The 72,089-nt window shown below is 40.3% G+C and overlaps 1 pseudogene; it reads left to right on the top strand.

Moving 5' to 3' along the window:
* Positions 1-23,700: 23,700 nt before the first annotated feature.
* On the top strand, positions 23,701-50,589 carry LOC122109257 (annotated as a pseudogene).
* The last annotated feature ends 21,500 nt before the right edge of the window (positions 50,590-72,089 follow it).

Below are 72,089 nucleotides of genomic sequence, written 5' to 3'. Positions count from 1 at the left end.
AAGTTGAAGATCCTATTTCCTATGCTGGTTATATACAAGCCATTTTCCTGCTGGAGGAAACATGGTGGTGATGGTGGTGGTGGAAATAATAATTATTTGTTGCTGCTAATTAGCAAGCACATATTGAATGTTATATAGTTGTCAAGCATGCTGCCAAACAAATAACATATATTAATTCAACTGTAACTTTAGTCTCACTGCCCTCTAGAGGACAGATTAAAATTCAGAAGAGTTGGATAAATGCCTGTTTAAATTTACCAAAAATTTAGGATAATTATTGCTAACTCTTCATGGTTACACATATTAATATGAGTTTGAAATAATACAGGAAACAGGCAACGCTGATGGTAAAGAGCCTGTCCAGGGAATGAGAAGATAGGACTAAATTAAATAAATAATAAATAAAATTGTAAGGTGACATTGTTACCCAAATGGTTTTGGAAAGAAAGAAAAACATTTGCCAAATTGCCACCAGCTGCATTTCATTTAGGAAATGGAAAATTACAGTTGCCCAGAAGAAAGAAAGCACTGCCCAAGTGACACACAGACATGGAAGACATCTTCAGATGAGGCCAAGGAGACAGCTAATGCTCTTTCTTCCAAAAGCTAGAGTGCTGTCTGAGGATGGACCTCCTTCTGCACCTCCTGGATAGAGACAGTGCAGCAGCCTCAGGAAGGATGCACCTCAAGGCCAGGAATCTTGACAGGCAGATTACTGGATAGAGGGTGGAAAGAGTTCTTCAGAGCCAGATGAGGCTTGGAAGAGAAGATGGAGAGGTTGCCATGGAAGCAGGTAAGCCAGTTTCTTTTATCTTTTCAGAGTCTTTATGAGTCCTGAAGGCATCACTTGCTCTTGGGTGGGCACTTTGGCTGCCAGGGTGTAGGGGGTGGCACAGGAGGGCATTTCTGCTGGCACTGCTGAGGTGGGCATGGCTCAGGGCACTTGGGAGTGGGCATGGATCAGGGCACTTGGAGGGTAGGCACACAGTAGGAGCCTGGCAGGGCTGCTTGCACTGCTGCTGTTGATAAGACATCTTTCTATGTCTCAGACTCTGAAAGAAATCACATGACAGTATGAACAAGAAGGGACACCACTGAAACGAAACCAAAGCTTGCAGAATGTGAGAAGATATGGCTTCTCTTTCTAAAAAATAGATTTCAATCTGTTGGCCCCATTTTTATAGCTTTCTGTCCTCTCCCTTCCACCTTAGTGATTCCTATCATCAGCCATGAGAAACCCTCCTTCTGTACTATGCCATTTCACCACGTCTGTTTGGGAGGAAAAAGGTGTTATTTGCAAGAAAATAATGCCTTCAAGAAAGATTGTCACATGTTCAGAATTAACCATCAATCTTTTGAGCGATTTCAAGCTCATTAATCATACCTTGTGAATTTCCAGGAGACTGATAACAGTACAAAGCAAAACTGATCCAGCAGCAAACCACATAGCTGCTTAAGACATGCATTTTGAAAGGACCAAGAAAAAGACATGTAAAAGAAAAAAGCTTGTTCTGTCCTTGAGGTGAAAAATCCCTATGAACTTCCTTCTCTGTAGAGATGCCAAACTCACAAGCCAAAGCAAGCAAGAAAGATAAACACTAACAATGTGCAGTCATTGTGTGCCCCATTCCTAAGACTTTATTGATACATTACCATAATTTGAACCACAACATTTGTTGTCTACAGAAGCAAACTGGACCCTTCATAATACCAACACAAGAGATATAAACTCAAGAAATCAGCCTCACCACTTTCTCCAAAGCAGATCAAAACCTGAGAACCAGGAGTATACATTTCGGGTATCAGACAATCTGTTTTAAAAGGCTTGCTGCCCCACCCAGGCAAAGTGGAGCTGCCTCACACTGGGCTGGCCCAACAACTTCCTAACCAAAATGCAAATCCATCTGTAACTGGCTTGACAGAGGCTCTGAAAAATGGGAAATTTCCTGTTCCAGGATATCCTCATTGGATTAAGTGCTTGTGACTCAGGGGTCCTTCCTTAGTGTTCAGTTTTAGTCACTAGTGGCAGTGGGAGGATGCTCTAACTGGTGTTCCAAGGCTATCTTTCTTCATGGAAGACAAAAATCTCCTTTTTCCCTTCAAGTTTCTCTGAATTTGATTCCAATTTAACACCTTTGCTCTACCTTCCTTGATGGCTTTTGTGTGGTAGCTGCACCCATTTATTTTCTTCTCTAATTTCCTCCTACTATTTACCAGTATTCTAGAAGAAAGCACAAATCAGATACAAGAAAAGACCTGTAGTCTAGTCCCATTTCCATCATTGACAAGACCTGTGAGCACAGGTAGGGTAGTTCTCTCCCTAAGGTTGAATCTTTCTCTGTAAATAATATATGCCTCTCTATGTGGTGCTAAAGGAGCTGAGCCACCTCTTGATGTTGTTCAGATGTTCACCTCCAGCTCTTTTCACACATAGACATAGATTTGATCTGTGTTCTCGGCCTCTTTGCAGCTCTCTGTTTTGCCATTGGACAAGGTGATTCTCTCACCAAACAGATTTTTATTTCAAAATAGGATCCAGTTTCCTCTGATCTTATTTTTCCCCCTCATTTCCTTCCAGGATTTTTATTTGCATTCTTTCATTTAAGAAAAAGAACTTGGGTGGAGGGGGGGGTGAGAGATGGGGGGTATGGGCGGGGGAGATGGGAAGGGATGGTAAGGGAAAACAAAGGAGGAGGCAACAATGCTTGATATGAAATGTACTCATTAACATACCCATGTAATTGTAACCCTTCTGTATGGTATTTTCACAATAAAAAAAAAGAAAGAAAAAGAACTCTTGAAAAACACTTTAAGGAAATAAAGAGATGAACAAAAAAGTAATGACAAGCATTCATTCAAAATGTATTTCCTGATGCGGTCCCCTGTGATGTGCTTACAGTCTAGAGCACAATGCATAAATTTATGCCATGATATGCAAATAATTTAACATAGTTTGAGGAGGGAAAGGGGCCAGAACATTAATACTCTGAAATCTAGAGGGGGGATCATATTTTAGAGAAAACTGTATCATTGTACTCTTTCAATCCAATTCCATACAGATTTTGAGTCGCTGAATAATTGTACGTTTTGAATTTACTTGTATGCATATCAAAACTGTCTTCTCCACAGGTCCTCCACCCATCTCCCCATACTGCCTTATCCTCTTACAACAATAGAACAAATTGGAAGATTTGGCACAGCTTGGTCTTGCTCACTCAAGATGTATATTATCAGTGCATTTGGTGGGGAGTCCTTTAACATCACCTTTATTTCTTCCCTCAGTCTGTAGGCATGGCTAAAAATTGTCTATAAAACATTTAAAATGACACTGCTAGAGTCTCTTCATCTTGGCCAAATAACCAGGAAGCTATCTAAGAATGTAGCTTTGCAAATTAAATACTAAGAAGAAGACAATGAGGAAGAAGAGATGGAAGAGAAAAAGACTCAAAAAATCCCTGAAGCTAATACCAGCTCTGCTACAGAAAGCACAAGAACACCAAGTCAACCAGAATCACACCCTCTCAGCAAGGCAGGGTAGGTTCCCGTAACCTACCCTTACAGTACAGGAAGGGCATAGGTCCAAAATAACAAGTCTATGACCCTACTATAATAGGATCATTACCTTAGCATCTAAAGGCCAAAGGACTAAAAGTATTGTCATCACTAGATGGTTCAGAGAAACTATTGCACATTACTATGTGCCAAAAGGGAAGCAAAAGGACTTAACCAAATGTAACTTGCTACTTCCTGTAGACTCACATAAGTTCTTTTTTTTTTTTTTTGTCGGTTGTGGGGCCTGAACTCTGGGCTTGGGTGCTGTCCTTGTGCTCTTTAGCTCAAGGCAAGTGCTCTACCGCTTGAGCCACAGCACCACTTCCTCACATAAGTTCTAAAATATAAATCCTTTAGAGCAATAAATAAACTAATAAATAATCCTTAGAGCAACGTCTAGTTTCTGCCATCCAGAATTTGAGAAAGGACACTACAGGGTCAGGTGAAACAAGCTTGCCAAACGACTTGAGTGTCAGCTAACACAAATTCAGTGAGCCCTTAAGAATCCTCCCTGAGTGTTTCCCACTCACAAAGCCTGCTCATCACCTGCTCAGATAAGATCAGCCCTGTGAACTTGAGCACTCAGAGTCTTCTGCAGATCTGTTCCCTGAAGAGTTGTCACAAATGAAATGTGTCATCTGACAAGCAAAACTTCCCCAGACTGAGCAGTCAAGAGCTGGAACATACACACACACACACACACACACACTTTAAGTTCTTTCTATCTACATATTGGATGAAATTCACTTTTAAGGATCAAATAGTCCTAGGTTCAATTCTGCTATTACTTCCTGGTTTTCTACTAGTTTTTATAAGTCATTACTATTATTTAAAAAAAAAAAACAAGAAACAAAATTTTGAATATTTTCTAATTCTTATCTCACTTTTCTCATATCTGACTCACATACTAAGAACAAAACAGTCCCTGAACTTCAAGATTGTACAATAAATCATGTGACAAATAAATATAAGGAAATAGGAATTGTGCTCAAATAATATTTTTGGACATGTTCAAACAAATGATAACTGCACACCTCCAAGGATTTACACCTTCTGTCTTTGTGTGGGGCTTGAACTCAGAGTCTAGGCACTATCCCTTAGTTTCTTGGCTCAAGGCTAGTGCTCTACCATTTGAGCCACAATTTCACTTCTGGTTTTTTGATAGTTTATTGCATATAAGAGTCTCATGGATTTACCTGTCTGGGTTGGCTTCAAACTGCAATCCTCAGCTCTCAGCCTCCTGAGCAGCTGGGATTACAGGCATGACCCACTGTCAAGCAGCTGCCTTTGCCTTAGTTACTTCATCTTCTCATAATCCTGATGGGTAAATCATAGAATATATATATGATAGGAGTAAGATTATTAAATAACATATTCTAGAAGAGTATTTAATGTCATGATACACAAATGATACACAAATGGTAATTAAATGTACTTAAATAGGATAAGATTTTGATTAACATATTCATAAAAAATAGGAACAACTCAAAACAATTTGTTAACAGTTATATTTGGCAGATGATTTTTGTTTTTTAATTTTCCTTTTCATGATATGGCCACCAGAGTGTTCATCCATCAATGATCAGATAAAGAAAATATGGTATGTAGCAGGATGAAACACACAGAAAGTCAAATATATTGCACAATTTCAATCATATTTGCAGTAAAATATTGATCTCAGAGAAGTGGATAGCTAATTAGTGATTACCAGGACTCAAGAGAGTTGAGAAGAGAAAGGATGATCAATGAATAGTAACAGTCAGATTGAAAACTCAGTTCTGCCACGCCGACTCCAGTGGAGTCTGCTTAGCATGGGAAACCATCTATCAGACCTAAGAAAGGGGCTTCAGAGACCTATCTCTGAGTTTTGGGACTTCACCGAAGTCTACCTCAGAGAATGGGGCTTTACAGAAACCTATCTCCAAGTTTTGGGACTTCACCGAAGTCTACCTCGGAGAATAGGGCTTCTAAGAGGCCTACTCCTGGAAAGGCTGGCAAACCCATGGGAAAGATGTGTTTCTGCCTTTCTTTTCTTCACTGTATAAGAGTGCCTATTAATCTTTTACTGTTTCTACTGCTCTTTGTACTTACTCATTGTCAACGTTCCCTTATTCAAAGCTCTTTCTTAAGAGTGTTGACGACTCCAATATCTGATGAGTGTCTTAAAAATATGACTAACTCACCAGAGTTAAGTGCTACCCTGAAACCCCTCTTATGGAGGCTAGTAGACAAGTCATAAGTAAATATAAAAGTATTGGGGGTTTCATGAAGTCACTTCAGCAGAAGGAATTGTTTGTAAGGGATTTACAAGAAGCTGTAGGCTCAGCTAGAACAGAAAGAATCTATGGCAATTGCTGAGGTAACTACTTAGGAGAAAGAACTTCCTGTTACTCTCTTTCATTTACTAAGAGACTAGCTAGATCTAGGCCTCCGTGACCTTACTATTAAAGAAGGAACAGGAAAGATCTTATGGGACAGTTAAGGCCTCTATAGAAATAAGGTAATGGTTAGTTGATGACAAAACATCGAAACCCATTATATTTCTTAGAGATAAGCCGGAAACAAGTGCCTATCAGGCGACCAGCTGGTGACCACCCAAGAATGAAGCCCTGCAGCAAGATTATGTAACCTTTTGCCCTTTCTTATGGAGACTTTTGCTATAAAAGTTTGTTATCCTCTGCATTAAATCGCACTCAGCACTCAGCACTCAGCACTCAGCACTCAGCACTCAGCACTCAGCATCCACTCCTCTTGTGTGTGAGTTGTCTGTTTGCCATCTCCCCATCCTATTCCAGGTTTCTCCTCTAGGTGTCCTCCGTCGTCCCGACAGAACCCGGTCCGCGGCACAGTTCTGGTATTCTGTTGAATGGTAGAGTTATTGTAGATAACAATAATGCATTTTTCCAGAAAGTTATACAAGGGCTGGGGTGGCTCAGTGGTAGAGTGCTTGCCTTGCATGCATGAGGCCATGGGTTCGATTCCTCAGCACCACATAAGCAGAAAACCCAGAAGTGATGCTGTGGCTCAAGTGGTAGAGCGTTAGCCTTGAGCTGAAGAGCTGAAGGACAGAGCCCAGGCCCAGAGTTCAGACCCCACAACCGGCTTTCTCTCACCATATAGATAGATAGATAGATAGATATTTAGAATCTAGACCTAAAATATATGTATGTATATTTTTTACATAACATGTATTTTGTATATAACATGAATGTAATTGTTGTACTGTTTAGGATAAGGGGAGAGGAGAAAAGCAGGAGAATTGTGGGAGTCAATTATATCAACATATATTGTGTATATATATATGAAGATGGCATATTGACACCAACTAGAAGTTGAAAAATCAGTATGAGGTGAGATGGGAAAAGGGCCAGAATGGAGAATGGAGCTAATCTAATCGAAGTATACATGTGTATTGTGAAATCCTATTATATAAATAGTACATGAAAAATGAAAATAAAAAGATAAGCTTTTCATGAAATTTCATTTTCTTCTGATTTCAATAAATCAACATTGAAAATTCCAAATATTTTTGGCAGTACTTGGGATTCAGTGTAGGCTCTCTTATTAGTTAGGCTTAACACTCTACCACTTGAGCCATGACCTCTGTCTTTGGTTGTTATTTTGTTTTGTAAGTAGGCTCTTTAGCTTTAGTCCAGGCCAGCCCCAGGTCATTGTCCTTCTATGTCTGCTTCTGGGGTAAGGAATACAGGCATGTGTGCTAGGATATCAACTCTTGGAGATTTTTAAAATGTGGTCTCTGACATTGTAAAAAGTAATTTCAGATGAGAACAATAATGATGGCACATTGAATCTTATTAGAGCCAGGAACTGACAAAGGTAGATAGAAGGCAATTTCATGTCTTAGAAACACACATACACATACAGTGCACACACACACACACACACACACACACACACTTTCTTCTAAACTGGACTACCTATATTTTAAGGCTGACATAATTTTACATAGGACATAGGATGAATTCTCAGAAGCTCTTAGTCTCCAATATTACTTACAAAATGAGGTAAATTATAAAACAAATAAGAACAGAATATAAATGTAGGAAAGTTTTAAGATCTTATTTCTTATCCTGTATATCCAAGTACATATCCAAGCAACTTTCTTGCTGAAGAAATTGTGTTGAAGAAGAGGAGGAGGAGGAGGAAGAGGAGGAGGAGGAAGAGGAAGAAGAAGAAATGATTATTTGATCCTGTTAATAATATACCATCTACCATACTATTTAGGTTCAGCTATTGCACCACACACACACACACACACACACACACACACACACACACATACACATTCAACGTTACATCAAATGTATGTTTTGATGTAAATATTAGTTTTCCAACTTAGTAGCAGATAGATTGATGTTCTAAGTGTTAGAAAAGTTATTGCTCAAGAGTTCAGAGGAAGATGGCAGAGGAGAAGCTGGAGGCTAAACAAGTTCTCACATAGAAAGCAGTTTTAGTGCTCCAGTGAACAGTCCTAAGCCAGAGAATCACACCAAGTGTGCCATCACAGTACAGAGAGTTTATCCAGAGAGGGAAAATCCAGGCAAGGAGACAGATCTGAGCACTTAACGGTAGCCGAGGCTGTGGCGGCTGTGGCGGCAGCTGTAGCTGCCATACCTACAACCAGAGAGTCCAGGACAAAGGCACCAGACACAGTGGTTAAGCAGATTCTTCTCAACACCAGCAAGAACTGACAAGATGCAGATGTCTTCATCCTGCTGATCGCAAACCAGAGATGGCCCAGGAACCAAGACTCTGGCATGAGTAGAACCCTGACATCCTCACTCCTTCTCAGGGAACAGAGGAGGGAAGGCTGCCCCTCCCCTACCACCAGAGATCTCCATCTTTGATATTGACAAAGGCCTGGCTGAGCAGCTAGTTCCAACTCAGGCCTTGGAAGAAAACAAAAAAGTCATTTAGCAGGTCACAGGAACCTGACCTGACCTGCCAGGCTCAGCTCCACCCAGGGGAAAGTCACCCAGCCCAGTCGAGAAAGCTCTGCCCCCAGAGAAAGCTCTGCCCCCAGAGAAGTGACTTTCTTCATTGAGTAAACAGAGCCAGAGATTGCCCCTTCCTACAGCAACCTAGAAAATCAATTGAAATTCAGTAAACATAAACCTTGAGAATGGCTCCATTCTGGGCTCTGTGAATGTCTCAGGAGCTAGCTCCTTAGGGAAAAGCTACTGTCTGCTGAAAGGCCTCAGCCCTACCCAGAACCAAGCCTCATCACAGCATCTCCAAGCTAGAGGTAACAGCTATCTCCCTCTTTTGTGATATTCAAAGCAGATCTCCTTCCCACTGAACTAGCCTGGGAGGAGGATCACAAAATCCTGGGTAAAGCAGAGCATTTTTCTGCCTGCTCAAACAAACTGACTTAAGAAACCAATCAAGCCACAGGACAACCAAATACCCCAAGCAGACCAGAGATTTCATCAAGAGATTGGTTACAGACACAGGGGAGATAGAGGATCTTCCCATTTTCCCCCTGCCCCCCCCCAAAAAAACAACAGAACCCTTTTTTGTACATTTTTAAATTTTTAATTAAAAAATTGTTTTCTATTAATCTTTTTTTCTTCTCATAATTTTTATTTTAGGTGATGTGTGTGTGTATGTGTGTCTGTGTGTGTGTGTTTCTCTCTTCTGATCTTTTAGTCTTTTTTTTATTCTTTTCATTTTTTTCTTTCTTTCTTTTTTGCATGACTTAATTGCTATTCTGCTCATCCCCAGATATATACCCATCGTTGATTATTAGACCTTTTACCCCATTGTGTACACACTTAATCCAGAAATTTATTACTCAATTCACAACCTCTTAGGCTTAAATTCTTTAATAGCAGAATTATCTCTATATACCTATATAATTTTCAAATAACTAATTTTAAGAATTTTTATTGTTTAGTTTTTCATGTCTCCTTTCTATCCCACGCCTCCTCTCATCCTATCCTTCTCTCAATATCATTACTTTAAATTTACGTAAAATTTTTAAGTGTTTCACTTTTTAAATTTAAATTTTTGTTTTCCATTTTTCCTTGTTTTTTTTTTAAATCTCTCTCCTATCATTCTAACCAATCTATTTCCCTCTCTGAGATTAGGACTTGGTTAAATTTACTCTTTTACTTCTCCTCATCCCTCTAATCCTATTTTTCCCCACATTTCTCCCTAAACCTAATAATTTCTGGCTTGCTAAATTCTTCTTTGCTATTCTTAGCCCATTAATCCATAGTTGTTTGATGTTGAGTAGATTGTATCTGTTGAACTAGATTGTTGTATCTGCAGCCATTTTGACTGTGCAACTACAGGACTTTGGTTGATGCTTGCCTTAAAATAGTGTTCTAGCACAAAATTGGTGTTACTTTCATACCAAATGGGCAGAACAAGCTGGAAAAACACAAGAAAAATGGCAAGTCTGGGTATCTCAACTCCCACTCATGATAATCAGATGACAGAACAGTTAATGAATAATCCAGAGGAGAGTTCCCCAAAAGCTCTACAAACACTACTGGTAAACATGGTAAATGAAAAGATTGAAAACCTGAAAAGGACTCAGTGTGAGTGTGATAGGGAGAGAGAGGAGGCAAGCCAAAGATTAATACAAGAATATTGTGAGCGTGAGGAAGCTACACAAAGATTGATACAGGAATTGCATGAGCAGGTTAATAATAGTCAAAGAGAAAGACAGGACATGCATGAGCAGGCTGAGAAAAGACAAAGAGAAACACAGGAAATGCATGAGCAGGCTGAGAACAGTCAAAGAGAACTATAGGAATTGCATGAACGTGAGGAAGCTAATCAAAGAGTAATACAGGAATTACCAGAGTGAGATGAGAACAGAAAAAGATCAATAGAGGCATTCATGGAATCCACAAAGAGACAGCTGAAAGAATTCAAGGAGACCACAAAGGGAATGCTGAATGGAGCCCGACAGAAGGAATGGGAGTACAAGGAAACATTAACCAATAACCTAAGTGATTTGAGAATAAACACTGAATACCAAATTAAGGAAGTAAAGAAGTTCATACAAGATCTAAAACAAAGCTCCAACAAAGATTTTGAAGCCATCAAAGCTGACCAACTAGAAGGAAAAGAAAAAAAAACAAAGTAGAAAGTTTTGACAGTAGGTTAGACCATGCAGAAGATCGAATTTCGGGCATTGAAGAGCCTAGATATTATAGAGAAAGAACATACAAATATCCAAGACAAATCCAAGAAATATGATAAATCTATTCAACATTTGGAAGACACCATCAGAATGCCTAATCAGAGGATAATGGGTGTAGAGGAGCACCTAGAGACAGAAGTTAATGGTCTAGGAAATTTGTTTAACAGGATCCTAGCAGAGAACTTCCCAAACATGCAAAAAGATAGGCCTATTCAGATACAGAAGCTTTTAGAACTCCAAATAGACCAGACCAGAACAGTACATCCCACCATCACATTATAATCTGCACAGGATCAATTCAGACCAAGGAAGAGATCCTTAAAGCTGTCAAGGAGAAAAGATCAGTCACCTATAAAGGAAAACCAATTAGAATCTCCTCAGATTTCTCAGCAGAGACAATTGAAGCAAGAAGAGCCTGGAATGATGTATGCCATGCCCTAAAGACAAACAACTATCAACCAAGAATACTGTACCCAGCTAAACTCTCCTTCATAACCAAAGGTCAAATAAAATGCTTCCATAGCAAAGAAAAACTAAAACAACGTATCTCCACCAAACCAGCCCTACAAAAGATACTTAAAGATATTCTACACATAGAAAACCAACAAGACCACCATAAAGGCCAAGAAACCACACCCAAACTGAGAATCCAAGAACCATAGGAAGAACCCAGTTGCTGCAGCCCCCAAGAAGGTGGATAACATGGCAGGAATTCCCAAACACCTCGAAGTCCTAACTCAACATTAACGGACTTCACTTTCCAATTAAGCGACACAGACTTTCTAGTTGGATTAAAAAGCAAGATCCTTCTATCCACCTTCAGGAGTCACATCTTCTCCATAAAAACAAACACATTTTGAGGGGCTGGGAAGGTGGCTCAGTGGTAGAGCTCTTGCCTTGCATGCATGAGGCCCTGGGTTCGATTCTTCAGCACCACATAAGCAAAAAGAAAAAAGCCGGAAGTGGCGCTGTGGCTCAAATGGTAGAGCGCTAGCCTTGAGCTGAAGAGCTGAGGGACAGCACCCAGGCCCAGAGTTCAGGCCCCACGACTGGACCCAAAAAAAAAAAAACACACACACACACACATTTTCAAAGTGAAAGGCTGGAACAAAATCTACCAAGCAAATGTCCCCCATAAATGGGCGTGAGTCAGATAAAAGAGACTTCAAATTAAAACTAATGAGAAGAGAAAAAGAAGGTCGCTACATACTAATTAAGGGATCTCTCCTTCAGGAGGGTATTACAATTCTAAATATCGTTTCATCAAACAATGGAGCACCCAAATTTATTCAAGAAACAGTACTTTCCCTCAAAGCTCACATAGATCCAAAGACATTAATTGTTGGGGACTTTAACACACCACTATTCCCACTAGATAGATCAACTTGGCAAAAACTCAACAAAGAAACTGCAGATCTAAACAACTGCATAGATCAACTAGATTTAACAGACATCTACCAGCAGCATCAGAATACATGTTTTTCTCAGCAGCACAAGGAACATTTTCCAAAATAGACCACATTTTAGGTCACAAAGCTAACTTGTCCAAATTTAGAAACATTGAAGTTGTACCTTGCATTCTCTCAGATCACAAGGGTATAAAATTAGAACTCAATGTCAAAAGCCACCAAAGACAGTCCTGTAATACATGGAGGCTGAACAGCACACTGTTGAATCACCAGTGGGTCATGGAAGAGATTAGAAAGGAAATTCAACTGTTGATGATATTTAACAAAAACAAACACAAAAATTACCAGCTCCTCTGGGACACAGCAAAGGCAGTACTAAGAGGCAAGTGTATAGCTCTAAGTAACTACATCAACAAATTGGAGAGATCTGAAACCAACAATTTAATGAGACATCTGAATATCCTTGAAAAAGAGCAGCAAGATAAACCCTAATCCAGTAGATGGAATGAAATAATTAAAATTAAATCATAATTAAATGACTTAGAATCAAAAAAATAGAAAGAATCAACAAAACAAAGAGTTGGTTCTTCAAAACAATTAACAAAATTGACAGACTCTTAGAAAATCTTACCAGAAAAACAAGAGAACACACCCAAATAAATAAACTCAGAGATGAGAATGGAAACATCACCACAGAAACAACCAAGATTCAGAACATTATAAGGGAATACTTCTCAAAACGTTACACTAATAAGTTTTAGAACTTGGCAGAAATGGACCTTTTCCTAGCAAATATTGACATGCTGAAACTAAACCAAGATGAGTTAAACAATCTTAACAGGCCCATATCAAGCACTGAAATAGAAATAGCAATAAGAGACCTCCAATCTAAGAAAAGCCCAGGACCAGATGGACTTACAGTGGAATTCTACAAGGTCTTCAAAGCAGAGCTCACACCAATACTCCTCCAAATCTTCAATGAAATTGAAAGAGAAAGTTCACTACCGAACTCATTCTATGAAGCCATCATAACCCTCATCCCAAAACCAGGCAGGGACTTATCGAAGAAAGAGAACTATAGACCCATTTCTTTGATGAACATTGATGCAAAACTTATCAACAAAATTTTAGCCAATAAACTTCAACAATTCATCCAAAAAATCATACACCACGATCAAACAGGATTCATTTCTGGGACGCAAAGCTGTTTCAATATACGCAAATCAAATAATATAATGCATCACATCAACAAGAGCAAAGATAAGAACCACATGGTTATCTCAATAGATGCAGAAAAAGCATTTGACAAGATCCAACAACCCTTTATGATGAAGGCTCTGGAAAAACTAGGAATCCAGGGAACATTCCTCAATACAATAAAGGCTGTATACGACAAACCTACAGCCAGCATTACACTTAATGGTGAAAACCTAAAACCATTTCCTCTTCACTCAGGAAACTGACAAGGATGTCCACTCTCTCCACTTCTCTTCAGTTTAATATTAGAATGCCTAGCTACAGCAATAAGACAAGAGGCAAACATAAAAGGGATCCAAATAGGGAAAGATGAAGTAAAGCTCTCCTTCTTTGTAGATGATATGATCTTGTATTTAAAGAATCCCAGGGACTCCACTCTCAAATTACTCAAGCTGATTCAAAACTTTGGCAAAGTAGCAGGGTATAAAATTAATCCTCAAAAATCAACGGCTTTTCTGTATGCCAACAATGAGAAAAGCAGGTCTGAAATCAGGAAAGCAACTCCTTTTTTAATAGCCCCACAAAAAGAAAATACCTACGAATTAACTTAATCAAAGAAGTGAAGAACCTCTATGATGAAAACTTTAAAAACCTGAAAAAGGAAATCAAAACAGAACTTAGAAATTGGAAAAACCTCCCATGCTCCTGGGTAGCAAGGATCAACATCGTGAAAATGGCAATACTTCCCAAGGCAATCTACAAATTCAATGCGATACCTATCAATATTCTAACCTCATTTCTCAAGAAAATAGAAGAAGCAATCCAAAAATTCATATGGAACAATAAAAGACCCCAAATAGCAAAAACGACCCTTAATAGAAAGAACAGTGCTGGAGGAATATCAATACCAAATTTGAAACTCTACTACAAAGCCATAGTAATCTAAACAGCTTAGTACTGGCACAAGAACAGACCTCAGGACCAATGGTACTGGCACAAGAACAGACCTCAGGACCAATGGAATAGAATTGAAAACCCAGAAATGAACCCACAGATCTATAGCCACCTAATATTCAATAAGGGAGCTAAAAAAATGGAATGGAAGAAAGACAGCCTCTTCAGTAAATGGTGCTGGCAAAATTGGTAAATCACTTGTAGAAAACTAAAGCTAGATCCTTATATATCACCCTGCACCAGAATCAACTCCAAATAGATCAAAGAACTTGGAGTCAATGCAGAAAACTCCAAATAGATCAAAGAACTTGGAGTCAATGCAGACACTCTGAAAACATTATAGTATGGAATAGGAGAAACCCTAGGTCTCCTTGGCACAGGCCGAAATTTTCTTAATAGAGACCCAGAAACAACAAATCAAGGGAAGGTTGGACAAATGGGATTGCATAAAATTGCAGAGCTTCTGCATGGCAAAGGACATAGCTAGCAAGATCAATAGGAAGCCCACGGATTGGGAGAAGATCTTCACTAGCCATATAACAGACAAGGGTCTCATATCTAAAATATACCTGGAACTCAAAAAATTAAATCCCCCAACAACAAATCCTCAAAGAAACAACTGCTCAATATATAAGTGAGCTAAAGACTTAAAGAGAAACTTCTCTGAAGAGGAAAGAAGGATGGCCAATAGACACATGAAGAAATTTTGCTCAACCTCCCTAGCCATAAAAGAAATGCAAATCAAAACAACATTGAGATAACACCTCATCCCAGTTAGGATGGCTATAATCCAGAACTCTAATAACAACAGTTGCTGGAGGGTATGTGAACAGAAGGGAACCCTACTGCATTGGTGGTGGGAGTGTAAACTTGTTCAACCACTTTGCAGAGTAGTAGTAAGCAGGTTTCTCAAAAGACTCCACATAGAACTCCCCTATGACCCAGCAATCCCACTTTTGGACATTTACCCAAATGATCACAAACAAGACCATACTAAAGCTACCAGCACAACTATGTTTATTGCAGCATTATTTACCATAGCTTAGATATGGAACCAACCCAGATGCCCCTCAGTAGATGAATGGATCAAGAAAATGTGGTATATATACACAATGGAATTCTATGCCTCCATCAGAAGGAAAGACATTGCCCCATTTGTTAGGAAATGGAAAGACTTGGAAAAAATTCTATTAAGTAAAGTAAGTCAGGCCCAAAGAAACATAGGTCCCATGGTTTCCCTTATTTGCAATAACCAGTATATGTCTAAGACAAGCAGAAAAGTTCAGATAAGTTGATGTTAAGTAAAATGAACCCCGAGATTCAAATGTTTTTTTCTTTCATGTAAAGATGATTTCTTTGTTGCTTTGTATGTCCCTCCCCCACAGTATAACCCCTGCTTTCACTGTATTTGATGTTGGTATAATTTGGGTATGGGAAGGGAAAAAACAAATGGTTTAAATAGGGATCCAGGTGGACCCATTGCAACAATGAGATGTACAAGTCATTATGTCGAAAAATGAACTTTACAACTTTGGTGGGGGGGAGGGGGGCTGGGGAAAATTGGAAGGAATGGGAAGAGGAAACAAAGGAGGAGGCAACAGTGCTTGAGAAGAAATGTACTCATTATCTTGCCCATGTAATTGTAACCCCTCTGTATAGTATTTTCACAATAAAAAGAAAAGTTGTTGCTCAAAACAAACATTAATTAAGGATAATAATATAAAATAATAAAAAAAATCTCTCATATGACCTAAAATTAAGACAACTCTAGACAATTCTAACCTTGGAAGTCAGACCTAGAGATCAAAGGGGCCAAAGGAACAGAGAAATACAACAACGTAATAAGATGTTGCTAATAAATGAAGGAAAACATTTATGCCATCATCAGGGAATGCACTTTATTCAGTTTCTGAAAGAACAGTTACAGATACCCAGGTGGTGGAAATTCCTGCCCAGGTGACATGCAGACTTGAGAGACATCCTCTGATAGCACCAGCAAGACAGCTTCTGCTCTTCCTTCTGAAGGCCTGAAATGCTGGCTCTGCTGAGGATGGGCCTTGTTCAGCCACCTCCTGGACAGTGGCAGCATGACAGCCTCTCATTGTCAGGAATCATCACAGGCAGGTTACAGGATAAACAGGGAATGAAGCAGGTTGTTCTGTATCCAGAATAGGCTTTGAAGAGAAGATGGAGAGGTTGCCATGGAAGCAGGTAGACCAGTTTCCCTTATCTTTACATAATCCTGATGAATCCTGAAGCCATCACTTGCTCTTGGGTGGGCACTCTGGCTGCCAGGGTGTGGGAGGTTGCACGGGAGGGCATTTCTGCTGGCACTGCTGAGGTGGGCATGGCTCAGGGCACTTTGGGGGTAGGCACGGCTCAGGGCACTTTGGAGGTAGGCACGGCTCAGGGCACTTTGGGGGTGGGCATGGCTCAGGGCACTTTGGGGGCAGACACACAGGAGGAGGCTGGCAGGGCTGCTTGCACTGCTGCTGTTGATAAGACATTCTTCTGGAGTGTCTGAATCTGAAAAAAAATCATCACAATGTTTACAGTAAGAGACTCCCATAGAGTAAGATGCCACAGCTTATAGAATAGCAGGGGATATTACTCTTTTTCCAAGAAAATAGTTAAATCTCTCAGTTCCTTTTTTTTAAATCACTTTTCTGATTCTCATTTCCATTTTAACTATTTGTAACATCAACCCCAGAATACCCTGTATGTTCACTCATGCTATTTTCCAAATAAAATATCTCTGTTCCAAATAAAATTTCTCTGTTCCAAATAGCCAAGTAAAGTTATTTTATAGGAAAAATATCTTCAAGAAAAATGATCACAAGTTCAGAAATATTAGGCAAATATCTACTGCCATAATAAGCAATTCCTACTACCATTCTAAAGTCCCAGTTGATGGATTGAGCAATGAAAAAAAGGGTTTCTGTACAATAATTCAAGAGTCTCCCACTTGCTTAAGTAATAAGCCTTTGAAGCTGGGCACAGGTGGCTCACACTTACAATCCTAGCTACTCAGAAGGCTGATATCTAAGGATTATGGTTCAAAAAGAGCCTGAGCAGGAAAACCTATAAGACTCTTCAATTAATACCAAAAAAAAAAAAAAAAAACAGAAGAGGAGCTGAGGCTTAAGTGGTAGAACATTAGTGTTCAGCAAAGAAGCTAAGAAAAAAAGAGAAGAGAGAGAGAGAGAGCGCAAAAAGGAAGGAAAGAAGGAAGGAAGGAAGAAAGGAAGGAAGGAAGGAAGGAAGGAAGGAAGGAAGGAAGGAAGGAAGGAAGGAAGGAAGGAAGGAAGGAAAGAAGGAAGAAAGGAAGGAAGGGAGGAGAGATGGAGGGAGGGAGGGAGGGACAAAAGAAGGAAAGGAAGAAAGAAGGAAGGAAGGAAAGAGAGAGAAAGAAAGAAGACTGAAAGAAATACAAAATTGTGGAAAATGGAAAACAAATTTCCTTTTCAATTCTTTGGGTCTTTTTTTGATTCATGGAATACCATGCTTTGTAACAAGCAAGAGAAAACCAATCCAAATCCAGTTCTTCATTCCTGAATTTCCATCAACAAAAGGACATCCATCCAATGATTATAATTTGGACCTACCAAATTTGCCACCTTCAGAGGATATTTAACACCTAGTAATGAGACAGACAGACAGACAGACAGAGTCAAAAAACAAGACTCACCAAGCTCTCCAAAGTAGTAGACTTGAATACCAAGAATGCAAAATCAAGTGTCAGAGGACTCTTTATAGGGCTTACTGTCCCACAAGAGGAAGCAGAGCAGCCTAAAACTGGGCTGGCCCAACAATTTCCTAACTAAAATGCAAATCCACCCCTAACAGGCTTGACAGGGACTCTGAATACTTGCAAGTTTCCCACTCCAGAATATCCTCACTGGATTAAGCGCTTGTGACTCAGAGGCCCTTCCTTAGTGCTCAATGTCTGTCGCTGATGACATTGGGTGAATCGGGGGATTCTGTGATGGTCAAAGGCTATTCCCTTTCTTGATGGAGGACCAAGAGCCCTTTCTTTTTTATAACTTCTCCAATTCTTCAAACTGCCTGACCTCTTTGTTCCACTTTAGCTAACCACCATTGTTTGACACCTAAATCTCTTTTCTTTTGTGTCAGTCTTGGGGCTTAAACTCAGGGCCTGGGCACTGTCTCTGAGCTCTTTCACTAAAGGCTAGTGTTCTACCACTTTGAACCACACTTCTACTTCTGGTTTTCTGGGGGTTAATTGGAGATAGAAGTCTCACAGACTTTCCTACCAGGGCTGACTTTAACCTTGAGCCTCAGATCTCTGCCTTACAAATGGCTATGGTTCCAGGTGTGAACCATGGGGGACCAACAGCCTTTTTAATGTACTTTTTATAACCACATGAAAGAAAAATAAAAAATTAAAATAACAAGCATCACTATAGTTCACTCTATAATCCTACTTACATGAAAAACAAAAGTGAGAAGACTGTAGTCCAAGTTCAGACTCAGACAAAAATGAAGACCCTATCTGAAAAACAGCTAATGCATAGCTCAGATGGTAGAGCACCTGCCTGTCAATAGCAACTCCCTGAGTCCAAACCCTAATACTGCCAAAGAATATCATAATAATTATAAACACCAATGACAGTTTAAAAGTGACCATACTGATGTGGTCTCTTCTGAGCTTTCCCATTGCACAGAGCAAGATTCATAGACTCACAACATCATATACAAGTGGTCAGAAGTCAGTCTGAGAATGGGGGAAGGGAACACTTAAACTCAGAAATCTTAAGAGAAATAGGAAGTTAGGCCAATCTCATATGGTGGTTTTCTCTCGCTCTTTACAAACATATTTTAAGTGTTTCAAAGATGGTATTTTAAAGCTTGGTTTATATGCATGGTTATTCTCCCTCACTCATGAGCAATTCCCTCCACTTTACCTGCTACATTGTCCTCTTACTACTACCCACACTGAACCAGACCCACAAGAGGGACACCCGGAAGTACACAGAAATGTGATCCATTTGGTACATCTCATCCTTCAAGCCATTATTGATGCATTTTGGGGCTAGTCCTTTCATATCATGAACTCTTCCCAAAATCTGCAGGCTGCCTAAATATGGTACATTAAACATTTACAGAGATGTTCCTAGAGCCTTCTTCTCCTAGCAAAGGAGAATGAAGCCTCCATAAACACAGTGTGTGTGTGTGTGTGTGTGTGTGTGTGTGTGTGTGTGTGTGTGTGTGTGTGTGTGTGTGTGTGTGTGTGTGCGTGCCAGTTCAGAGCTTGAACTAAAGACCTGGGCTCTGTCCCTGATCATTTTTGCTCAAGGCAAGCACTCTGCCACTTAAGCCACAGCTCCAGCTCCACCTTCTTGGTAGTTAACTGGGCATAAGAGTCTCACGACCTTCCTGCCCAAGATGGTCTCAAACCACAATCCTCAGATCTCTGCCTGCTCAGTAGCTAGGATTATAGGCTTGAGACACCAGCACCTATCATGTGATCTTTAAGTAAAAAAGAGAACAGGGAAGATGAAAGATTCAAAATCTCTGAAACTATCACCATCAGTTATGATAAAGAACCAAGATAACTGAGTCAACCCAATATCACATCCTGTTGGTGAAGTAACTCAGGTTCCTAGAACTGTCATTGTTTCTGACAATAAGAACGAGATTATGAGTAAGATCACCACTAGCCATGACACTATCAGAACAGAGCAATCACTTTAGCACATTGAGACCAGGTGCTTACTAACTGGATAGTTCACATGCCAAAAAGGCAAATGGAAAACTGAAGGGACTTATTCCATAGGTCACTTACTACTCCACATAGCCTCAAAGCAGAACTAAAACATAAATCCTTAGAGGAATGTCCGACCGCTTTCATCAAAACTTTGAGAAGTAAATGCCTAGACAAGAATACAGTGTCCAAAATCATATTAAGTGAAGTAAGCCAGACCAAAAGAAATATAGGTCCCATGGTTTCCCTTATTTGCAATAACTAGTAACATCTAGGATAATATTATCAGATGAGCAGAGTAGCTCAAAAGCTATGTGCATATGACCATATAAGATGATGCTAAATGAAATGAACCGCAAGATAGGGACACAAGAGGTTTTCTTTGTTGTTGTTGTTTTAGCATACTATGTAACTTTTTCTTTCATTTGTATGTTCTGTCCCTTATGTATATCCCCTGTTGCCACTGTATTGGTACCATAATTTTGTATATATACATTTATCTAATTTAGGGAGGGGAAGGGGAATAGCAAACTGCCGAAACAAGGACACAGGATGACCCATTGCAACAATGATGCTCATAAGACACTATGTTGGAAATGATCTTTACAACTTCATCCGGGGGAGGGAGACGTGAGGGGAGAAGCAAGGGGAGAAGAGAGAAGTGAGGGAAGGGATGGTAGGGAAAAAAAACAAAGGAGGGGGTAACAATGATCAACAATAAATGTATCCATTACTTAATCATACAACTGTAAACCCTCTGTACGGCACCTTTGCAATAACATAAAATGAAAAAAAGAATACACTGTCCACTAGCAAATTTTTGCTGTAGCTTGAAACTCTACTTCACATATTCTGAAAATCTGCCCCCCCCCCACAGAAAGGAAAAGTCAGGACAGCCATAGACACTCCATAGACTGATGCAGCAAACCTGAACATGTCAGAATACACCGTATAGATTACTTACACGAAGGCTGCCACCAATGAAGAGTAGTGCCCAACAAGCAAACTTGTATAAGTTTGGACATCCAAGATCTAAGCATGGAAGGACATTCTAGGTACGATTGGTAGATTGTTAAGTTTCTTCTATGTGACTCCAAGTACCATATTCCAGAAGGGGGAAAAAGTCAGAAATCAAGAAAGGGTTAACAGGACAGCCAAAAGCACATGGGAGCAGAAAGGTGATACAGAGAAATGCATGAAAGATCTATGCTATAACTCTACCTCTGAAAAAAGAACAGGAACCAGAAGCTATGACCACAAGGTAAGCCAGGCAGCAGACAAGCAGACAGCAGACTGGCACATCTACCACAGGAGAAGCTACACTTCTTGCAAGCCTTGCAATCCAGGGTGAAAAACACATCCAGGGAGGGAATTTGTAGTGACAGTGTCTCCTCCTGCATGGCAGGCCAGAATTGGAGATTAAATCCATTTGATGGTTCTCCACATCTTAGATGTATAGCCAGACAGCAGCTAGAAAAGGGAACCATTACTTAAGACTGAGCTTCCCCAGGAACCTGAAATCTGTAAGCGAAGGAGTTGGGACATTCTATCACAATGTCTCAATGGAGATGACCACAAGAGAGCAGACTGTAAAGAAGTCAGGGAATCTAGGAAGAACCACCTCCCATTCTTGGCCATTTTTTTCAACTTTAATGTTTTACAATACTTTTAACATTTTTTTCACTTTAAATTTTTTTTTCTTTAAATTTTTTCAGCCAAGTGTCAGCAACTCATGCCTATAATCCTAAACTACTCAGGAGGCTAGCAGAAATCTGAGGATCATAGTTGAAAGCCAGCCCAAGCTGGAAAGTATGAGACACTTATCTCCAATTATACACCAAAAAGTCGGAAGTGAGGTATGATAGAGGGCTAACCTTGGGGGAAATACCTTAGGAACAGTGTGAGTTCAAGCCCTAGGATCTGAAAGAAAATGTGTGTTTTCATTTATTCCTTTTCCTACTTTTATTTCTCTCTCTCTCTCTCTCTCTCTCTCTGTTTCCCTGTCTCTTCTGTGTCTCTCTCCTTTCTCTGATTATGTGTCTCTGTCTCTCTCTCTGCCTGTCTGTCTGTCTGGCGCTCTGAATCTCTCTGCCTCTCTCTGTCTCTGTCTCTGTATCTGTCTCTCTCTGTTTCTGTCTCTCTCTGTCTCTCTGTCTCTGTCTCTCTCTCTCTTTCTCTCTCTTTTTCGCTATATGGTCTCATTACAAAACTAAGATTGCTATAGAACCTTCTAGATAACCCAAACTAGTCTGGAACTAATCCTGCTTCAACCTCACAAGTGCACAGATGACTGGTATATGCTACTACCTCGGCGATCAATGTTGTCTCACTCATTATTTCTTTTATTTATTACTTTCATATTTAGCAATTTTAATAATAATAGTAATAACCAGTTGGACAATTGGCCACGTCACATACATTTTTATCCCCACCTTCAAAATTCTTCTCATTTCTCTTTCAGGGTGCATATTCAGACTTACAAAGCTGCAGTAGCTTCTTTGCTAAGTCCCTGTAACTTTGCAAATCTGAATACAAATTGAAAACCCAATACTTTTTCAAATATGGTTTCAGATCTCCCCAGAAATTAACACTGATTGTGAGTCTGAACTGGGGTGAAAGAAGGATTGAATATGTACATATGATTATAATATGACATATAACAAAATAAGATGAAGTTTAGCAAACTGAACCCCAAGATAGGGACATAAGTGTTTTTTTTATTTCTTGCTATTGTTTTTAACATATTTATAAGGTGCCATGTGATTTTTTTTGTTGCTTTGTATGTTCCTCCCCCAGGGTATAACCAGTTTTCACTGTATTTGATGTCCATATAATTTGGGGAGGGAAAGGGGAAAAATGTTTAAATAGGGATACAGGTTGACCCATTGTAACAATGAGATGTACAAGACACTATGTTGAAAAACGAACTTTACAATTTAGTGGGGGGAGTGTAGTTGTGGAGGTGGGAGGAAGGGATGGCAGGGGAATAACAAAGGAGGAGGGAACAATGCTTGATAAGAAATGTACTCATTACCTTGCTCATGTAACTGTAACCCCTCTGTACAGCATTTTCACAATAAAAAACTTATTTAAAAATAAGGGAGGATTGAAAAAGATCAAAATGATAATGTGGTACTTCTAATGAAGTACAATTGTAAATAAAGAAGATGTTTATATTGATAACAACAAATGTATTTTATTCAGGAAATGAAAGAAGAGCTAGAATCTCCCAAGTGCTGGACATTTTGCTCAGGTCACAGACAGCCATGGAAGACATCATCTGTTGACATCAGGCAGAGAGAAGTCTCACTTTTTACAAAGGCTTGAAAGGTTGGCATTGCTGATGGTGACCTTTCCTCAGCCACCTGTTGGACAATAACAGAGTGGCAACTTCAGGAAGGAAGTCTCTCGTTGCCAGGATAAAAGATACAAGATTTCAGATTACAGGAGAAAGGATAGAGGAAGTTCTTCTGCATTCAGAACGGGCTTTGAAGAGAAGATGGAGAGGTTGCCATGGAAGCAAGTGATCCGGTTTCCTTTGTCTTTTCATGATCCTGTTGAGTCCTGAAGCCATCACTTGCTCTTGGGTGGGCACTTTGGCTGCCAGGGTGTGGGAGGCTGCACGGGAGGGCATTTCTGCTGGCACTGCTGAGGTGGACACGGCTCAGGGCACTTTGGAGGTAGGCATGGCTCAGGGCACTTTGGAGGTGGGCATGGTTCAGGGCACTTTGGAGGTGGGCATGGTTCAGGGCACTTTGGGGGTGGGCACACAGGAGGAGGCTGGCAGGGCTGCTTGCACTGCTGCTGTTGGTAAGACATCTTTCTGCAGTCTCAGAATCTGAAACTAATCACATGACAGTGTTTACAAGAAGGGACTCCCTTAGAGAAAGAAGAAAAAGCATACAGAATGTTACAGGCTACTACTTGTTAATTCTGCATTGGAAAACATTCCTTATATCATGCTATTTTTCCAGGGCAAAAAAAAAAATAAATCTGTGGTCCAAAGCACTAAGCAGTGTTTGAATGAAAATAATGCATTCAAGAGAGGACATCAAATTTCAAAGATCATGGGTAATCTCATTAGCAATTTCTTTCTCCTTATGTCTTAGAAAGTCCCAGTATGCTGAGAGAAGTATATGCAAAGGGCTGTCCCAGGAAGATTGTTCCCCTGCTTCAGAAAAAGTCCTTAAAAGAAACAAAAAAGCTGGGCACCTGTGGCTCACACCTCTAATCCTAGCTACTAAGGAGGCTGAGATGTGAGGATCACTGTTCAAAGCCAGCGTGGGCAGGAAAGTCATCTCCAATAAACCACCAGAAAACTAGAAGTGGCACTGTAGCTCAAGTGGTAGAGTGCTGGACTTGAGCTGAAGAGCTAAGGGACAGCACCCAGGCCCCAGAGTTCAAGGCCCACCACTGACAAAAAAAAACAAAACAAAACAAAAAGACATTAATATATATATAAATACATATATATATATAGTTCTTCCCTCTTCTTCAAATAAGTTTTCCCCTTATTAATTTTTATATGGATATCAAACTATTTAACAAAGAAAAGCAAAAGAAATCTGGCATATAATATTGTATGTCAATCCTAAAATCCATTTTTTAAAAATGGTAATATCCTTGTCAGGCACTGGTGGTGGCACACCCCAATAATCCTAGCTACTCAGGAGACTGAAATCTGAGGATTGTGGTTCAAAGCCAGCCCACACAGGAAAGTCTCTGAGAATCTTATCTCCCAAAACCAGCCAAAAGCTAGAAATAGAGCTGTGGTTCAAGTGGTAAATCATCAGCCTTGAGCACAAAACCTCAGGGACAGTGACCAGGCCCTGAGTTCAAGCATCAGAACCAGCACACATGAAGAAAGGAAGTCTCTGAATTTGCATCTAACAAACACACTGTCTCCAGATTAAATTCAATACCTCCTTGGGCCAAAATAAGAAGATCTCAAGAACTAAGACTCACCAAGTGCTCCAAAGTGGATCAGGACTGGAATATCAGAAGTATAGAAGCCATGCATCAGAGGACCTTTTTATAGGGCTTGCTGCCCCACCCAGGGGAAGTGGAGATGCCTAAAACTGGACAAGCCCAACAATTTCCTAACCAAAATGCAAATCTATCCATAACAGGCTTGACAGGGACTCTGAAAAATACGCAATTTCCTGCTCTGGGATATCCTCCTTGGATTAAGTCCTTATGACCCTGAGATCATCAGCTCTTGGTTCCAGTCATTGATAGAGCCTCTGAGTGGGTGCTAATGACTGTGAGCCAAGACTCAACCATTTTCAGGTCTCCATGGTTTTTTTCGTGAACAGAACACTTGAGCTGTCTTCCTCAGAGAAGCACTTCTCTTCCAGGGTAGATTTGGATATCAGAGTGAGATTCAGTCTCTGTATGCTCTTCCTCCATGTTTCCTTCAGGATCTGTTTGAACCTTTTTTTTTCAAAGATACTACATAGTTTTCTTTCACTGACACTCGGGGGTTGTTATGAAAACCTTTCATTTATAATAAAGGTATACTTGGTGATGACCACATGGTAGAAATGAGGTAAGACTAGAAAAAAAGCAAGTATTCATTCCAAATCGTGGTCCACCACTGATGCTCCCAATAGTACAAAAAAGATGGAAAGACTCATACCTCATATGCAAATAAGAGTAGATTGAAACTCTTGGCAAGGGAAGAGGGAAATCTATGGGGAAGAATTACAACTTTGGACAATCTTATATGATGGCTTTCTCTAAATGCATTTTATGCTTTGAAAGACAGTTATTTTAAGATGTTTAAAGAAAAAAAACCACTGGAACATAATAAAATATACAGGTCTCTAGGCATTCACACAGAGTGAGACCAAATGAGGATATTCTAAGAGAGGATCAAAAAGTCAAAATGGCTATGTGCATCCGACCATATAAAATAAGATTTATCAAAATGAACTCCAGGCAATGAAAACAAGAGGTTAGTTTTTTCCCTTATTGCTGTTTTGTTTTCATTTCCTTTTGTTTTCTTTGTTTATCTGTCTTTGGTAGGGAAACAGCAACACAGAAATGAAGGAGAAAAGGGTGAACTGTAGCAGTGGTAATCCCGAGACACTAGATTGAAAATGTTACACAATTTGTGGGTAGGGATGGGAAGGAAAACTGAGAGAAGAGGTAATATTGTTCAAAAGAAAGGTGCTCTTTATCTCACTTTTATAAGTGTAACCCCTCTGTACATCACCTTTACAATAACAATAAATAAATGTTAAAAAGTATTGTTTGGTGTTTTTTGTATAATCTCCCCACTCTGCTCCAATTACTACACTGTCTTCTTATTGCGCACTTATATTTACATATAAAAGTCAATCCAGACATGTTATCAACGCATTTACGAACTAGCCTTTTCATATTTCTTGGAAAACTTCCTGCAATTGGTGTAAATGACTAAATGCTGTGCATTAAGCATATAATATGATGTTGCTGGAAGCTCCCCATCTTGGCCAAATGATGAAGGTAACTGCCCAGGAATGTGCTTTTTAATTCAAAGGAAAAAGAAGAAGAGAATGAGGAAGAAAAAGAAGGGCTTCCCCCTCAAAATCCCTGAAGCAGTCACCGGTTACGCTTCAGAAATCTCGGGAGCACTGAATCAACCCAGCATCACACCTCTCAGTGAAGCAAGAGAGGTTCCCAGAATTGCTATTGCTATTGCTCAAGTTATCCATGAACCATGACCCCACAGCAATGGAGCCATCTCTTTAGCACCTTAAGCCCAGGTAGTGGTAAATGGTCTCATCACTGGCTGGCTCAGAAAGACACATTTCAATGTGCAAAGGGTAAAGCAAATGGACTTTGATCAGTACCGGATCCTCAAAGACTGACTGACTACTGCCATCTAAGAATTAGCTAGCCAAAAGATCCATTCTGATTAGAACTTGAGGCTTTACCCCTGAATGCACACCACTCAGAAAGGCTGCTAATAATGACATTGGGAGCATCAGAGGCAGAGTAGGTAAGGAGAAGATTGAGAAGGTAAGGAGAACACTGGGAGTTCTTCACAGATCAGCCACATGAAAAGCTTTCATAGACAAAGAGTGGCACCCAACAATGAAAGCTTCTGAAAAGTGAAGAACACATACACATGCCATGAGCTATTTTTCTAATATCTGTATGGTATCTGTCTGATTTATCTCTGTATCTTCTATTTAATTATTTTTCTTATGATCTGCCTATCTACCTTCAGTCTGTCTATTCATCTTATCTATGCATAATCTATGTGTACAGCACATGAACCTAATTAACATTATGATCTTTTAAAGTCAAATACTCCTCTGTCTAGTACTGCTACTTTCTGATTTTCTATTATTTCTATGAATAATTTTCTAATTATTATTATTATTATTATCAATCATTACTATGAGAAAAATAGCAGGAAAGAACAAAAGAATTTTATGTTGTTTTAATTATTCGCTTATTTTTAAATTACATTTACTATGATATGTTCTCTGCCTCAATCAAAACAGTCTCTGCATATCAGGATTCTACACAACTCTTGCTAACTTTGGGCCAACTGGCCTCAGACCTCAATTCTCTCTATCTCTACCTCCTAAGTAACAAAGATCACAAATGTGAATCGCAACACATAGCCCTCATCATTTTTTGATTTTCAACAATAGACCATTTGAGAAAAGAATAAATAAATTTCAGAGCTAAATTTCAAAATAGAGCAAATGAACAGACATCAACTGCAGAATGTGTATGTTTTTTAGATGTCTATGAAACTTTCTCCAGAATAGTCACACTTAGAACCATAATACAAGGAGAAGGGAGGGGAAGGGAGAGAAGAGAGGAGAAGTGGAAGGGATGGGAAGAGAAAGGAGAGAAGAAGAGAGGGAGAGAGGAGAGGGGATAGAAATGGAGGGGAAAGAAATGGAGAGGAGAGAAGAAGGGAGGGAGAGAAGAAGAAGGAAGAGGAGGAGAAGAGGAGGGGAGGGAAAAAAGAGGAGGGGGAAGAGAAGGGGAGAGATGGTGGAGGGAAAGGGAAGAGACAAGAAAGAGAAAAAGGAAGAGAGGGGAGGAAAGAAGCAAAGGAAAGGAAAACAGGAGATGGAGGGAAGGACAGAGGAGGGGAGGGGAAGAAATGGGAAGGGAAGGCAGAGAAGAGAGGGGAGGGGAGGGGAAAGATGGAGGAGAAGATCTGGGAGAGGAAGGGAGTAGAGAGGATCTAATAAGCTGGGAGTTCACATCTTCAATCCCAAGAATTGTCTTTGATCTTGAAACCGTATCAGGAGGAGACTACACAGCTTCTCCCTTCCTTTCCACCTCATGTCATAAGCTTGTTCTCTTACTCATGGTATTTTACCCTGCCATTTGCTCAATAAGCAAAGTGATTTGAAGACACATTGTCAGAAAAGCATACCCACCATTATGAATGTTGTCCATATCATAAGAAGCTTTATTCTACACTATAACCTTTAAAGCACTGACTACAGTTCTAGCTAAGCTAGCGGAATGTCCTGCTGGAGAGACTTAACAGGATTCAGATCTGTCTCCAAGGACTTGCCATTTTACAGACAAGTGTATCTTGTTTTAAATTTCACAGAATTAAACAAGTTATCTTCCCTTTTAAATACTTAGAACCTCAAGAAAAGATATGCCTAGGCCTCCTTTCAGAAGCTTACTTGACCAGTAAATGAGCACTTTGAAGGAGCCTGCATACTGGTAACAGTAACTTCACAAGTGTAAATAAATTGGAGGAAAAAAACCTTATTTTCAAATATTGGATAAGAATACTACAGAAACAGATTTCAGAAAAAATTACAATAGGACACTGAATTTTGTGAATCGTATCAAGTGAAGTAAGCCAGATCCAGAAAAACAGAGGTTGCTTGGTTTACCTCTTTTGTGGTAGCTGCAATGTGCCTATAAATCTACCCCTTGGTAAGCAAGAGGTTACAAATCAATTCATTGAAGTGTAATAGGCTCTATGGATAGCTCAAATAGTATAATTCTTTTAAAAGGCTAAATCAAAGCCCAACAAAATCTGTACCAGGAAATGGGTATTTGTGAGAGCAAAGAGTAGGCCCAAGAGGAGAGGGGTAGAAGAACAGAAGGGAAAGGAGGGGAAATTGCAGCCAAGAATTCATTGTATACACTACAGAATTGAGAACTATAAGGGAGGGGGTGGGTTGAAGGGGGATGAAGATGTTGGTGACACAGATCAAGATGCATTCTACTCATAAACTGCTTTGTTTCTTAGGAGTTTTTTTCTTTTTCTTTTTTTTTCCTTTCTTTCTTTCTCTTTTTTTTTTGTAGGTTGTGGGGCTTGAACTCTGGGCCTGGGCACTGTCCCTCAGCTCTTCAACTCAAGGCTATTGCTCTACCACTTGAGACACAGCAATGCTTCCAGTTTTCCAGTGGTTTATGGGAGATAAGAACGCACAGACTTTTCTGCCCAGGCCAGCTTTGAACTGTGATTCTCAGATTTCAGCCTTCTTAGTAGCTAGGACAACAGGCATAAGCCACCGGCACCTGGCATAAAATTCTTTGTTAAATTGCCAAGAAAGAAAATCAATACATAACCTAAAACTAAGCTAAGCAAGGGAAGGAGTAAGTTGAGAGGGCTGGGTGAGAAGGTTGAAAGAGATAACGTTGACTGAGATGCACTGTATTCAGAAACTGCTTTGGTGAATGGCAACTCCTTTGCACAACTACTTAAATATAATAAACATATTTTTAAGAGGATGGCACATGGGCTGGGAAGGTGGCTCAGTGGGAGAGTGCTTGCCTAGCATGCATGAGGCCCTGGGTTCCATTCCTTAGTACCACATAAGCAGGAAAAAAAAAAGAAGAAGATGGCACACAGGGAAAAGAGGCAACTTCACACCTGGGAAACAGCTCTTCCTGTTTTTGGTACTACTTCTGTTCAAAGGCTATTATAACCTTAATATTGACATTCAACCAATTCCAAGAATAACTTCATCTACAGTTTTATACAGAAAATGAGGTTGACTAACAAACAATAGGATGTCAACAATAAGGAAGTTGAACATCCTAATTCCTATCCTGGTTATATACAAGCCATTTTCATTCTGGAGGAAACATGGTGATGGTGGTAGAAATAATAAATATTTGTTGCTGCTAATTAACAAGCACATATTGAAAGCTACATAGTTTGTAAAGCATGGTGCAAAACAAATAACATATATTAATTCAATTGTAACTTCGGTCTCTCCTCCTTCTAGAGGAGAGATTAAAATTCTGAAGAGTTGGAAAAAAATGCCTGTTTAAACTTACCAAAAATTGAGGATAATGATTACTAACTTTTCATAGTTACACATATTAATGTGAGTTTGAAAAAATATGGGAACAAGGCAACCCTGACGGTAAAGACCCTGTCCCAGGAATAAGAAGAAAGAAAGAAATTAAATAAATAATAAATAAAATAGCTAGGTGACATTGTTCCTGAAATGGTTTTGGAAAGAAAGAAAAGTATTTGACAAATTGTCACTAGATGCATTTTATTTAGGAAATAAAGAATTACATTTGCCCAGATGAAAGAAAGCACAGCCCAAGTGACACACAGACATGGAAGACTGTTCCAATGGGGCCAAGGAGAGAGCTGATGCTCTTTCTTCCAAAAGCATTGGGTTTGACCCAAGGTTTTGACCTGAGGATTGACCTTCTTCTCCACCTCCTGTTTAGTGACAGTGCAGCAGCCCCAGGAAGGATACACCTTGACGTCAGGATTCACCACGGGCACATTACAGGATAGAGGGTGGAGAGAGTTCTTCAGAGCAAGATCAGGCTTGGAAGAGAAGATGGAGAGGTTGCCATGGAAGCAGGTAAGCCAGGTTCCTTTGTCTTTCCAGAATCTTTATGAGTCCTGAAGGCATCACTTGCTCTTGGATGGGCACTTTGGCTGTCAGGGTTTAGGGAGTGACACAGGAGGGCATTTCTGTTGGCATTGCTGAGGTGGGCATGGCTCAGGGCACTTTGGGGTTGGGCATGGCTCTGTGCACTTGGGAGGTGGGCACGGCTCAGGGCACTTTGGGGGTGGGCACGGCTCAGGGCACTTTGGGGGTGGGCACAGCTCAGGGCACTTGGAAGGTAGGTACACAGGAGGAGGCTGGCAGGGTTGCTTGCACTGCTGCTGTTGATAAGACATCTTTCTATGTCTCAGACTCTGAAAGAAATCACATGAAAGTGTAAACAAGAAGGGACACCACTGAAAAAGAAACCAAAGCTTGCAGAATGTCAGAAGATATGGCTTCTCTTTCTAAAAAATAGATTTCAATCTGTTGGCCCCATTTTGATAACTTTCTGTCTTCTCTCTTCCACCTTAGTGATTCCTATCATCAGCCATGAGAAAACCTCCGTCTGTCCTATGCCATTGCGCCAAAGTAAATATCTCTGGTTGGGAGGAAAAATGTTCTTTGCAATAACATTATAATAAATAATGCTTTGAAGAAAGATATCACACATTCAGAAATAATGATTAATCTCCTGAGCAAGTTCATGCTCATTAATCATATCTTGTGGATTTCCAGGAGATTGACAACAGTTCAAAGCAAAAACTGATCCAGCAGCAAACTGCATAGCTGCTTAAGACACCACTTTAGAAAGGACCAAGAAAAAGACATGTAAAAGGGAAAAACTTGTTCTGTCCTCTGGGTAAAAACTCCCCATGAACTTCCTTCTCTGTAGATATGCCAAACTCACAAGCAAAAGCAAACAAGAAAGCTAAAAGCTAACAATGTGCAGTCATTGTGTGCTCCATTCCTGTTTTCATTGATGCATTACCATAATTTGAACCGCAAGATTTGCTGTCTACAGAGAAACTGGACCCCTCATAATACCAACACAAGAGATAGAAACTCGAGAAATCAGACTCACCACCTTCTCCAAGGCAGATCAAGACCTGAGGACTAGGAGTATAGGTGTTGGCATCAGACAATCTGTTTTGAAGGGCTTGCTGCCCCACAGAGGAAAAGTGAAGCTGCCTCACACTGGGCTGGCCCAACAACTTCCTAACCAAAATGCAAATCCAGTTGTAACTGGCTTGACAGAGGCTCTGAAAAATGGGAAATTTCCTGGTCCAGGATATCCTTATTGGATTAAGTGCTTGTGACTCAGAGGTCCTTCCTTAGTATTCAGTTTCAGTCACTGGTGGCAGTGGGAGGATGCTCTAACAGGTGTTCAAAGGCTATCTTTGTTGATGGAAGGAAGATAAAAAGTCCTTTTTCCCTTATAGCTTCTCTGAATTTGATTCCAATTTAACATATTTGCTCACATTTGTTGATGGCTTTTGTGTGATAGCTGGACCCATTTATTTTCTTCTCTAATTTCCTCCTACTATTTACCAATGTGCTAGAAGAAAGGACAAATCAGATACAAGAAAAGACCTGAAGTCTAGTCCTATTTCCATCATTGACAAGACCTGTGAGCACAGGTAGGGTAGCTCTCACCCTAAGTTTGAATCTTTCTCTGTAAATAATATATGCCTCTCTATGTGGTGCTAAAGGAGCTGAGCCATCTCTTGATGCTGTTCAGATGTTCACCTCCAGCTCTTTTCACACATAGACATAGATTTGATCTCTGTTCTTGGTCTCTTTGCAGCTCTCCTTTCCCATCAGACGAGGTGAGTCTCTCACCAGACAGATTTTTATTTCAGAGTGGGATCTGGTTTCCTCTGATCCTACTTTTCCCCCTCATTTCCTTCCAGGGTGTTTACTCGTGTTCTTTCATATAAGAAAAAGAAGTCTTGAAAAACACTTTAAGGACCTAGGGAGATAAACAAAAAAGTAATGACAAGCATTCATTCAAAATTTATTTCCTGATGCGGTCCCCTCTGATGTGCTTACAGTTTAAAGCACAATGCATACATTTAAGCCAGGATATGCAAATAATGGATCATTGTTTGGGAAGGGAACGGGGTCAGAGCATTAATACTCTGAAATCTAGAAGGGGGAATACATTTTAGAGAAAACTGTGTCATGGCACTCATTCCATCCAATTCCATACAGATTTTGAGTTGTTGGATAATTGTACATTTTTAATTTACCTGCATGCATATCAAAGCTGTCTTCTCCACAGGTCCTCCACCCATCTCCCCATGCTGTCTTATCCTCTTACAACAACAGAACAAATTGGAAGATTTGGCACAGTTACCAGTGCATTTGGTGTGGGCATTGATAACTCTGCCAGATCTTCCACTTATTTCTTCCCTCAGTCTGTAGGCATGGCTAAAAATTGTCTATAAAACATTTTAAATGATACTGCTAGAGTCTCTTCATCTTGGCCACATAACCAGGAAGCTTTCTAGGAATGTGGCTTTACAAATTAAAGACTAAGAAGAAGAATATGAGGAAGAAGATGTGGAAGAGGAAAGGCTCAAAAAATCCCTGAAGCTACTACCAGCTCTGCTACAGAAAGCACAAGAACACCAAATCAACCAGAATCACACCCTCTCAGCAAGGCAGGGTAGGTTCCGGCAACCCACCCTGACAGTACAGGAAGGAAGGGTGTAGGTCCAAAATAACACGTCTACGACCCTACTACAATAGGATCATCATTTTAGCATCTAGAGGCCAAAGGACTAAAAGTATTACATCACTAGATGGTTCATAGAGATGATTGCATATTCCTATCTGCCAAAAGGGAAGCTAAAGGGATTTAACCCAATGTTACTACTTCCCGTAGCCTCACATCAGTTCTAAAACATAAATCCTTAGAGCAATGTCTAGTTTCTGCCATCCAGAATTGGAGAAATGACACTAAAGGTCAGGTGAAACAAGCTTGACAAATGACTATAATGTCAGCTAACACATTCAGTGAGCCCTTGAGAATCCTCCCGGAGTGTTTCCCACTCACAAGCCTGCTCATCACGACAGATCAGCCTGTGCTCAGATCAGATCAGCCTGGTGAGCACTCAGATCTGTTCCCTGAAGAGCTGTCACAAATGAAATGTGTCATCTGACAAGTAAAACTTCCCAGACTGAACAGTCAAGAGCTAAGAGGCATGGAATACACACACACACACACACACACACACACACACACACACACACACACACACACACACACACACACACACTTTGGGTTCTCTCTTTCAATCTACATATTTAATTGCTTTTAAGGATCAAATAGTCCTAGGTTCAATTCTGCTACTACTTCCTGGTTTTCTACTTGTTTTTAAAAGTCATTACTATCATTAAAAAAAAAAACAAGAAACAAATTTTGAATCTTTACTAATTCTTGACTTACTTTTCTCATATCTGCTCATGTACTATTAACAAAACAGTACCTGAACTTCAAGATTGTACAATAAAGCATGTGACAAATAAATATAAGGAAATAGGAATTGCGCATAAATAATATTTTGGACATGTTCAAACAAATGATAACTGCACGTCTCCATGGATTTCTACCTTCTGTCTTTGTGTGAGTCTTGAACTCAGAGTCTAGGCACTATCCCTAGCTTCTTTGCAAGGCTAGGGCTCTACCACTTGAGCCACAATTCTACTTCTGGCTTTTTTGGTAGTTTATTGGACATAAGAGTCTCATGGGCTTACCTGTCTGGGTTGGCTTCATAATGCAATGCTCAGCTCTCAGCCTCCTGAGCAGCTGGGATTACAGGCAAGACCCACTGTCAACAGCTGCCTTTGCCTAAATTACTTCATCATTTTCTCATAATCCTGATGGGTAAATCATAGAATGCATATATGACAGCTATATTAAATAACATAATCTAGAAGAGTATTTAATGTCATCAATAATACACAAATGGTAATTAAATGTACTTAAATAGGATAAGATTTTGATTAACATATTCATAAAAAATAGGGACCACTCAAAACAATTTGTTAACAGTTATATTTGGCAGATGATTTTTGTTTTTTAATTTTTCTTTTCATGATATGGCCACCAGAGTGTCCATCCACTAATGACCAGATAAAGAAAATATGGTATGTAGCAGGATGAAATACACAGAAAGTCAAATATTGCACAATTTCACTCATATTTGCAATGTAAAATAGTGATCTCAGAGAAGTGGCTCTCCTCTGAGAGAATTGAGAGGAGAAAGGATGGTCAATGAGCAGTAACAGACACATGGGAGAAGTCAGTTCTGGTATTCTGTTGAACAGTAGAGTTATTGTAGATAACAATAATGTATTTTTCCAAAAAGTTATACAAGCAAAGATTTTAAATATTTTCACCAAAAATAAATGAAAAATATTCGAGGTAATTGAAATGTTTATCCCAATTTGACCATTACAAGTTATATACATTCATTGGGAATCATGTAATCCCATAAATATATACAATATAATACCATGATATTCAGCCTCATGAGAATGAATTGGCTGCTTGGATGATAAATGAGAACCAACTAGTTGCTTTCTGCAAAAACACACCTCACTGGCAAAGTCATAAATAGGCTAAAAGTGAAAAGATGAACATTTATATCTAAAAAGGGAAAGCTGAAGCAAGCTAGAGAAGGTAGAGTCACATCTCACAAAGCAGGACTCAAGACAAAAATAGAGGAGCTAAAGAAGGTCACTCTACTCCAGTAAACAATACAACCACACACTCCCAGAAAGCTGCATGTAATAGTCTTTTTCTTACATGAGTGATTAACATAAATAATTAAACAATGCTATGTAAGCCACAAAATAATAAAACAAACTCTGAGGAAAGAAGAGTGGGCTGCTGGATAGGCTGCTTCGGCTTGGATAGGCTTAACCTGTCAATGGTAGCCTGTGAGGCATACATACAACCTCAAATAATGTATTTAAAATAGCTCATGCGGGTCAGCCCATGTGTACTAATTTTTGCATCTTGGACCAAGCTTACAGTTAATACAACTTGGTAGACTGAAGTCCAGTTAAGGAGAGAATGAAATGGCTCAGGTGAATCCACTTCCAGAACACCCACACCATTAGATCCCCCTTTCACCTGGCTTCTCTGTCTGCCATGACCTTGTGTCACCTGTATTTCACTTTGATACCAGGAGGATGCTGTTCTCATAAAATTAACAGGGAGGCAGAAAGTCTTTTCTGTTTTCTAAAGATCTCTTATAGTATTTGTGTTATTTCTGCCTTAAATGTTTGATCAAATTCTTCAGCAAAATTACCTGGGTCTTGAGTTTTGCTGGAATAGGGCAGGTGGCTGTCTATAAATATTCTTATGAATTTGTCCTTTCATGTGTCCCATGTCGAGAGAGAAAAACTCTGGTGTGGCTTTTATGGTCTCTGACTTTCAGGATTTTCAGGATTTTACCTTTGCTATCATTACATTTTAGATATATTGAAAAGAATAGGTAGGGAACTCAAGATTGGCTCACCTAGTATCTCTTTTCCCTGATCATTCCAATCTTCTCATCTTGTTTTAAGAATAAATGATTTTCCTTCTGTTGATCGCAAATAATCAGGAAAGTTATGTGTACTACACTTTCCCAGAAATAGAAATCTCTGAAGAACTCCTTCTATCAGAAGAGAATCAGCATCTTTTTGATATGTCCCTTTGCCATAAAAGGATATCAAAGTGTGAGAATTTTCCCAATTTCATAAATTAGCCTGAGTGAGCCAATTCTTTTCTAGGACAAATATATTGCCAGTGGCAGTAAGGAAAAGGAAGATAATGATGATAATGGTGATAAAATGACACTACACTAAGTATTATTTGTACATTAAGTATTGGGCTAAGTTGTTGCACAAAGCAAGCTTGTTATTTTAATGTTCTTTAATTCATGCTCACATAGCTGCTAAGTATCTCTTTCCAAGACACTCAGCAAATTAAAAGCAGAACAGGAATCTGCACCAAGACAGAAAGAGTCCTTGGTTTTAAGAGCCCAAAGCTATGGGTGAGAACATGGAAAGAAGTGACACTGGTCAAGATGCATTGTATTCGTAAACTGTTCTGTTAAATGACAACTCCCTTGTACAACTCCCTAAAGGTCACTTTAAATGAAAACGAAACAGATTTAGAAAGCAATTTACCACAAAGCAACACAATTGATTTTTTAAAAGTTTAATTTAAAGGTGGAAAGTTTCCAACTCATCATAAAAGGTGAGCTTTACTTTGGAACCTGAGTGAGACTTTAGTCATCCTGTTAGTGAAATTAATGACTCAAGGATCAGGTAGAGACCCATGATAGTTCTTTGTGATGAATTTCAGCTTAATGTCTTAAATTTTTACTATTAGTTTCTGAAGACCTGTGTCCTTGTTCCTTGGTGCTGAGACTTCTGAACAGACCACTCTACAGGAAGAGAAAGGACCTCATCTCCACTGGCCCAGCTGAGTGTATTGTAGAAGTGGTCACAGGTAATAGGAAATGGTTCCTCTCTGGTGAGTATCTGGAAGACAGGCATGAATCTAAGCATTTTGGAGGTTGGATGGAAACAGGGCAAAAAAGGCAGCTAGAGGGCTGGGAAGGTGGCTCAGTGGTAGAGCGCTTGCCTTGCATGCCTGAGGCCCTGGGTTCGATTCCTCATAAGCAAAAAGGAAAAAACCGGAAGTGGCACTGTGGCTCAAGTGGTAGAGCGCTAGCCTTGAGCTGAAGAGCTGAAGGACAGTGCCCAGGCCCAGAGTTCAGGCTCCACGACCAGACCCAAAAAAAAAAGGCAGCTAGAAGGGATGCTTTCAGCTGTGATGAAAAAGCCCTCCCCTAACTCATGAAATCTGAGCAAAGACTTCCATTAATACTACTCACAGAAACTGCCTTACACTGAGCAAGCAAAAGCCCTTCTAAGGAGCTGGGCCTTTCTGTCTTCAATCACCAATTTCTTTGCTTTTGAAACTGTACCTTGAGATTATGTGGCTCTCCCTCCTTCTCCTTCAACCTCAGTTTTCTTCATATTTACCACAGAAAATCCCACACTTGTTGAGGAGGAACATAAGTGTTACAGTTTCAAGAGTCATTATCAGAAAGGTATGCTCTAACAATCTTTAATTCAACAAGATGTCTTTAAAGCACTGATTAAAGATCTGACTGAGCTTCCTTGGAAAGATCATAACCGCTGCTGAAGAGGATTGCAAGGACTCAGATCTGCTTCAAAAGGCTTGTCATCAAACCTCACAGAAGAAAGGCGACAATCCTTCTCATTCAAGCTATACTCCCTGTCTATATATTCAGAACCCCAAGAAAGGGTATGTATATGCCTTCTTTCAGGAGCTTACTTCATTAATAGGCTGTGAACACTTGGGAAACAGGGGCACAGCAGAGCAATAACTTTGCAAATCTACACGAACATTGTATATATATGCCACACTTGCTTTCTATTATTTAGTGAAAGACACTTAGGTTGGCTCCACACTGTGACTATTGTGAATAATGCTGCTACAAACATGGGTGTACAGGTGTCTCTATTGTCCTAAAATTACAAATGTAGCACAATATAAAACAGAGTATTAATCATGAAGAATTATGAAATTATGCTACTTTCAGGAAAATGGATGAAACTAGAGTTCTTCATGTTTATTTTTTTTAAAGTTCAGAGGGACAAAGATTCTCTCACCTAAAATATATTTATATATATTTAGAATCTAGACCTAAAATATGTGTATGTAAATATTTTTTTACATATGTGCATAACATGAATGTAACTGTTGTACTGTTTAGGGTATGGGGAGAGGAGAGAGGCGGGAAAATTGTGGTTGTAAAGTATATCAACATATATTGTGTGTGCATATATATATTTGTTTATATATATGCTTACATATATACATATATATATATACATATGAAGATGGCATATTGACACCAACTAGAAGTTGAAAAATCAGTATGGGGTGAGATAGGAAAATGGCCAGAATGGAGAATGGAGCTAATCTAATCAAAATACACATACATATTATGAAATCTTTTTGTATAAAAAATATACACTAAAAATGAAAATAAAAAGATAAGTTTTTCATAAGATTTCATTTGCTTCAGATTTCAATAAATAAACATTGAAAAACCCAAATATTTTTGGCAGTACTTGGGATTCAATTTAGGATCTCCTATTAGCTAGGCTTAACACTCAGTCACTTGAGCCATGACCTCAGTCTTTTTTGTTGTTGTTTTTGTTGTTTGTTTGGGGGTTTTCTTGTCGGTCGTGGGGGCTGAACTCTGGGCCTGGATGCTGTCCCTTAGCTCTTCAGCTCAAGGCTAGCACCCTACCCACTTGAGCCACAGTGCCACTTCCAGCTTTTTTCTGCTTATGTGGTGCTGAGGAGTTGAACCCAGGGACTCATGCTTGTGAGGCAAACACTCTACCACTGAGCCAACTTCTCAGCCCAGTCTTTTGTTTGCATTTTGTGTTTCATGTAGGCTCTACAGCTTTAGTCCAGGCCAGCCCCAGGTCATTATCTTTCTAAGGTAACAGGAATACAGGCATGTGTGCTAGGATATCAACTCCTGGAGATGTTTTAAAGTGTGGTCTTGAAGATTTTTTAGCGTGTGGTCTCTGACCATTGCAGAAAATAATTTCAGATGAAAACAATGATGATGGCACATTGAATCTTGTTAAAACAAGGAATTGGCAAAGGTAGATAGAAGGCAATTTCATGTCTTGGAAACACACATACACATACAGCACACACACAAGCACACACACACGCACGCACACACACACACACACACACACACACACACACATTCTTCTAAACTGGACTACCTATATTTTAAGGCTGCCATAAATTTTACATGGGACATAGGATGGATTCTCAGAAGCTCTTAGTCTGCAATATTACCTACAAAATGAGGTAAACTATAAAACAAATGACAACAGAATATAAAATGTAAGGAAGTTTTAAGATTTTATTTCCTATCCTATACATCCAAGTAGATATCCAAGAAATTTCTTTTTTTTTTTTTTTTTGTCAATCATGGGGCTTGAACTCAGGGCTTGGGCACTGTCCTTGCGCTCTTCAGTTCAAGGCGAGCACTCTTACTGTAAAGCTGAATTCGGAAATCCTTACCCAAAAGACCACCAGAGACCGTCACCAATGTAAAAGCGAGGGAGTCTTTATTGCAAGCTCGAACTTGGTCCCCCGGGTACATGGCAGCAGCCCATGACGCTGAGAGGCCCCGAGCTCAGGGTTACAGCACTTTTTATACACTTTTTTAGGGAAGGCAGGGGCTTTGCATACATCATAACTTCTTGTAACAAATGACTACAAACCGCGGGAAAATCATAAAACAACTCTATAGTATGATTGGCGCACTACAAAGTGGGAAAGGACCAGAAACAAGTTGTTGGTTAGATCAAGGGGGCTGATGTACTTTACACTGGTTGGCTTGCACCACAGGGGAGTCTCAAGAGGATAGGCGCTAAACTGCAGGGTGTCTGGTTTAGATAATGGTCACCAGACCCCAGGAGGGGCAGTTCTGGAATTTCAGATACTTTGACATACTGTCTTGAGAAAACACCATCTGTGGTTCCGAGAATTGTTTGTGCAAGGCTTGCTGTCCTAATTCCTAGCATTGGGGATGAAGTGGGTCAAGGGTTAAGTTGCAGAACTGAGATGGGGGTCTTAAGTGAAATGGAGTTGCTTAGGTTCCTCATTACCATGTGAGCCACAGCGCCATTTCCAGTTTTCTAGTGGTTTAATGGAGATAAGAATCACACGGCCTTTCCTGCCCAGGCTGTCTTTGAACCCCAATTCTCAGCTCTCAGCCTCCTGAGTAGCTAGGATTACTGGCGTGAACCACTGGCACCTGGCTTCCAAGCAACTTTCTTGCTGAAGAAACTGTGTTGAAGAAGAAATAAGAGAAAGAGGAGTAGGAGGAGAAGTAATAATATTGATTTGATGCTGTTAATAAGCTACCACTTACTGTATACAATTTAGGGTCAGACGTTGCAACAAACCTATATATACAATATAATATGTATTTTATATTATATTATATATATATAGGTTTGGTACAATGTATAATACTATATATATTATATATACATATGTATATTCAATGTTACACCAAAAGTAAATTTTGAGGTAAATATTAGTTTTCCAACTTTGTAGCAGATAGATTGAAGTTCTAAGTGTTAGAAAAATTGTTACTCAAAACAAACATTAATTTAAGATAATAATGAGTTTGAAATAATAAAAAAACTCAGTCACTCATATGACCTAAAATTAAGACAACTCAAGACAATCCTAACCTTGAAAGTCAGACCAAAAGATCAAAGGGGCCAAAGAAACAGAGAAATACAACAATGCTGATGTTGTTAATACAATATGATGTTGCTAATAATGAAGGAAAACATTTATGCCATCATCAGAGATTGCACTTTATTCAGTTTATGAAAGAAAAGTTACAGATGCCCAAGTGGTGGAAATTCCTGCCCAGGTGACACACAGACTTGAGAGACATCCTCTAATGACACCAGAGAGACACCTTCTGTTCTTCCTGCTGAAGGCCTGGAATACTGGCTCTGGTGAGGATGGGCCTTGTTCAGCCACCTCCTGGACAGTGGCAGCATGACAGCCTCTCATTGTCAGGAATCATCACAGGCAGGTTACAGGATAAACAGGGAATGAAGCAGGTTGTTCTGTATCCAGAATAGGCTTTGAAGAGAAGATGGAGAGGTTTCCATGGAAGCAGGTAGGCCAGTTTCCCTTATCTTTACATATATCCTGATGAATCCTGAAGCCATCACTTGCTCTTGGGTGGACACTCTGGCTGCCAGGGTGTGGGAGGTTGCACGGGAGGGCATTTCTGCTGGCACTGCTGAGGTGGGCATGGCTCAGGGCACTTTGGGGGTGGGCACGGCTCAGGGCACTTTGGAGGTAGGCACGGCTCAGGGCACTTTGGGGGTGGGCATGGCTCAGGGCACTTTGGGGGTGGGCAAGGCTCAGGGCACTTTGGGGGCAGACACACAGGAGGAGGCTGGCAGGGCTGCTTGCACTGCTGCTGTTGATAAGACATTCTTCTGGAGTGTCTGAATCTGAAAAATAATCACATCATTACAAGAAGGGACTCCCAGAGGCAAAGAAGCCATGGCTTATAGAATAACAGGGGACATTACTTCTCTCTCCAAGAAAATAGCTGAATCTCTCCAACTTCCTTTTTACAACTTTTTTTTTCTGGATTCTCACTCTCAGTTTAGCAATTTATGTCATCACTCATAGGAAACTCTTTTTTTCTAACGAATGCCAATTTCTAAGGAAAATATCCCTGTTCCAAGGAATCAAGTATTATCTGCAGGCAAATACCTATCTCAATTCTGAAATTCTGGGTAGTCTCCTGAGCAATTCCTATCATCTTATCATTCTTTTTTCTGAAGTCTCACAAGTCTAACGGGGATAGAGAAAAGTCTGTTCAGAAAGAATTCAAGAGTCTCACACCTGAATAAGACATAAACCTTTGAAGGATATACCAAAAAAAAGAAGCAAAAGAGAAAAATACTTCATTCTAGCCTCTTCTTCAAATCAAAACTTCATCAAGTCTACTATCTTATATGTTCATATGATTATCAAGTCACCTGACTGAAGCTAAAGCAGGTTACAAGGTGTCTATCAACAACTCAATATCCATCCCATGATCAAAATTTTAATTGCGAACCTTGCTGATTAAATTTAGCACCTGAGAAGACCAAAGCAAAAACAACAATAAAATAAACAGGTAAACTCAAGAAATCAGACTCACCAGCTTCTCCAAAGCAGTCGGGAGTTGAGTATCAGGAATGGAAATGTTGGTACCTCAGAGGACTTTTTATAGGGCTTGCCACCCCACCCAAAGGAAGGGGAACTGTTGAAAATGAGGCTAGCTCAACCATTTCCTAATCAAAATGCAAATCCATCCAGAACTGGGTTGACAGAGACTCTAAAAAGTAGGAAACTTCCTGCTCCAAGATCTCCTTACTGAGTAAAGTGTTTATGATTCAGGGAGCTTTCCATGGCTCTTGATGGCCATGGGGTAATCAGGAGAATTCTCTAACTGGTGGCCAAAGGCTGTGTATCTTGATGGTAGACCAGAAGCCCTTTCCATTTTACAGTGCTTTGAGTCTTACAACTACCTGACACATGTGTCCCACTTTAACTGATTGACTCTGTGTGGTAGCTAAATTCATTTATTTCCATTTACACTTATTTTTATTTTTAATATTTTTATTATCTTTAAGTAGTAGTACAAAGGGACATCTTGGCAGTGTGCTTCAAGGAAGGAGGAAAAACTGAAAAAGACCTGAGATCTGGTTCCAGTTCCATCCGTGGCAAACCCTGTCTTTCAAACTTTGAGAATTAACTGGTCAAATAGGATTACAAGATCAGGGTTTGTCTATGTATCTTGACACTTTTCCCTTGAACACACATCTCTCAAAATTGCTGCTGAATACTAACCACCAGAGGCTCACATCTATCATCCTAGCTACTGCGGATGTGAAGATTGGGAACAGAAAGTTTGAGCTCCTGGATGAGAAACCCATGTGCAGGATGGATTGAACCTAAACAATACAAGGGTTTAGAGGAGCAGTGAGAGGTCCCGGGCAACAACCCAGGCAGACCGAACTTGAAGACAGTGATGTGAATGCAGGATAGAGAGATCCCAGCTGGGAAGGAGGAGCTGCACAGCGGAGGATGCTCGAAGATGCTCTGCCACAAAGGACCCAGGAGAATAAGGACATCTTCACCAGTCAGGGAACTTAGGGATGATGAGAGTAGTTTACAGAAAGCTGAGCATATCTGCTTCTCCTGCTCCCACCACTCTCCCCTGTCCCCTCCCCCTCCACCGCACCTCACCTCAACACTGTTCCCAGAATATCCCATCAGCCAGTTCTGGTGTGGAAACAAGCAGCCCTGAGCCCCAGCCCCATCCTCTTCCCACTCCTGGCTCGGTGGACTTCCCTCTGTCCCCAGTGGGTCTTACCACACAGATCTACCCTAATGGCATTTCTGCTTCAACTGCTGGTTCCCCAGTCACCTGCAGAGCCCTATGATGTTATCCAACTTGCATGCGATGATATTCATCATGTATCTACCGTATTCTTAACTCCCGGGTTCTGAGAGCGCTCTGTGGAGCCGATCCTCTTCTCATCTTGTTCCTGGGTCTGCTATGACTCAATACGAGTCTATACTAAACTCCTAAGTATTCAAAGGAGAGCATGGAAATTGCATCGGATTATAAGCAAAGAGAACAATCGATGTGTGAAAGGAAACCAAATTTAAGACTCTTCCCCATTTTATATCATAACTTTTCTTACCCATGTACTTGCTACAACTAACTAACACATAAGCAACAGCAATGGCAGAAACAATAGTGCAATGCACCTACAGTGCTAAGAATTTTACTCCCATTTTCCCATTGAAGGAGTAAAACTCGGATGTAGCATTACAGTCCTCACTTTGGAGCTGGAAAAATGGAAAGTCAGAGGGATGAAAAGCTTTGCTGGAGGGTCAAAATGGATATAAGCAGTTGGGCATGGATTTGAAGCAATGAAAACACATTCCAGGGTGGGCCATTGTTACAGATTCAATTTAAACAAGATTCATCAAGTATTGATGAATACACAACAAAAAACCGCTCATCACCTTCACTTGCCAAAAGCATGGATGGGGGCTCATGGGAGGAAAGAAATTAAAAGAGAGAGAAACTGACTTTGCTTTCAACCATGAAATTCTTATTTGTGAAGCAGAAAGGAAGGTACTTTGCTGGTGGGATGGTAAGCGCAGCTGTCATCAAGAAGGCTCATGATGGAATCTGTCCTCCCTTCTCTACTTGAGGTCTTAGGAAACATGGAATTGATGATGATTCTTGCTTATAGAGAAGCAGTTTAACCACTTCTGAAAATAAGCAAGATGTTTGTCACATAACATTACAGATTATAAACACACACACATGTGCGCACACACACACACACACACACACACACACTAGAGGAAGACATGGTTCCTGGCATTCGGGTTGGAATACAGGAGGTGGCTTGCAAATCTACATTGTTCCAGGGCAAGGTATGAAATCCGAGAAGTCATAAAGTGTTAAGAAATCAAAGCACATACTTGAAAACTCAAAGGGATAATTCCACAGCTCATTAAGTAAGCTTTGGCATCTCGGCTTGTAGGAGTGTCTCTACCATCATCTTACTGCTTGGGAATATTGTTTCTTCTACAGCTGAAGCCAGTTTTTAAGACTCACCACGGAGCACACACAAGAGGTGGATCAACTAATATGAGGGAAGTTGTCTTAAAAGAAGACAGCATCAGGTTTTTGTGTGTTCTTGCATACTAGAATCTTTCTAATGAACTTTTGAAATCCTAAGTTTGCATACTCTTGAAATGATTGTGAGGAAAAGGACAATCCTTTCTCTTTCCCTCTTTTGGGATGTCCTAGTCATTTATTTTCCCTTAAAAATTTTTTAATTCAATTCTCTAAAAAAAAAAAAAGAAGAAGAAGAAGAAGAAGCAAATATCCACTTTTGGGTATTTACCCAAATGATCACAAACAAGGCTATACTAAAACTACTAGCACAACTATGTTTATCATAGCATTATTTAAGATAGCTAAGATATGGAACCAATCCAGATGCCCCTCAGTAGATGAATGGATGGAGGAAATGTGGTGGATATATATACAACGGAATTCTATGCCTCCATCAGAAAGAATGACATCACCATATTTGTTAGGAAATGGAAAGACTTGGAAAAATATATATTAAGTGAAGTAAGCCAGGCCCAAAGAAATATAGATCTTATAGTTTTCTTTATTTGCAATAACTAGTATAAGTTGAGGACAAGCAGAAAAAGTCAAAAGCTATGTACATATGACCATATAAGATGATGTTAAGTGAAATGAACCCTAAGATAGGGACACAACTTGTTTTTTTTTCTTACTTGCTATTGTTTTTAATGTATCTAAGATGTAGTATGTGATTTTTGGTTTCTCTTGTATGTTCTTCTCCTACAGCATAGCCCCTGTTTTCACTGTATTTGATGGTGGTGTCCTACATCTTTGTATATGTTTTCTTAATTTGGGGAGGGGAAGGGAATAACAAAATTATGAAACAAAGATGACCATTGTAACAATGAGATGTAAAAGACACTATGTAGAAAATTAACTTTACAATTGGGGCGGGGGGGTGGGGTGTGGAGCCGGGAGGGAGAGGAGGCAAGGGATGGTAGGGGAAAATCAAACAATGCTCGAAGGAAATGCATTCATTACCTCACTCATGTAACTGTAACCCCTCTGTACACTATTTTTTACAGTAAAAACATAAAAAAGAAAATCAGAATTATAAGGTCAAAGTCACCTATCACCATTGGTATGTCTATTAATAAATAACATGAAACACATCAACATGATTTCTACTTCCATATTCAATAAAGCACTTTCTTTTTTAATGTTTCTTATTGTAAAGATACTGTACAGAGGGGTTACAGTTACAAGAGTAAGGTAATGAATACATTTCCTATTAAAAATTGTTGCTCTCTCATTTTTCCCCTCCCATCCCTTCCTCCCCACCCTCCCAACTCCTCCCAACCCCAAGTTGCAAAGGTCATTTTCAACATAGTGTCTTATACAACTCATTGTTACAATGGGTCAACCTGTATCTTTGTGTGATCAACTGTAGCATATTATAAATGTTCCTTGCCAGTGGCCTTCACATTCCCCAAATTAGAAAAGTGTATATACAAGAGGTAGGGCACCAGAATCAAATACAGTGAAAACAGGGGTTATAGCACAGAGGAAGAGCATACAAAAGAATCAAAAAAACTCACTTAGTACATTAAAAACAACAGCGACAAAGATAGAACCTCTTGTGTCCATATCTTGTCACTAAAACACTTTTTCTTTTGTTGTTGTCATTGGTCATCATGCTTGAACTCTGGGCCTGGGCGCTGTCCTCAGCTCTTCAGCTCAAGGCTAGTCCTCTATCACCTGAGCCACAGCACTACTTCTGGCTTTTTCTGTTTATGTTGTGCTGAGGAATTGATCCCAGGTCCTCATGCATGTGAGGCAAACACTCTACCACTGAGCCACCTTCCCAACCCCAATAAAGCACTTTCTTAAGGCAAGATATAATTTCTCATAGGCACCCTGCCAGCCAAACTATACAGATTCTCTAAAGCCAAAACTGAGATCGTTGGCAGTAATTCTTTTTTTTTTTTTTTGGTCCGGTCGTGGGGCCTGAACTCTGGGCCTGGGTGCTGTCCCTCAGCTCTTCAGCTCAAGGCTAGCGCTCTACCACTTAAGCCAGAGCGCCACTTCCGGCTTTTTTTTTTCTGCTTATGTGGTGCTGAGGAATCGAACCCAGGGCTTCAAACATGCAAGGCGAGTGCTCTACCACTGAGCCACCTTCCCAGTCCATTGGCAGTAATTCTTTCAGGGAAAAATTGTAGCCCACACAGAGCAGCTACATATCATGAGGGATGTAATTCACCAAAAACTCTAAACTTGACCTGCCAGGTCACCTGGTTGGTAGATGTGTATATCCTCTTTCCCAGGACATGTGCTCAAGGAGAAGCTGGCCTTTGCTGAAGTTCTGCCCTTCCAGGACCTTCCAGGGCCTGTCCTACTTTGAGATTGATGGAGTTAGTTCTCAGTTGACAAACCAGTGACTTGTTTGAATGAATGGGTTCAGCACTCTTTCCACATCCCCTCATGTTTATCTGTATCACAGATACACAGATACCTATCCCCACCTAGACACACAACACAACACTCTTCCCCTCACTTGCTCTCCTAAATCTCAATGTTCCTTTTTTTTTTTTTTTTTTTTTTTTGTCGGCCGTGGGGCTTGAACTCTGGGCCTGGGCGCTGTCCCTCAGCTCTTCAGCTCAAGGCGAGCTCTCTACCACTTGAGCTACAGCGCCACTTCCAGTTTTCTGGTGGTTTATTGGAGATCAGAGTCTCACGGTCTCTCCTGCCCGGGCTGGCTTTGAACCGCGATCCTCAGATCTCAGCCTCCTGAGTAGCTAGGATTACAGGCGTGAGCCACCAGAGCCCGGCTCAATGTTCCTTTTAATAGTAACTAATGAGTGTATGAGACATTGGAAAGCCTCCCATGAGGAGGGGACATGTGAATACACTCAGGAGTGATGACCAGGACAGAGTTTTAACATGCTACATTCCTCCAAATAGAACACAGGCAAGCTCTGAGGTAGGCATTGTAGACTTAACAAAACCCTCACAGTGTGGCTAATAAAGATTCACCAAGACCCAATGTCTCCTTCATTCCAGATCTAGATTCACCAAGCTTTAGGTTGGCACCCAGAAAAAGACTCCTCATAGATCTCCAACATGTTACACTACTTTCTTCTAAAGTCCCTCCCAAATCATCTCTTCCTACTTCTTCAACTTTTAAAGGACACATATATACATTTTCCCTGTTGTCTTATCTCTGAAAAGTCCAGTCTCTGAATAACCTGAATATACAGTCATTCAAAGGACTTATGTAATTGCTAATTTGATTAACATAGTTAAATAATTACCATGTCATTACAGGAAAGCCAGGAATCGTTTTAGGGAAATTTTTAAGCCTCATATATGTAGTTCAGTCATTGCCATTACCTACCATTCATTAGAGAACATTTTAGGCATGATTTATTGCCACAGTGTTATAGCTAATTACAGTGGCTTTCAACAGCATTCCTCAAAGAGACTTACCACCTGTTTCTTGTTTCATGTTTCATATACTGGAAGTATGAGTGGATCACAGTGAGATGAAATCATATTATGTCTTCCCTTCCCACAGCCCAAGCCCTCAGTGCCTCCTGGGTCTTCTTTCTTGTTTGATCAACTGTAGCATATTATAAATGCCCCTTGCCAGTGGCCTTCACTCATCCCTAGATGCTGCATCTGCCCAGGTATATCTGCAGACTGCTTTCCCAACATCTTAGTTTATCCTTACTTCCTCCAGAAAGGCTTTAGCTTTTTGGTAATTTTATTACTAAACTTAAATTTTAACATTTCAATAATTTTACTGGCTATGCTTACTTTAAAGGACATCTTAATGCATTTATAAAATATGTGTAAATACATAAATATATATTTCTGTAAGAAGAAAAGGCTTCCAATAGCTATAGGGCAATGACAGGGCCCAAAACACTTGCCAACTACTTGAACAATGTTCCCAGGTGCCCTATGAGGCCATAGCCAGAACTCTCAGGAATATCTGTGCCTTCAGCAATGATTCCACCAGCTCCATAGCTACTGCTGTTCCCTGACTCTTCCCAGGCCCCTCCCATACATGGCTTAGACCAAAGACTCAGTCATGGAAGAGCCATAAGGAAGGCCCATCTCCTCCCAGTGCCAGTGTAAAATGTGCATTCATCCCCAGCCTTTCATTTCTACTCTACACTGAAGGGAGATGAATTCTGGAAAGCAGAATGCTCTTGGGAAGAGATATTCGATTAGTAAACCTTAATTCCTGCTGTATCATTTTCCAAGTGTGGCTTGTTGCAAAAGATGGTCTTACATGTCAAATCATTTTGCTGGTTCTGGAGATGCACTGTGGGCTTCTGTGGAGCACCGCCCAGTGTCTGCAGCCCTCTGCCCAGTGGTCCACTGCTGGAGGAGCTGTTCCCCTGGGGCAGGCCCTTGAGGACCTTCCTGGATTGCCCAGAAGCCAGTTACAGGGCTGGAGCCCCAAGTTGGTGGCTGCAGCCAGCCTCCTGAGAGAGAGGGTACAGGAGTTGCTCGAGACCAAAGCCATGCTGGTGATGAGAACAAAGATTTATGGACATTTGCAGAAAATGAAGTCACTTTGTGTCAAAAAGAAATGTCAGTTGAAGCACCAGATTATCTTACTTTTGGTTCCCTCAGAAGAAAAAGATGAAAATGATTTGATCCTGCAGGAAAGGGCAGGAGTTGGGGGTCAGGAGGCAATGTGGTCTCAGCAATAGGCTTCATTTAAAAGATGGCAGTTTGAAATCCTAGAATAATTTCCAAGTGGACAGGCGGCCTTAGATGGCATCTTAGATGCTGGCATTTGCCAGTATCAGGAGATCAGATGCCTATAAACACATGAAACATAAAGGAAGGATGCACAGAGTACAGCAAATGCCAAAGACGGAGAAGCAAAGCCACATCCATACTAGCACCTTGACTGTGGCAATCTTGCCCCAACCTACTGAGATTAGTCTGGTGATTAATCCAAAAGATTTGAGAATTGACAGTACAGGAGTCAGTGGAGCTGTGGGTCAGCATGTAAACACCACAGCATGTAAACACCAGATAGTCCATCTTCCAACAGGTGTTGTTTTCTGAGTGCCAGAGATCACAACTAAAAAACAGAGATACCACTATGAAAAAGCTGCATGCAAAGCTGTATAGCATGTATCTGGAGGAAGAAACAAGAAAGGTTACAGTGCTAGGGAAGACCAAGTTGGAACTAAAGGAAGGTCAGAGAAAACAAGAACATACTATTTTCCACAGAACCGGGTCACAGATCGTAGAATAAGCAAATCATTGGATGATCTGGAAGCTTATATGCAAGGAGACTGTCTACTTAATGAACTCATACAGTCACCAAAGGGCTATGCTGATTATGAATCTTTGGTAAAAGTAATTTCCAAAAACAGACAAGTTGATTTGTTATTCAAGCTTTTCATAGTATAGATTAGGTAATTTTTTTCTTAGCCAGTTGTGTTGTGTATAAATATATAAATCTTGGGGAAATGATTTTTATGTAAGACATTTAGTAAGTGAACAAAAATTGGTTTGACTCATGCAATTTCACAGGATACTAAATATGGTCTTAGGAGACAAACCATGTTATTAGTTGACTGATAATAGAATTAATGATTAAGAAGGTATAAAGGTAAATGTTACGTATACTAGAATGGAGAATACTCTAGTCAGACTGAAAGAATTATTCAGCGAACACATGCACTTAAAATGGGCTCCTGTTTCCTCAAGGAGGTTGGCTATTAGAGTGTATAGCTACAGACCCTCACTGGGTTGCTCTGAACCAGAGCTGCTGTGCGGGTGGTGAATGAGACTTGCAGGTTGAGAACCTCAAACCCTTTGGGATTGGAAAACAAGCCTCCTCTCAGTGTGTGAACAAAACTTGGATGGTGAGCCTTACTGCATTTCTGCAACTTGTTCTCCAAAGGAGCAGAACTAACAGGATATGTATAAATTTACTGTGACAATTGTGACAATTGTTATTGAGACTGATGAGTCAAAATATGCAGTGTAAAAACATGTTAGAGAAGGAAGAATCCTAAGGCAGTCTATTTAATTGTCTTGCTTAGAGAGGAGACTGTTATTTGGTTCTATATGGACCCTCCACTGATTGGATGAAATCCATTGACCTGAAGCACTATGTTTTATTCAGAACTCACTGATTTAAATGTTAGTTTCACCAGAAGCTTCCTCAGAAATATCCAGAATAATGTGTTAGCAAATACGTGGGTGCCCATGGCTGGCCAAGTGGATGAAAATAATCAGTACCCAAGGGTATCTAAGTTGCTGTGCCACAGCATAAGAGAAATGAAGAGAAGTTATTCTGCTTGCACCGTTCTTTCCATTGCCCTGGACTGACAACGCTTACTATGGCGCTGGCTAGCTAAGAAGTAATGTACAGTTTCGAATGCACATGCTCCAAAATCCAGATATGGCCAGTGTGATAGTATTAAGACCCCAAGTCTCACAATAAGTCATGAGACTTCACCCTCGTGAATGGTGTTAATGCCCTTAGAAAAGAATCTTTTTAAGTCAGGTGCTGGTGGCTCACGTCTAGAATCCCAGCTACTCAGGAAGCTGAGATCTGAGGCTCTTGGTTCAAAGCCAGCCTCAGTAGGAAAGTCCATGAGATACTTATTTCCAATTAACCACCCAAAAAGCTGAAAATGGAACTGTACCTCCAAGGTAAAATGCTAGCCTTGAGCAAAAGAAGTTCAGGGATAGTAACTAGGCCCTGAGTTCAAGCCCCAAAACCAGCAAAGCAAAAAAGAGTTGCAGCATTTGCATTCTGCCATAGGAAAATGCAAGAGGGTCCTTAGCAGACAGCAGGTGACAAGACCTTGACCTTGACCTTGACCTTGAACTTAGTAGTCTGTAGACCCGGGAGAAATAAATTTCTGATCTTTGTAAGTTAAAACATCATTTTTAATTTAACTATTGTTAATGTCCATTGGAAAAAATTGCTAAACTGAGTGTGTTTTTTTTTTTTTTTCTGTCGGTCATGAGGCTTGAACTCTGGGCCTGGGTGCTGTCCCTCAGTTCTTCAGCTCAAGGCCAACATTCTATCACTTTTGCCACAGCACCACTTCCAGTTTTCTGGTGATTTATTGGCGATAGGAGTCTCACAGACTTTCCTGCCCAGGCTGGCATTGAACCATGATCCTCAGATCTCAGCCTCCTGAGTAGCTAGGATTACAGGTATAAGCTACCGACGCCCAGATAAATTGAGTTTTAAAATTGTATAATATATAAGATCGTCTAGGATGACTACAAGTTATAAAAGCATTCACTTGCGGGTAATTTCAATGAAAACTACCATGTAATCATGTTGGCAAAATGAAAACATAAGGTAGTCAGGAGCTGGTGGCTCATGCCTGTAATTCTAGTTACTTGAGGAAGATGAGATTACTTGAGAGGATTGAGATTCAAGGCCAGTCTGAGAAGAAAAGTTCACAAGATCCATTTGCAAGTATAGCAGGTCTCACTGTCACAAGCATGTCATCCTCAGCTAATGGAAGGCTAACATTGGGAAGTTGGCAGTTCCAGGCCAGGCCTCGATCTCTAGGAAGGGAAGCTGGACACGGTGACATGTGCCTATCATCCCAGTAATGATGAAAGGCTGAAATAGGTAGACTACAGACCAGGTACACATCTGGACAGAAAGTGAAACCCTACCTCAATAACTAACAAAAAGCAAGGCTGGAGATGTGACTCAGATGTAGAGTACCTAGGAAGTGTGAGGCCCTGAGCTCAAAGACTCGGGACCTCCCAAAAGCACAAATATAAAAACAGTGGTAATCAAATCACTAAAGTTTTACAACCATGTCCTGAATATGTCTTATCTCAGATCCTTCCAGAATTCTTTCTGACTCGGAGACTGACCTGGAAATCCCATTGTTTGTGCTGGGGTCCCATTGCAGTACCCTACTCAATACTGAGCCTGACTCCACTGGTGCTTTTTCTCCCGTACCTTTCAGTCAGAGGCTGTTTTACGCTTCACATCAATGATTGAGTTACTCATCTCTCCATGAAAGTGGAGAAAGTACAGCACTTCTATTACTGAATAAAGATATTCTGAATAAAGAATATTCTATTACTGAATAAAGACAAGATTCAGTGCACCAAAGAAAACTGTAAGCTGTTATTTTAAATCTAACAGCCTCCTGGTTTTAAAAAGTATGAAAGTACAGCAGAATTCAATTAAAATTGTATAATATATGAGAGACGCCTGACAGTCACAGGACTAATGTGTTAAGTTTCTCAAAACAAGGTGTTTCATATTTCTATATTTATCTGTTTTCTTCTCCATAACTCCTTATTAATCATATCAGCAGATCCTCTAACTACCATCAGATATTAAGTATAAGAAAAAAAGTACAGAAAAGTAAAACTCAACAGATCAACAGACCGACAGGCTTTATTTGGGAAGATAGCCAGGGAAGAGCAACCAAGTCTCCTTCAGCCCTGCTGAAGGGGAAATGGTACACTCCCTTACAACTAGGGTTCCTTGAATATTAAGCAGAAAGAGTGAAGTCAGGCAGGGCAGATGGAAGCAGGCTAAGATGGAGGTGTGGTGGGTGAACAATGGTATTTTGACTGAGGAATTTCTACAGCACCTGTGTTCATCAGGGGCATCAGTACCAGATGTGGCCTTGGTCTCAGGCTCTCGTCCAAGACCACAGGTGAATTTGTTCAGGGGAAGGGAAGAAGAGGGGAAATGACTCAGTTGGGTCAGCAGCAAGGCCAGTTCTAAGACAAGGGGAAAGATGAGTGCGTGCTGTCAGTTTAAGTTATTTTCCATCAATAAGCTCCAAAAGGACAGAGCTGAGACCTTCTTTGTCTCATAGTCGTCTAGCTACAGGATCTAGAACAGAGTCTGGAAAATAGTCTAGACAAACCTTTCATGAATTCATTCATAAATTATAGGATCTATTTTTTTCTCTCCCCACATTTGGACATAATTCCATTTGAATTTAACTCATCTAGTGAGATCATCAAAAACTTTTCTAGAATATAGTTCTCCAACAGGAAACACACGAGCAGAACAAAACAAAGAAGGAATACCACCCCACCTCTGGCCTTCGCTCAGCTCTAACAGGGCAGAAACACTGAATCACTTAGGGAACAAAACACTAACACCATACCATCCCTTGCCAGTAAGAAGAGTGTTTTCTGTGAGATCAGCATTATTCATAACTGCTCTGCAATAAAACTGCCATCCTTAACAGCCTAAGAACAAGTGTCTGCTAACCATATCATCACCATTAATTCCACAGTAGGAACACAGACTCCTGGGCACACCAAGGGAGTTTCCCTAGCAGAAAATAACTCTACATATCCCGGTAACACACCCAAGACATAATTTCTTAAAGGAAGGCCTTACTTCCTGAGTCCAAAATTTGTGGATCTTTGACCTAAATCTGGATCACCTTGACAGGAACACAAGTACTCTGAGCATATATACCCCCAAAAGGTGGCTGTTGACATGACAATAAAAACACTATGATTTCTTCTGTTTTGGTCCTCCAGACCCATCAAAGTAAAAGTTTATTCAAAGCTAGGCCTTCAGGTCAGTGAACTCCTTAGGTATCAAATCAGCCCCAGAGCCGCTGTCAAGGGAAAACCCATCACTGGCTATTCAGGCTGTGTTGACTGACCACTGTTTGCCAGCTCTGCTGTCAGAGGGAAAAGCTCAGGCTTGATCCGTGGCTACAACTGTATGTGGGTAGAGGTAAAAAAGGGATTTCTCCATTGCAACAACATACCCTTGAAAACAAATAGAGATGAATAATAAAAACATTTAATTGATCTAGAAGGAGATAAGGCTGGGCACTGGTGGCTCGCAGTCTGTAATCCTACATTGAAATCTGAGGATTGTAGTTCAAAGCCAGCCCAGGCAGGAAAGTCCGAAAGATTCTTATTTTTAATTAACCACCTAAAAACTCGAAGTGGAGCTGTGGCTGAAAATGGAAGAGCACCTGCTTTGAGCAAAAATGCTCAGGGACAGCGCCTAGACCCTGAGTTCAAACCCCATGACTGACCGGGTAAAAAAAAAAAAAAAGGAGATAAAAATGGAGAACAAAAAAACAAACAGAGACAGTAGAGTTCTGCTCCCACTAAAGCTGTAGAAAGCTGCAGAGAGCTTCATCCTCAATCTAATGAAAAGTAAAAGCCACATAAACGGCAAAATTGCTATGTTTCTCAAACCCACAGACACAAGAGCTTCAAAGTAACCAAAGAGCTTGAGCCTCAAGCACAGGCAGTGGCTCAGTTGAGTCAGATGTCAAGAAAAGTTAACATCTGGTCTATGCCAAAGCAGGAAAAACTCAGGCCAGGTGTTTAACAAGTTTATCCAGAAACTGAATATGGGCTGTCATGACAGTGTTGGTGCCCCTGAAGTCACAAACAGGTAACTTTGCTCCCTCAAATAGCTTCCTCCCTGTACTTCCTACTCAGTGCTCATGAGAAGTACTGGGGACACAGAAGCAGACTGGAAAGACAGAGAGGAGAGTTTGGAGAAGAGTAGCTTTGTACACTATAGGTAGGAACACAAATTGGTGCAACCACTATAGAAAACAGTATGGAGATTCCTCAAAATAACATAAATGGAGCTGTTTTAAAATCCAGCTATCCAACTCCTGGGTATTTATCCAAAAGAAAAGAAGTTATGGATGGGGAGAATGATGAAGGAGATAACATAGATCAAGTTGCATTGTTTTCATAAACTGTTGTGAAAGGGGGAGAGAGAGAGAGAGAGAGAGAGAGAGAGAGAGAGAGAGAGAGAGAGGGAGGGAGGGAGGGAGGGAGGGAGAGAGAAAGAGAGAGGAAGAGAGGGAGGGAGAGGATATGAAATACATAGACATATAGATACTTAATTATTTTGAACAAGGCCAGAAAGGCTTCCCTCATCCTTCTAGACTATCAACTGACATGGCAGTCTTTCTTCTACATGGCTCCCCACCAGGTACATTAACATGTAGACCTGTTCTCTCTGATATATATAATACCAGCTCACTGTGTTTCTCTCTATACCCAAAGTTTTCTTCTTTCAATTTCTTCAGTATTTGAAATCTACAATTGTGGAATTTTCTCTCTTTATTTTCCTAAATATTTTGAACTGGTTACTTCCTAAACAAATTAATTCCTTAGGCCTTATTCTTATTTTGGTCATGGGGCCTGAACTCTGGGCCTGGGCGCTGTCCCTCAGCTCTTCAGCTCAAGGTTAACTTACCACTTGAGCCACAGCACCGCTTCTGGCTTTTTCTGCTTATGTGGTGCTGAGGAATCGAACACAGGGCCTCATGCATGCAAGGCAAGCACTCTACCACTGAGCCACCTTCCCAGCCCCTCAAGTAGCTTTTAATGGTCTGCTCAGACTTTGTTCTTGGACATTCAAGGAACTGAGCTCAGTAACTTCTTACATCATCCAGTGCATGGATAATTTTTATTAAGAAGAGTTGTCTGAGAAACCATTGGTGAATTTCTCTTCCATTCAGAAAGGTAAGTGAGACTTGGGTGTGGCCTTAGGCAAGCAGCTCCAAGGCTCATCATTCCATTATCTCTTGAGAAGAAATCTGAAACTTTTCAAGATTATGAAATACATTTTTTAAATGTAAAATAAAAAATAAATACTAAGCGGGTGCTGGTGGCTCACACGTGTAATCCTAGCTACTCAGGAGACTGAGATCTGAGGACCATGGTTCAAAGCCAGCCCAGTCAAGAAAGTCTGTGAGACTCTTATTTCCAATTAACCACCAGAAAACCAGAAGCGGTGCTGTGGCTCAAGTCATAGAACACTAGCCTTGAGCTGAAGAGGTGAGGGACTGTGCCCAGGCCCAGAGTTCAAGACCCATGACCAACAATAAATAAATAAATACACAAATACATAAATAAATAAATAAATAAATAAATAAATGCTGTTTTTGCCATCCAATTGGCAATAAAATATGGGAAAAATCACATTTTGAGTTAGGCATAAGAAAGATTTTTCCAATCACTGTGGGTGGCAATTCAGTTGGGGAAGCTACTCTGGAAGCAGTTTCAATCAAAACTAGTCATCAAAAATACAAACAGCAATGCTAGAGAGGATGTGAAGAAAAGGAAACCCTAATACATTGTTAGTAGGAATGTAAACTTGCTCAACCACTCTGGAAAGCAGGTTGGAGATTCCTTAAAAAGACTATTCATAGATCTACCTATCCTATGATCCACTCTTGGGCATTCATCCAAAAGAGTACAGATTAGGATATGTTAAAGCCACTTGCACAACCATGTTCATTGAAGTACTATTCACCCTAATAGACAAGGTATGGAAACAGCCCCGATTCCCCTGCATAGGCAAATAGATCAAGAAAATAATATACACAATGACATTTTACTCACCCATTAGGAAGAATTATGTTATGTCATTTGCAAAGAAATGATTGGACTTAGAAAAAAATTGTGTTAAGTAAGCAAGGCCCAGAAAGACAAAGAATCCATGTTCTCTTTCTCAGATTTGGAATCTAGAACTAATTCATAAGTCTACAAATAAATACATACAAGGTTTGTGGAAGTACACACAAATGTATTAATGGAAGTATGGTGTTTGCATGGGAGAATTCAAATGGTGTAATTCTTTAGAAAAACTAACTCACGGTCCAAGTGCCAGGACACTGGCACTTAAAAGGTATAAGAAGGGCTGGGAATGTGGCTTAGTGGTAGAGTGCTTGCCTAGCATGCATGAAATCCTGGGTTCGATTCCTCAGTACCATATACACAGAAAAAGTTGTCAGTGGTGCTGTGGATCAAGGGATAGAGTGCTAGCCCTGAGCAAAAGAAGCTCAGGGACAGTGCCCAGGCTGAGTCCAAGCCCCAGGACTGGCAAAAAATAAAAAACTAAAAGGTATAAGAAGAGGTCAGGGGGAGGGAACAGAGGAATGAAGAGAGAAAGGGGAGGATAATGCAGTCATAATATTCAATGCATTCCGATGAAACTAAGAAAATTGAAAGAATGGGTTGGGAGGGATGGATGAGAAAGATGCACTACACTTATGAATGGTAGCTCCTTTGTACAACTAAAGATAATACAAATATAAGGTTTTAAAAACTGATGATGGAGACACCATGGGACTAGCACCCTTCCTTTAGTATCATCCCAAGAGATTCTTTGCACTGGTGCTCAAAAACAAGAGATAATAAATTTTATCATCTCTTCTAATAGTTTGAATAAAGGAAAACTAGTTCCCTTGCTGAAAAATAAACATGAAATTTCAGATTTAGAAAGAAGTCCACTTCAGTAAAGAAAAATTGAATTATTTATTGAAAATATCCTTTGTTTATTCAGGAGCTTGCTGTGAATTAGTTTTCTCTCTGTGCATTATATTCTATGGGTAGCTTATCCATTCATGCTCATGACTCAATAAGCTAAATTACCTTTATGTTTTCTGACCAGTCATGCAGAGGTGAAGGACTCAAACAAAATTAAAATTCATTATGTTTAATTCATAGGCTTTCTCCATTTTATTTCTTGATCTTTAATGTAAAAATAAAGCTATTATTATAACATGGCTTCCATATTAACCTTGCTCTTACCTTGCTGAATCCTGTGTTTTATGTTATAAATTTTAATAGGCCTTAAAATATCACACAGAGTCATAAAATTCAGCTGTGTACGAGTTAATGATAGTTCTAATGTAATTATTACATACAATTTAATCTATAAATAAATTCCCAGTAAATCCATTAATAGTTTTTGTTCTTTTCCATCTTGAAACAGATCACATCTTTCCTCCCTTCTTTCTTTCCTTCCTTCTTTTCTTTGTCTATTTCTCAGTTCCATTCTACCCACCTAAAACACACTAATGGACTCTAGAATCTTGTAAAAATCCATAAAGTTCTAAAGGGATGATCTAATTCCATGAATACATAAAATAATGAATTGCTTATTGAAAATGGGGAAGTGGTATAAATATCAGTAAGTGTGTGTGTGTATGTCTGTATGTGTGTGTGTGTAGTTATTTGTGTGTATATGGGGGTCTTCTGTCTGTATATATGGGGAATACTAAAATTCAAATATTAAAAGCTATTAAGAAAAATGGCATGTTATTTGCATATAAGCTACACATATTCCTGCATGTTTCAAATCATCTCTAGGATATTTATACTGATATTACAGCATTAAACTATGCAAGTAGTTGTATTACATTGTCTAGGGAATATGACAAGAAAATGTATATGTTCAGTAGAGATGCTATTTATGCATATTTTCATCCACAGTTTTTTGGATCTGAAGGCTGATTAAAGATAGACATTAGTGTAGAGATCACTGTTTATTTTCTATGTCACATATGTACATGAAATATATAAAATGATGTCAAAATAAAATGAGACACCACATGTAAAACTCCATCACTATGTGATAACATTAGGTAAGTGCATGGGCAAACCAGCAAGAATGTCTGAGAAGAACAAAACTATTTTAGATTTTTTTTTGAGTATTCTGTTATAGCAATAGAAAACTGACTAAAACACATTGGAAAAATTCAGAACTACTAACTAATCATGTACCAATGTTTTCACACATATAAAAAAAAGTCCTAAGGAATGGCATTCTTTAGAATAAGTCCTTGTCCTGCTTTTCTTTTTCTTCTGACTGAAGCATGTGGGCCTTCCACATGTCTAACCACACCCAAGAGCCTGCACCTGTTTCCCTGAAAGCCCCTCCTCTTCCCCCCATCCCCCCCCCCCTCACTGGCTTAGGGAAAGCTCCTTATCCTGTGCTCTTTATATCAGGAGAATGCCATGCAGCATCTGTAATGTTTCAAGTTTGCTTTGGCTGGTATGGTAAGCAAAAAACATCAGTGACCTGATGTAGGAATTTAGAAGAAAGGCAGGAACTTTTAGGGGTTGAGCCCTGCCACAGATTTCACTCATTATTGGTCCAAGTAGATTGTCTTTGTCCCTCTGTCTCTCTGTCTCTGTCTCTGTCTCTGTGTGTGGGGTGTGTGTGTATCTGTGTGTATGGTATGTGTGTGTGATTCACCATAGTAGATTAAATATTCCTAGCAATATGTACCTTTAATTGATTAATTTTTAGCATAAAATTGTACATAGTTGTCTCTTCTTTTTTGTTCTTGTGGTCTCAGTTGTAATCTCTCTTCCAATTTTTATTTGCATTTGTCATGATTAAATACAACATGAACTTTTGATTTATCATATGATTTATTATTATATTGAAAGATAATCCTTTTATACCTGTTTCTTAGTGTTTCCATTACTTTTTTGGATTTAATCAAGAAGCTTTTTCTGCCTTCCTTTCAATGATAATACAATTTTTTATTTTTTGTTTTATTAATCTGGTGTGTATTTCAGGAATAAACCCCACTTGTTCACCTTTATTAGAGTCCAGGCAGATGGAGTTCCAAGCTAGTGCTCAAGGCCAATTAAGTTTCCTAGATGATTTCCTTGATGACATAGTGACCCCTGCTGTGTTTTTTCATGACAACATAGATCATTCCTAAAGATTGGAGATTTAGATTGCTTGTGGATTTAAAATTGGAAGCCCTAAGCCTTCTTTGATCAGCTCAAATGTTTGCTCACTACAGACTTGTCCAAGAAATCCTGAGCTACCACGTTAGAAGAGGAGGCCTTCACTGGGTCTTAGTTTTATCCTTTCTGGCTTTAGAACTAGTCCCTTAGTATAAGCGCTCAGTGGCCTTTGAATAAATGAGCTTTGTTTACCCAAACATCAGTGCTAGAGCTGTGTAACACTTAATTTGAATAAGATGTAAGGCAGAAACACTACTTCTAATATGAAATAGATTAAGAGCCAGACTTACAGTCCCTAGAAAAGGCCATAAACTCTAGAAATCCAGCCGAATGATTGCTTTCTTCTCATTGTCATATAGCCACACAACTCCACCAAGAACCCAGCTACACATAAGGGAAATGCATCTGACCTTCCCAACACACATGCCTTGCAGGGGATATAAACACATGCTGTTTACCAAAAGCTGCAAAACTGGAGTTTTCAGTGCCAAGAAGTAGTTTGGCAAGTATTTTCAGGAACCAAATGAGACATCAGGACACCAGGAAATGGTGGGGAAATCCCTTTGACTTCCTCCTCTCTGGGCTGAACTTAGGATAAAAAAGCTCCTGCTCTGGGAATCTTCATCCCATTTGGATCCCTGAGGACAAAACAGCATGAGAGGGGCAGGTGAGTGGGAAAGACTCTGCTGTGGGTCTGACCTTCAGAAGGGAAGATTCTTGTTAGGCCAAATATAGAAGACATATAGAGTTCTGGGTTGCAGTGGGATGCAGAAAGGAATGATAGATGTCCAGAAACAGCAATAGAAATAGATGCACAAACTACTGCAAAGGAAGAAAACTGAGAGAGAGAGCGAGATGCATTTAAAAGTCAGATACACTAAAAGTGAGTTTGGCCCATGTCTACCTACTACCTGTTTAGAAGACACTGCTGTACTTACGTTTATCAGTGGCAGGACAAGTTTTCATTACAATGGCAGAGTTGGAAATTGGTGATGTACATTGGCCTGCTGAGCCTAAAGTGATGGGAATCTGCTTGGTTCTCATAACCCCATGTTGCTCCCAAGGTCCACTGAGTAGCCTTCCCTAACGACCCCTCCTTGTTCTCAGGAAAACTTCACCCCTGACCTTATCTGAAAATACAGGCCTGTTTGTGTCAGAAGGATACCCCTACCATAAATCCCCAACAGGACAATTTGCACAATAAGTCAATCCCCAACAGGACAGGACAAAGAAATTCCAAAGAAGATCTCACCCTTGAGTGTATAAAAACTTCACCCAGGCCATTCCCCGATTCTTCTTTCTCCACCCCTGCTATGTGTTACATGGAGTCCCTCTGCAGCCATAATAAAGCCTGTTCGGGTCTGCTGAGGTCTCTGCCCTCTTTCTCTCCTTTCATCTGCTTGATCTTTCCCAGCTTCCAGAATTCTGCCTCTGTCCTTCTGATACTTCATTTTGGCATTTCTCTTATTTGATCATTAAAGCTTCACGATACAAGCCAGAGCATGATGAGATATCCAAGACAGATTTTTAAATGGATGCACAGCCTAAGGTTCATACTGCCCCAGCTCTGCTCCTAGATTTTCACCCTTAAAATGAGCCATGGGGATGCTAATTGTCCCTTTAAAAAGCATGAATCAAGCTGTAGCCTTGTGGGGAAAGTATAGAAGGCCTATAGAAATTACCAAAGGGGGCTGAGTAAAGAGCAGGAATGCCTTAGTCAGGAATAGGGCCACCAAAAAAAAACTTCATCAGCCCTTACTTCATTGTTGGTGGGAGTGTAAACTTGTTCAACCACTTTGGAAAGCAGTATGGAGCTTTCCTGAAAAGACTCCACATAGAGCTCCCCTATGACCCAGCAATCCCACTTTTGGGCATTTACCCAGATGATCACGAACAAGACCATACTAAAGCTACCAGCACAACTATGTTTATTGCAGCATTATTTACCATAGCTAAGATATGGAACCAACCCAGATGCCCCTCAGTAGATGAATGGATCAAGAAAATGTGGTATATATACACAATGGAATTCTATGCCTCCATCAGAAAGAATGACATTGCCCCATTTGTTAGGAAATGGAAAGACTTGGAAAAAATTATATTAAGTGAAGTAAGCCAGACCCAAAGAAACATAGGTCCCATGGTTTCCCTTATTTGCAATAACTAGTATACGTCTGAGTCAAGCAGAAAACGTCAGATAAGGTGATGTTAGGGAAATGAACCCTAAGATATGTATTCAAATGTTTTTTTTTTCTTTCATGCGATTGTTTCTAACACATTTATAAGATGATTTCTTTGTTGCTTTGTATGTCCCTCCCCCACAGTATAACCCCGGCTTTCACTGTATTTGATGTTGTTATAATTTGTGGAGGGGAAGGGAAAAAAAACAAATCGTTTAAATAGGGATACAGGTGGACCCATTGCAACAATGAGATGTACAAGTCGTTATGTTGAAAACAAACTTTACAATTTTAGTGGGGGGAGGGTTAGTTGGGGGGTAGGGGGAGAGGATGGAATGGGAAGGGGAAACAAAGAAGGAGGCTACAATGCTTGATAAGAAATGTACTCATTATCTTGCCCATGTAATTGTAACCCCTCTGTACAGTATTTTCACAATAAAAAAAAAGAAAATGTGGTATATATACACAATGGAATTCTATGCCTTCATCAGAAAGAATGACATTGCCCCATTTGTTAGGAAATGGAAAGACTTGGAAAAAATTCTATTAAGTGAAGTAAGCCAGGCCCAAAGAAACATAGGTCCCATGGTTTCCCTTATTTGCAATATCTAGTATACGTCTGAGTCAAGCAGAAAAGGTCAGATAAGGTGATGTTAGGTGAAATGAACCCTAAGATATGTATTCAAATGTTTTTTTCTTTCATGTGATTGTTTCTAACACATTTATAAGATGATTTCTTTGTTGCTTTGTATGTCCCTCCCCCACAGTATAACCCCTGCTTTCACTGTATTTCATGTCGGTATAATTTGTGGAGGGGAAGGGGAAAAACAAATCATTTAAATAGGGATACAGGTGGACCTGTTGCAACAATGAGATGTACAAGTAGTTATGTCAAAAACAAACTTTACAACTTTGGTACAGGGGCCGGGGGAGAGGAAGCGGGGAGGATTGGGGGGGCAGGGGGAGGATGGGAAGGGGAAACAAAGGAGGAGGCTACAATGCTTGATAAGAAATGTACTCATTATCTTGCCCATGTAATTGTAACCCCTCTGTACAGTATTTTCACAATTAAAAAAACACAAACAAACAACAACAACAACAAAAAAGAAATGTACTCATTACCTTGCCCATGTAATTGTAACTCCTCTGTACAGTATTTTCATAATAAAAAAATCAGCAATTCCTATTAAATATAGCCAGGTGACTGGGAAGGTGGCTCAGTGGTAGAGCACTTGCCTTGCATGCATGAGGCCCTAAGTTCGATTCCTCAGCACCATATAAGCAAAAAGAAAAAAGCCGGAAGTGGCGCTGTGGCTCAAGTGGTAGAATGCTAGCCTTGAGCTGAAGAGCTGAGGGACAGCGCCCAGGCCCAGAGTTCAGGCCCGAGGACCGGACTCAAAAATAAAAAATTAAAATTAATAAACAAATATAGGCAGGGACTGGGAATGTGGCTTAATGGTAGAGTGCTTGTCTAGCATGCGTAAAGCCCTAGGTTCAACTCCTCAGTACCGCATAAACCAAAAAAAGCCAAGTGGTAGAGTGCTAGCCTTGAACAAAAACGGTTCAGGGACAGTGCCCAGGTCTTGAGCTCAAGGTCCAGGACAGGCGAAATAAATAAATAAATAAATAAATAATGTGGCCAGGGCTCTGTGTCCCCTTCCCCTTTTCCTCGAGATAACTATCCCTTTTCTTCCAAGGTTCCATTTTCCAAACACTTTACACATCTTTTCTTTTCCCCAGACTCACTGCAGTATAAGAATGCTCACTTTAAGCCAAGCACTGTAACTCACACCTGTAATCCTAGCTACTCAAGTGACTGAGATCTAATGATCACAGTTCAAAACCAGCCCAAGCAGGAAAGTCTATAAGAGAATCTTATCTCCAATTAAGCACCACAAAAGTCAGAAGTAAAGCTGTGGCTCAAGCTGTAGACTTGAGTAAAAAATGTTCAAGGACAGAGCCCAGGCTCTGAGTTCAAGCCCTAAAACCAGAAAGAAAAAAAAAGTTCACTTTAAAGGACAAAGCCCAGCCCAGGAACCAACCCTCCGAGAGGGGCAAGCTCAGCAGATGCTGGCCACGGGTAGGGTAACTCCAACCAAACTCTACCTTGTTGGCAGCTCTGGTCCATGGAGGCTTCTGTAGGGTGTGTGAGGTCTCAGGAGCAACTGCAATAGGAACATCTCACTATTGACATAAAGAAGGGGTTCTGAGTGTTGCTCCCTTGTGATATTTTGAGAGAATCATTTCCTTCATTGATGTCCCATTCTAAAGCTTTTCTCTTCCTTTCAGTTTTTACCATCGGCAGCAGCAGCAACAGTGCAAAGGCCCGACAGCCCCCTCCCAAGATACCTGAGCCTTGTCCTCCACCCTTCACCCAGCAGAAGTGGCCCCACTGCCAATAAACCCCCATTCCAGCAAGAATAACACCCCAAAAAGCAGAAGTGACCCTCAGTGTCCCCAACCTGGACATGGAGATACTTTGTCTTCCTGCATACCTCCATCACTTCCTTTCCAGCAACAACAGGGAAAATCATATAACCTTCAAGTTGACATCTGTCCTTGGACCAAGAAGAAAGATATAATCTACTGGGATTTCCTCTCCAAATCAACAACTTCTCCCACCTCAATGGTCTAAACAGAAGTGCCACCATCTCAATCTTTACCTGTGGTTCACTTGTGCCAATATGCCCAACTCCTGCCTCTGCTGCAACACTGCCTCCTGCTGGTTGGTTGTGCACGATCCACAGTAAGAACAGAACTCACTCGGCTCTTTCTCGGTAGGACTGAACAACTTTATTGAGGTTTTTTTTAGAATAACAGAAACCAACCATTTAAATCAACGTAAATTTCTTTCCAGAGTTCTTCATAGCACAATTCGACACTCTTTGGTGAAGACAATGAAAGCTTCTGCTTTCTATTTTCCCTAAAACTTTGCAAAAACCTTTCATGAAGTTCACTCCACTGGACTCAGAATTTATTCTAAGGCCTGTGACTATTCTTCTCAATTTCCAATTAAAGAAAAAAAATGTTTACCCCTGAGTGGCCATGTACCTGCTGAGGATGGGAGAAAAATCACAGAGGAACAAAAGTAAATAAGTTGGAATGACCCTGGTGGCAATCAAAGGCTCCAAGAAAGTGACCTGGGGACCCCGCTCAAACCAGAGAGTCCTATTCTCTTCTCTGTCTGGTCATCCACTCTCAATCCCTAAGATTCCCGTTGTCTCCCGGACCCATCTCTTCACAAATCACCTACCTTTTTCTCACAAAGATTCCCCCCCCCCCCCCCGCCCCACAGAGAGGAGGGGTAGGGGAGTCAGGAATGCAGGCTGAGCTGAACATGAAGGTAAGGTTGACTCAGCATCTGAGATCAGAACTCTGAGCCTGATTGGGAGAAATCAGGCAAGAAATGTATGAGGGTAAAAAGCTTGGGGCCAGAGGAGGTTATTATGGCAGGAGTTCTCAGACTCTTTGTTCTGGAAAATTATTTACGTTCTTAAGAAGATTGAGAGACTCAGGGAGATTTCATTCTTGTGAGTTGTATCTATTGGTATTTCTTATGTTAAAATTAAAAGTGGGGGAAATAATTAAACACATTATACATATGCACCTTCTATATCAACTCTCAGAGAGATGTTAGTGTTTTGTATACATATACCTTCTGGAAAAATCTTACTGGTAACTCAAAGTAGAACAAAAAAAACGTGAATGAACCAGGTCCTAGTCACTCACACCTATAATCCTAGCTACTCACACAGCTGCTGAAATCCAAGGACAGTGGTTCAAAGCCAGCTAGGGCAAACAGTTCATAAGACTCCTCTCCAATTTATCACCAAAAAGCTAGAAGTAGGGCTGTGGCTCAAATGGTAGAGCACTAGCTCAGGGACAGTGCCCAGGGCCTGAGTTCAAGCCCTAGGACTACCACAAAAAGAAAGGGAATAAGGAAGTCAAATCCTGTTTTACATCATTATTTTAAGAGAGTTGACCTCTCTGTCCCTATTGAATGCACCTCAGGGCTATTCAAGGTCCTCCCATACCTGTTAAGACCACTAGTCTAGTGAGTCATTGTGAGGCCAGGTCCCCAGGTCTCTGAAGAGAGAAAGCAGCACAGACAACCAAGAAAGTTCTCCTTGAGCTTCTATCTCAGGCTCCTTACAGTATTATGTTTGTCATTAAACCACCCTGCCAAGTTGCATTCTGCATTTTGATTTACCAATCATTGATTAACACTGCTAACTCAGAACTGATTTCAGCAACCAGGAGCAATAAAACCTATAAAGTGTTCTGCTAGATAAAGCTGACGATAAAGAGAACAGTGCATATATCTGTCGGGGGGGTGGGGGGGGGGCTGGGGGTGTCTGAAGGAGCCTCCTTCGAGGTCTGCTCAGCTGGTGTGTTGTGCTATGTGGACCAGTAGACTGATCTGTATTGAAAGGCAAGAATCCACTTACACATCTAATGTTTGGTGTTCATTCTAGATAAATGAATGACAATTCTAATACAAACAAGAAAAGAAACGCAATTATTTTTAAACATTGCCCCTATGGAAGGACTTTGGTCCTTCATTCAGAATGAACTGAATTCTGTCAACAGCTCCTCAAGCTTGGAAGAGAACCCTCCAGAAAGCCATACCGCCACCATTGCTTCAAATACACCCTGGTGAGACATGAGCAGGGGACCTAACCCAGGCAATGCAAGATTCCTGACCCACAGAAACATTAGATGATGCATGTGCAGCACTGTAAGATAATAAATATGAGACCACCCTCCCCCACGGTCTAACCCTTGTTTTCACTGTATTTGATGCTGGTATAATTTGGGGAGCTGAAGAGAAAAAACAAATTGTTTAAATAGGGATACTGGTTGACCCATTGCACCAATGAGATGTACATGACACTATGTCAAAAAACTAACTTTACATTTTAGGCGTTGGGGGGAGGGATGTAGGTGTGGAGATGGGAGGGGAAAAACAAAGGAGGAGGCAACAATGCTTGATAAGAAATGTACTCATTACCTTGCTCATGTGATTGTAACCCCTCTGTATAGTATTTTCACAATAAACTTATTTTAAAATAAATAAATAAATATGTGACTACAATATAAAAGCAATACAAGTACTACAAACACTTTCTTGTCCCACTGAATATTTTCTTTCCCAGGTTAACCATCCTCAGTCTTTTTCTTTTGTTGTTTTTTCAATCATTTTTATATAACATGATTTTCTAGTTCTGTCATATCTTTTTTTCTCTCATTGCAAAAAAACAATATTCCTCTTTTTTTAAAGGAGGGGGGAGATCTTGTGAAAATAAAAACAACAACAAAGTACATCTAACAGGAAAAACACAATGATAAATATCTCCAGTCATATTCACACCCTGCAGCAACACAGAGAATTGACCATTTGGTACCTTCAGGTTGTGGCAGAAATCCAATGGAAATATCCTAACCACAGAGTGAAGAAAAGTAAGAGAAGGCAGAGTATTGCTCCCTTACCTCCTCTGAATGCTTGAGTATTCAATTCTCCTCTTTTTTATTGTAAAACTGTGAGTTCTTGGCCAACCAATGTAAAGTCCCCATAGGACTGAAGAGAAAGGTCCTATCAGCAGTAGCCACAAAGCCAAGTCTCCTGCTAGCTCCTCCCCCAGGGCTCCAGAGAGTGCTGGCCACCCTTCCCAGCATCCCAGAAATCCGTGCAGTGCCCACTTAATCAGCAGCAATACTGGCAGATGAGATAGTCTCTTAAGCCACCACACAAATCCATACTCAAGTGATATAGAATCTCTCCTGTTTACCACATATGCCTCCTTCCCCCAGACTCCCATCCTGAGCATCCCAGAGGCCTCAAGACCCCAACTCTCCAGAGTTCCAAGAATACACTCCAAGAATATACCCTAGGTTTCCACAGGCTTCCCAAGAAGCCGCAGGGATGAGACAAATGTACTCCCTGAAACTTCTTTGGGGCCTAGTATACCATCCTTCCCCCCTCTCCATCTTCTCTTGTTCTATTGGGGTAAGAACAGATTGCATGACATCCATCCTTTGGACAAATGTAAATGTGCCATGCATCATTGTTGACGCTAGGTACAATGTTATATGGCAAGATATCTAGAGCTTATCATCTTATATGCCTGTTGATTAAGAACTCCTCACTTCCCCCTCCCATAATCCTTGGTAGCCACTATTTTCAACCTCTAAGTTTATGAACTTGACTGTTTTAGGTAGCTCTTAAAAGTGGGCCCATGCAGTATTTGTCTTTCTGGGTCTGATTTCCTCCACTCTGTGTAATGTTCTCAGTGGCAAGTGTTGTTGGATTTGACAGAATAGCCTCCAGGGGGGGAGGGGGGCCTGAATAGTATCCCATTATATGTCAATGCCACATTTTCTTTATCCATTCATCTGGCAATGGGCTACATCGTTCACACATTTTGGCTGCTGTTTGATGGACAGGGTTGAGTCTTCCAGCTGTGTTGTCCCAACCTATACTGCCTCCTGGTGGCAAAATAAGCTCATTACAAAAAAAACATGAAAACCTTGTAAAGAACAGCTAGCTAAGAAATTGAGAAACTCTATCTTAAATCATCTGAAAATCCCAGGAATTTCCTGAATTTATTACCCCACTTAAATGAAGAAAAATGAGTCTCTGTGTGTTTTTTTTTCTTTTTATTCTTCTTTGCATTTGCAAACATTCCCTCCATTGTGCTCTGAGCCAGCAGAGGGCATGCTGAGAGATTTCATCTTTGTCTCTGCTCTTTCCATTAAAGAATCTGAGACTGGGCACCAGTGGCTCATGCCTATAATCCTAGCTACTCAGGAGGCTGAGATCTAAGGATCATGCTTTGAAGTCAGCCTGGGCAGAAAAGTCCCCACAATTCTTATCTCCAATTAACCACTCAAAACCCAGAAATGGAGCTATGGCTCAAGTGGTAGAGCTCTAGGCCCAGGCCCTGAATTCAAGCCTCATGACCAACAAAAAAATAAAATAAAATAAAGGGATCTGACCCAATGAGACCCCAGTTAATCCCCCTTGCTTTAAGCTAAGATAGTAGTGAAACCACAGGAAAATAAAGGGGGAAAAGTTTGATCGGAAACAAGAAGTACCCAAAAGTAGAATATGAGTATGGATAAGTATGGCAGAGTGGGAAAAAGGGAAGGGAGAGGAGGATTTAATCTACACACTAAATGTTTCCCTTTGCACAGGTGCCACTTTCTAAGTTCAGATTGTGTCATTCACTCATCTCTCCATTCAGCCTCTCTTACTGAGCCCCAGCAGACTAATAAAGTTTGCTCTATGTTTCATTTCAGTGGCATTTTGCTGCCATTATCAGCTGCCCACCAAACCCCCAGCCCTATGTGAAACTGGTAGCAAGGATACTAAACGTGACATCAGTGGTAGTGTTGATGTCTCAGGAGGAAAGCTTTACAGGCCAAGAAGGTGATGGGCAAATTATGCTCTGTTGATAGTCCAGTAGATGATATACAGTCATTCAGGGGGAACTTGTTCAAGAAAAAGAAAAAATAAAGAAAGAAAGCTGACAACAGTTCAAAGAAATCACCACATCTTTGACAGTAGTGTCACAAATGACTGTAACTCTCCAGATCCAAACTGGTAGCTTTGATCCAAGGCTGAACAGCATGTGAGGCTGGACAGAAATGGATATGGTAACAGCTTTGAGGAAACAGAATTCACGAGCAAAGTTAGAGGAAGGAAAGTGAGGAGTAAGCTGCAGCAAAACTATGACATTAACACCAGTTATCTGGGAAGCTAAATTCTTACCTACTTTCCCCTTTAGGTTCATTCAGGTTTTAATTATATATGGCATTGTTTATCCCTTGTGAAGATCAAGAAACGCTTTATGAGGATTCTCTATCTTCACAGTCCCTTTTCTTTCCTGTCCCTTAACCTCTCGTTAGACCATTGCATGCTCATCCATTCCATAGAGTTGAGGTGAAATAAATTCAAATCTCAAGTCTTCACAGTGACACAAATGTCAAAGACACATTTCCAATAACCACTAGAGACACACCACTGTAACCACACTCTACTTTCTCAGGTTCAAACACCTCTTCCTATCATGCAAACCTATTACCCTGCTTCTTCAGCTTTCACTACCATCTTGAAATGCTACCATCTTGAAACTGAGTCATCTTCAATTGTTTCTTCTTAATTATTTTAAAGTTAACAACCCAGCCCCATGAATTAGCTTGATGCTATTTCTCTCACTGGTACTGTCTCCCACTACCACTGGCTTCTTCAGATGCAAAGACTTTTATAATTCCTTTGAAGGAACCTATTCTGGCTTCACACTGCCACCCCATCAACCAACGCATTGCATCCCTTGCTTTCGGAATTTCAACACGTTAGACATGATCGCACCACAACTATAATGCAAAGCCACTCACAACTCATCAGTAATGATTGACAACATGAACCTCCAACACCTCAGTGCAGGTATTGTGTCAGTGTCAGCCCCATTTATCTTCCCCATACTAATCTCCCACTACCATCCAACCCGAAAAAAAAATAGCTCAGATCTTTCACAAGGCCAGGAAAAACCTCTGAGGGGCAGACCTTTTGACTCGATGGATGGATCTGACCACTCAGCAGTGGTCAGGAGCATCAGACTCACTTTCTAATACAGAATATTTATCTTGGATATCGAAGTAGACACCCTGATTGTATAAGCAATCATGTACACACACACACACACACACACACACACACACGAATATGTTCAAGAACACTGAGAACATGTACTCAAATAATCCTGAGACTTGGGTCCCAGAGGACAGAATGGTAGAGGAACTTTCAGAATCTTACATTTGAAAAATGGGGGAAAGAGAGAGTAGCCATCAGAATGATCCAGAAGATCAACCACAGCCAATGTGGAAAACAGGTAAGTTCAAAGGGAGTTAAAATTTGGGGGAGGATAAAGAGAAAGCAGAGATCATTGTTAAACTGTAAGCTAGCTTTTCTGCTCTTGGCAACAATAAGTCTCCTTTCCTTGATGCTCAGGGGCATTCACTACAGCCTAATTCTGCAAGCATCAAGACAGTGATGAATCATAGCTATATATATATATATATATATATATATATGCTCGTCCTGGGGCTTAAATTCAGGGTCTGAGAGCTGTCTCTGAGCCTCTTTCTGCTCAAGGCTAGCACTCTACCACTTAAGCCACAGCACCACTTCCAGCTTTTTCTGAGTAGTTCAATGGACATACAAGTCTCATCACTTTTATACCCGGGCTGGCTTTGAACCGCAATCTCCAGATCTCAGCCTCCT

Source organism: Dipodomys spectabilis, unplaced genomic scaffold (genome assembly GCF_019054845.1).
Source record: "Dipodomys spectabilis isolate Male_0828 unplaced genomic scaffold, ASM1905484v1 ptg000069l, whole genome shotgun sequence".
Taxonomy (NCBI): Eukaryota; Metazoa; Chordata; class Mammalia; order Rodentia; family Heteromyidae; genus Dipodomys; species Dipodomys spectabilis.
Note: the sequence above shows the minus strand (reverse complement) of the source record. Positions and strands in the feature narration are given on the sequence as shown.